Source organism: Labrus mixtus, chromosome 10, assembly GCF_963584025.1.
Source record: "Labrus mixtus chromosome 10, fLabMix1.1, whole genome shotgun sequence".
In the NCBI taxonomy this organism is placed as follows: domain Eukaryota; kingdom Metazoa; phylum Chordata; class Actinopteri; order Labriformes; family Labridae; genus Labrus; species Labrus mixtus.
In genome coordinates, this window is record NC_083621.1 from 24,664,637 (window position 1) to 24,736,725 (window position 72,089).

Sequence of the window (72,089 nt, forward strand, 5' to 3'; positions counted from 1 at the left end):
ACTTCTAAGAACTGTTAGGAAAAGAAAAAGAAGCGTACAAATTGTTACCTATAATGTAGAAACAACCAACATGACATGCCAGCACCAGGTTAGGACTGATTATTTCATTTTTAAAATGTATACATTACCTGTCAACAACAAGCTATGAATCATTTATGTGATTTTGAAAAACACCTCACACACTGTGAGCTAGGCTGAATAGATTCAAACATGGTGTTCTAGTAAATAAAGCAAACTTTGTCTCAATACAGTTTATGTTTATGATACAGCTGTCAGCATGAATGTGTTAATCATGATTAGAATTAACGTAGAAATTAATGCAATCGTGACGCTAGTGGGGCAGTGGTTAGTGCGCACTCCCCTTGTTCCCATGCTATAGCACAAGCGGGAGGCCCGGGTTTGAATCCGACTTGTGGCTCCTTTCCCACGTGTCATTCGCCTCTCTCTCTCTCTCTCTCTCTCTCTCCCATGATTTCTGGCTGTATCCACTCTCCTATCTCTAAACTAAAGGAACATAAATTAAATAAATAATGAAAATAATAATGAATGCAATAACTTTTCTAATCTCATTAAACATTTGCTCTTTTGTTCCTTTCAGCCCACAGCAGCATCGTCATGTAGCTGTAAGTTTTTTTCTAATATAAAGGCACCTTTGAATGTCTCATTTCACTCCAAAAAAAATTCCCTGAAAGCTCAGCTGATGAGTCCAAAGTAATATCCACCTGATGACGTCAAACATTTACCTTTGTTACCGTTACTACGAACTGTTTGACTTAACTTTATGATCTGTAGTAAGTTCCCTTTACTGTGGTTAAGTTAATGTCATAACTTCTACCAGAAGTGATCTATTTCCTTTCAAAAAAGTAGGTTTTTATCCAAACAGGAAGTGAAGTTATCCGGAGACGGTAAACAAATTACAAAATAAAAGCATATCAAAAACTGTTTTGAAATGCAAACAATAGATTTTCAAACATGTGATTGATCAAGATAAATCAATGAAGTCAGCGATTCATCTTTTTTTAAAGGTATTGCTTGACAGTGTAGTTCCTCAGTGAGGATCTAGCCTTTCAAGATGGCGCTGCCCTGCGACGACACGGACACCAGTGAGCTGTTGTAGATGTTTGTATTTTGTATGTGATCATTTTGGACTACCGTTCTGTGAGAATGGATGAATGAAGACCAAAAGGGGAATGAACGTGGCGTGCTTTTGGACTCTTTTAGTGGCAATCGCGAACTTTTTAACAGCTGCCGAGCAACCACACTTTGCCCCGGAGTAAATCCGGTGATACAATACACACGAGAGCTGCTACTGTCTCTTCGCAATGATGCAAATCCACAGAGATTCATGACAGAAGACCTGCCTCAGGAGATACGATCATCACACCGACAGAGAGCTAGAAAAAGAGGCCGGAGAGGAGGCGTCCGACAGCAGCTGAGAAGGAGAGGAAGCCGGCCGCCACTACCACCTAGGATCCTGTGCAATGCCAGATCGCTGAGAAACAAATTGGACGAACTCCGACTACTGTCAAAAGCCTGCTTTGAATACCGTGAGTCCTGCATAATGACTATTACTGAAACGTGGCTAACATCAAATGTACCAGAGCCTTTGGTCGAAATTGAAGGTTTCAGCCATATCCGCGCTGACAGAACTGAGGACTCCGGGAAGAGCAAAGGAGGCGGGCTCTGTGTGTATGTCAATGACAAATGGTGCAGGCAGTACACAGTTCGGGGAACTGTCTGCAACAAGGACGTTGAACTACTGTGTGTTAGCCTAAGACCTTTCTACCTGCCCCGGGAATTTGGAAATATTCTGATATGTTCAGTTTATGTTCCCCCTGACGGTAACGCATCCAGGGCAGCTTCTCAAGTGGCGGACTGTGTACAAGAGCAGCTTCAACGCACACCAAACGCCCCCATCTTTATCATGGGAGATTTTAACCACTGTAATCTGAACACTGCACTCCCAGGTTTTGAACAATATATAAAATGCGACACCAGGAAGAGAAAAACATTGGACAAATGTTATGGAAATATCAAGGGTGCATATTCAGCTTCCGCAAAACCCCCTCTGGCAAATTCTGACCACAACACTATCCATCTGATCCCCACTTACAAAACAACTCTTAAGAGTAGCAAGCCTCTTGTTAAATCTGTCAATGTATAGAGTAAAGAGAGTATTGACACACTGAAAGGCTGCTTCTTATGCACAGAATGGGACACTTTTTCTGAGGAGAAAGATGTAGACTGTGTTACAGAAGTCACCACAGACTACATTCATTTCTGCATTGATTCTGTGATCCCTAAAAAGACAATAAAAGTTTACCCTAACAGTAAACCTTACATCACAAAGGAGGTAAGAGACTGTATCAACAGGAAAAAACTTGCATTCAAGAATAAGGACCATCTACAACTAAGAGCAGTACAATCAGACTTAAACCAAAGACTGAGAGAGGCAAAACAACAACACAGGGCAACACTGGAGGATAATCTACAAAACATGAACAACAGGAAATTATGGGACTCTGTGAAAACTATGACCAACATGAAATCCACTAAAAAATCTTAATATGCTGGGGATGAATCATCCACAGCAAATGAACTGAACATTTTCTTCAAAAGGTTTGATAAACAAGATTTCTCAGCAGAGTGTAGTAATGTTTTGGAGAACATTCCCACTGTCGGGGCAGATAGGATTTTAATCGACCCCAAGGATATGGAAAATGTTTTTAAAAGTGTCACTGTCAACAAGGCCACAGGGCCAGACGGCATTTCTGCGTTCTTATTAAAGATGTGTGCAGAGGAACTAACACCTGCTTGGTGCCCCATCTTTCAGAGGTCAGTAGATACAAACACTGTACCAGCAATGTGGAAAAAGGCAGTCATCACACCTATCCCAAAAATTCCATGTCCTAAAGACTGTAATGATTTTAGACCAGTGGCTTTAACTCCTGTTGTAATTAAATGTATGGAAAAACTTATGGTGAGCAGGCTGAAGTCGGATGTAGGCCCACAGCTAGACCCATACCAATTTGCATACAGACAGCATAGAGGTACTGATGATGCTATCAATAGCTTAGTGCACATGGTCACCAAACATCTGGAGAATCCCAAGGCCTACGCTAGATTACTGTTTGTTGATTTTAGTTCAGCGTTTAACACCTTGCAGCCTCACATTCTACTTAACACACTAAATCAGCTTAGGGTCAATCCATTCATCATTAAATGGTATCATCCATTTCTCACTAACCGCACCCAGCAAGTCAGAGTGAACAGAACTGTGTCAGAGCTCACAACTATCAGCACCGGAGCGCCCCAGGGGTGTGTTAGCTCACCAGTGCTGTTCACTCTCTACACAAATCAGTGTACCAGCAACAGTGGAAACGTACATGTTGTTAAATTTTCCGATGACACGGCCATCCTGGGCCTTATGCAAACAGACTCGGACATTCACACATATACATCAACAATCAGCAACTTTGTGCAGTGGTGTGACGAACACCATCTCCTCCTCAACACAAAAAAAAACAAATGAGATGGTGTTCGACCCTCGGTCTCTTGGCGATCACTCACCAGTGGTCATCCATGATCACACCATAACACAAGTAGAGTCCTACAAATATCTGGGCATCCACATAGACAATTAACTAGTGTGGAAGTCCCAGGTGGAAGCTGTCTGCTCCAGAGTGCAGCAGAGGCTTCACTTTCTGAGAAGACTCAGGACCTTTGGTGTGTCCCGGGAAGTGCAGCTTCTCTTCTACCATGCAGTAGTAGAGAGCCTCCTACGATATGGTATCTCTGCATGGTTTGGAAATTTGACCGTTCAGTCAAAGGCCCAAATCAACAGACTCACAAAGACAGCCATGAAAATCATGGGAGTTCATCAATACCCCAGCCTCCAAGACATCTTTCAACAAACCATAATCAGACAGGCACAAAAAATAATCTCAGACCCATCTCATGTTCTTCACCCTGAGTACCAGCTCCTCCCCTCAGGCCGACGATACAGGGTACCCCGAGGGAGGAACAACCGTTTCAGAAATACCTTTGTTCCCTTGTCCATCAAAGCCCTCAACAGTACCTAAGCTGTAATGTGTGTGTATACGTGTGCATGTATGAGGTGGTGTGAGTGTGTGTGTGAAGATGTGTAGATGTACCTGCACTGTTATCACTTTTCATAACTATTACATATTTATGGTTTTAGTAATTCACTTGTATGGCATTTTATGATTATTTAACTGACATGTTTTACCGACAAATTAATGTATTTTGTTATTTGTTGCTACTGCATCAGAACTCTGTGAAGTCCAAGACAAATTTCCCACTGGGACAATAAAGTTAATCTTAATCAGAGTGATGGGTTGTCACAAAATGATTCCAGTTCACATGGCATTGCTTGGAGGTGTGTGCATCGCAGAACTGGTTTATGTCATGACATTTTTAAGTTCAACGAAACATTGTAGTAAACATTGTGGTAAACATTGTGACATATCCACAGTTGTGTAATGTTGGGGAACCTACAGGGATTGGTTTGGTTCAGGAAAAAGGTTTGTGTTTAAATAAGCGCTCACATAATTAACAGATTTCTTTGTTACTAATGAGCTTGTGCTTTGTAGCTAGGTTAACTTATGTTCCTGCATGAAACAAAGCCAATGTCTTAAAAGAGAATGATTTTAAAATGTTGTCAGGAATCCAAATCATAGACTGTGTAAAACTTGGCTGTAGCCTCAGTGAAGCCATTGATTCTTGAAGAGGTTGTATGAAGCCCAACAATGCTGGTCGCCATATTGGAAATGCTATCAAGCTAGTAAAAGACAAAGACTTGGAGTTAAAGAGCCCATATTATGCCCTTTTTGGGGTTCGTATATTTAATCTATGTACTTACTTTTGTACGTTCACAATAGCTAAAGTCCGAAATAAGTGTCTGTTTTCATGTACTGCTCCTCCTTGCTCCCTCTCCGCTCTGAGTCTGTCAGCTGCGCTCTGTTGAGCCCACACTGTTAGACCCCACATGGGCCAAGTCTGCTCTTGAGATTGGTCTGACGATCTGCTCTGTCATTATTGGTCAGTTACTCAGCACGCGTCTCGGAAATTTCAACATGAGCTGCAGGGCTTGCCACAACGAGCCAATGGGCTTAGATCAGTGATCTCACACTGACAATGATGCCGCACTGACAAATTTTTATCGAGGGGGGCTAGAACCGAGCATTACATGCGGCTAATGCTGCAGCTAACAGGAGGAGGTAGGAGAAGCCGCGTTTCCGCAGACTTTGAATTTTTGCACATAGATGTGCCTAAACATGCACAGGACACTTGGAAAACACACTAAAGAGCATATAAAACCAGAAAAAGCATAATATGGGACTTTTCAGGCAGGTTGAAGCCTCCTGGCAAAAAGCTTCAAAATGCCCACCTGTCAAATCAGCCACACCCAGAATTATGCTAATTTATGCATACCTCTTGGACCCTGGATAATCAAAACAGTTATGTTTTTTAAGTACCCCTGTAAAGTGTGTATAAATGAATAAATTCCAAAATGTTGTTTTACCAGGTTGTAAACATGCATGATTGTGTTGGTTGTAAAAACACAAATTTTAACATGGAGCTATTAGGAGCCAGCCTCTAGTGGACACTTAATGAACTGCACCTTTTTGTACTAAAGCATTAGCTACATTTTTTTTCAACAGCGGTTGTTGCCGCTTGATCAAAACCCTATCTCCTGAAGTCCCACGAATGTTTGACCCATCGATAAATCTGCAACCGCCAAGACAAGAGGATGATTCTTATAACGTCACTTTACTTCACTGACACATTAAAACCATTTGCTAGCTAGAGTACAGCTCACAGGATTTACACTGGAGGAACCTACAATGTTGCATCTTTCAGTTTGTCTGCATGGTGGTCTTGTAAGGTCACTGACTTCAGCTTCTGTATTTGATGAGCTGGGAGGCAGCTGGGTTGAAAATAAGCAGATACACTTACAGATGAATTTAAATCAAGTACACACCTGTGGTTAGACAGCAGGCTTGTGCTGTGTGCTTCTACCTGGCTCCAGGTATTTGAAATGCAACCAATGATTCCTGAGGGGCTTTGTGCCCTCTCTATCACTGCTGTTTCTCTGCTGCAGAGGAAAAGCATCTTGTAAGAGGAAAAACGTGATGGCCCAGGGGAAACTTTTCCAACGCAGTGATGAATTGATGATCCAGCCCCCTGGTGCTATCTGTATAATGGAGGTTGTCCGTTTGACAACCCCTGACGGCAGAGCTGCACTTGACCCTTGAATCTTGGAACAGGAATTGTGAATAAGCATGCTTCTGTGGGCCAATCCTCTGGGCTGTTTCACATTAATCCTTCAACAACTTAATACATCTGACTGTACCTCAGCGGAGGCATTTTGAGCAGCAGCCAGGTGCTCCTGAGGGAGGCCGCTGCAACAAAGCTCTGCATTAATAACCCCACCCTGTGTACCATCTATCCATCCCTCAGCTCAATGCTTTCTTCTGTCTCTCTGTTGCCTGATTCATCGGTTTAAAAGAGCACAAAGTGCCCCAGAGGAGAGTGGATGGAAGCAGGGATTTTATCCTTTTGCCTCTGGTGCTGCGTCTGTGAGAAGCTGCCTGCTTGATTATGCCGACGATGCACCTGCTCTAACCTCATTCCCTTTAACATCTGTCTGAGGGTTTAAAGTTAACTACACAATCATGTGTGATTATGTCCCCCTTTACACCTGGCACTGCTGTCCCTTGGCAGATGAAAGATACAGTTCATGTGTGAAGGATATTGTTACTGTGTAGGGGCTTTTCAAGCCAGTTATGAATTCCTGAGGGAGGCTGTGAGAGGAGAGCTGCTGTCTCTGTGACAGCAGAGCCTCTACAGTATGACCACCCAAACAGTCGAAAGAGGCTTTTCAGCCACAGTGAACAGTGTTTCTGATGTTGTTGGGATCACATGGATACCTGCTGTTTCCCTCTCGTGTTAAAGTCCAATGGAATTGATTTCGTATTTGAAGACCTTTCATTGGATATTTTATGTAAGCTGTGCAGAAGTTCATTAATCAATGAACAAATCCTTTAAATCCTGGTGCCAGTTCACTTACAGAGTACTACCGAGGTACCCTTGAGCAAGGCACCGTACCCTGGAGCGCTCCCACTCATCCCACTCTTACATCTTTCCACTAATGCATGTCCACATGTACATATTTCGGGCCTATGTGTGTGAGAGGCATGTCTCTCAAAAACTGAGTGTAAACCAGAATTTCCCTCAGGGATTAATGAAACATTTAAAAAACAAAAACACAGCTTCACACAGGCCCGACGAGACATTTAAGGACCAGAAAGGTCTTTTGTACTTCTTAATGTTCTGATCTCTCAGTCAATATGTCACGAGTGATTTCCCTCCTATGATCTTGATGTGGGTATTTTTGTGTTTGTTAGAAAGTGCTTCCTCTTTTCATCTCAGCCTTTGGACTGAAACATAAGAGCAGCAGCAGCAGGATTTTCTCCTGATCCACCAGATTACACCTCCAGTAACGGAACACAACCCTCTTCATCTTGCAGGAAGAAAACGAACCAGCCTCAAACACCTTGGATTTAAGTTTTGAAAAAAAAAAAAAAAAAAAAAAAAGACGGAATGTCTGATATTTGGCTAACATGGGGGAAATAGTTGTCTTTCTGCCATTTTGGAGCCGCCGGTGTGTAATTTAGTGTACCTAATGCAGCTTTAACAATCTCAGCCCTCCACTCTCAGCTCTTCCCTCCAGTCATGTTTCTGAGCCAGCTCCTCTGAGCACACAGGATGAGTCACATTGTGAGACTCTCTCTCCCAGAGGCTCAATGATTTTATAATTGAGCCTCAGTTGTGTCTCCTTCATAATGGAAAGCACCCATTTGATAAACCCACCGGCACACCTGCTGTTAACTATTTAACTGTTATGTGTGTGTGTGTGTGTTATCCACTGGCTCAGCTGAGTGCCACTGGGAGTCTACAGGTGCCCACTAATCGCCCCTACCTGTTCTCTGTCTTTCTTAAATGTAGCCATGCGATGCTGTATGAGACGATTTAACAGAGCAGTGAATTATTAACCTCACCCCCAAACCAGCCATGTATTGTGTCACTGGCTTTCTTTTTCAACTCCTGCACCTGAGCAGAGATGAGAGCGAGCCGAGTGTCCCGAAGGTAAAACCTCCTCGCAACAAAGGGTTGAATTGATAATCCCGCCCTCAGCAGTGTTTCTGTTCTGCCATATGTGCTCTAACAGCCTGTGGGAAGCAACACGAGGGCTCTGAAGCCTAAAATAGGGTGAGCCACGTCTGATAACAAAAGCCAGGAAGCGGATAACAGAAAGAAAATAGGAACCAAGCTCAGATTTACACCAGGACAAATCTGATTTTCTTTTGTCTTTAACGTCGCCCTTTACAAGTTCCTCTGTTTACGAGCTTTACTTTGCTGCCCTCACAGAGAAGAACTGTTGTGTCATTCTGATAACACAACCTAAGCTCCCGGCGGTGGTACAACATGGCTCTATTGCTCGGCTTCTGCAGCTGGTACTACAGAGACATTTCCACTTTTTAACCGTCTGAGGAAATCAAGAAGATTCATTTTCGATTATGGGAAGCATGAAAGACAAACAGAAACACAGCGCAGAAGGTCAAGAGGTTAAAAAAGAACCATAGATACTGGACGATACGTCAATCCTGAATGATAAAGTCTATTTAGGTTAGAAAAGATATCTGCTTTATAATGATGAAATGTAGCTAGTGTCTTATAAACCTGTGCTGACACAATGACCAATACTAATCAAGTAGTAGCCACAACGGCGAATAGCAGTTGGAAGTGGCTCAGTTTCTTTTAAACCAATGAAAAACACTCTCATACATTTTGCATTAGATAAGAAAAATTGGATTTTGGGGTGGCACCTGGGTAGGCCTATCAGATTTCAACGTGGGCCCCTGGGCACCCATCTGGACACGCCCATTGCTTTATGCCAATTCAAATAATTGTAATGTCAGTCTTTGATCTTAAATAATGGTTTAATTTTTTTTATTAAATGGCATGCAACAATCTTGAAATAAGTTGGCCACAAAGGATGCACCGGATGCATCCTTTGTTGGCCACAGAAGGAAAGACACATTTATCGGCCGCATTTGAAGGAACCCTCGAATTAGGACAGTCTTTGCCGCACTGCTGTGATGTAATTCACCCTCTGAAGGATGCAGGCCTTAAATTGGGACATAGCCATAAACTGCTTTGAGTTTTCTGCACAAGTGGCAACAACTTATGGAATAATTACTTTCCAATAAAGATTTTCTAAACAATTGAACGTATAGTTTGAGAAATCTTAGAATGTAAACATGCCTATAAAAGTTGCCTCAACCCTCCCTTTTACACATGCTGAGGTTTGACAGCAGCAGCACTGATCAGTAACGTGTTCCCATTGTTAGATTCACTTATAACTGAGTCTTATCTATCACCATTCAGTGATTTTTTTATTGAATTCATTTCTATTAAGCAAGGCTGATAGTTGTCTGGAAATTTCTAAAGCATGTCTCCAAAAAAAAAAAAAACAGTTATAATGGAAAGACGAGCGTTTCAAACCATCATCATGAGCGCTGGAGGGGAAATAAGGACAGAGAAAGTCAAAATGCTTCAAAGCCTTTTCAAAAGATAACCACTGATGTGTGGTACCTTCAAGTGCAGTGGGAACGTCTTACAACATAGAGACAGATAAGACCCTTCAGACTCTAAATCTATTCTCGTAATTCATTCAGTGAAATGAATGAAAGAAATGCAGCATCGCATTATTTCAGGCAGGTCACTAAAAGTCCTCTACATTTGCTGATCAGTATCAGTGGACTCAAAAGACAAAGCTGTACTGTAATGTCAGGTAAATATCAGGTTATAGGTATTTGGGAGTACTATAGGTTATGTGAATAGGGGTTAGATGTGTCAAGTGGGGGGTGGGGGTAGGTTTGGAGGTTGTAAGAGGTGAGCACACTGCTGGATTTGTTGGTGGTTGCATAACACACCCTTCCAACTCATCAAATATGGCATTTGCTTCATTTCAAATATAACTACCCATATGGTATCCATTTTCACATGCAGGGTTCCATAGTCATGTTAGCAATGATAATATGCTAACTTGCTTCATGCCTTAGTCGACTGGATGAGATGACTGTTTGTTTCACCTCTCCATCTACGTCAATGGCACAACACACTTATTATGCTTTAGGGCGACAGTGCCTGAGTGGTACCCTACCCAAAACAGCACATGTCACTCCTGTGTTCATCTCCCTCCACTGGCTCCCAGTTACTGCTCGCATCAAATTTAAAACTCTGCTGCTCGCTTACAAAACAGAGACAAAAACCCTGCCCCCCGGTGGTGGAAGGAATCACCAAACTCCATTCGATCTGCAGAGTCCCTTTGCACCTTTAAGAAAAAAGCTAAAGACCCAGCTCTGTCATGAACACCTATGACCTGAGTGATATTCATGATGACAATGATGATAATTATGATAGATTTGTTTGATAATGACAATTGTGTTTTCAGGATGGTTTTGATGCTGATTAGAACTATCAAGAAGAGCTGTGGCCTCTGGTCACTTCCTGTCAGCACCTGTGTGACTGATCGGACATAAAGCTGTTAATTTGCACTGACTGAGGTTGTGTCTTCGTTTCTAGATCCTTACTTGTATTGTTCTTACTCTTTGATGCGCATTGCTTTGGATTAAAGTGTCTGCTAAATGAATTGTAGAATTGTACATTGTACTGTTAGAATCTGTCATCACTGAGGGTTTGATCCCCAGCTCCTGAAGCCAAGTGTCCTTTGGCGAGACACTTCTAAACCTTAAATTGATCCCCCTGCTGGATGTTCTTCATCGCACTATTATCACTTCACTGACTCAGTATTCGTCTACTTGCATACAGTTCTGATAACATATTTGTTTCCTGTTGTACGTCTGATCACTTTCCATATTTTGTAGTCTTCTTTGCACTGTCCATGCTGTTCCTGTTTTTTTATGCTGCTGATTGATGTTTGTATAATCGTTTAATTGTCCCCCCAGAGACAACGTTTTTTAATTGAATCTGAATTGAACTGAAATGCTGTGTCAGTGACGTGTGAACGTGTATGAGGGGTATTGGTTAACACAGATGGACATTTCAGGAATCAAAGCATCCTCTGTCATCAGTTTGTGGTGAGAGTGGGTGGATGTGGCATGTGGTGTAAAAACAATTTGAAGAGTCAGGAGACTAGAAAATTGAACGAGTTAAATCCCAATTAACCATTTAGGGTGTAACATTTTGAAGCAATGGGGAGGCACTATCCAAGCTGCTGTATTTATTGAGTTATAATTAATCTTACATAAAGAAATAATTAGCACATCACCTGCTACTTGTATTGCTTTTGCATCCCACCTTCATCAGTTAAGAAAAGTCTACTTGTCATTTCATCTTCTGCAACGTCATTTTGTTTGCTTTTTTTGCTTTAATTGGAGAGATAGGACAGTGGATAGAGTCAGAAATCAGGGAGAGAGAGAGAGAGGGGAATGACATGCCGGAATGGAGCCAATACTCAGATTTGAACCTGGGCCACTTGTAGGAGTACATACATACAACTACTACACCACCTGCACCCTTTGAGCCCTTTTACATTGTGAAGATTGCACATCAGGTCCTTCAGCATTGACCACTACTTTTTTTTTGGGACTGAGTTTCTTGCTAAATGTATTGAATGTTATTCCAATTTAAGTGTTGACCTTTGCAGGACTGCTCTCTAGCTGACACCGGAGCATTAGCACAGTTGCTCAAATGGTCCATTTTACTTTGATGGGTTTGAACGAAAATAAAAATCCCTATAAGCCAAAATGCATTGTGCTGACCAACAAATCAAAGTCAAGGGCTTTTTAGACCTTAAAAGCTTCATGAAGGTTTTATGTCTGTGGATGTACTTGTACATCCTGTACCCTTATACTCCTTAAAGAAGTAAGACGCAACAGTGGCATAGAGCACTTATCACACATGTGCATTATAGGCTAATTCCTTTTATGCTCTTGACATATGGAAGTGAGATGTTATGTCATCTTTGAGACCGTTTAAAGCCGCAGGATGCTTCTACTGTAGACATGTATGAAGTTGGTTTCTGTACTCTTAATACTTATTTTTCATGTTCCCTGTTACCACTGCTTTTCTTTTTTCTCTTTTTTTTTTGATGATGTCATGTCCACTCTGATGATGCAACTTCTTCAATCAGAATAGTATAAAGACTCCTGATTCACATAAATGAGAAAAACTCATTTGCATAAGAAATGAAGGTCGGAAGCGCACTCAACCGTTTTGACTCGTGCGGAGTGCATCCTGCCTGCAGCAGACTCACTCAGCCCCAATCTCTGCATCTGAATAAATCATACAGGGAACACATCTGGTTCCTTAGAGAGAGGAGTCAAGAAAAAAAAAAGAGAGCGAGAGCAATGAGGAGAACAGTAACGATAGCAGGAGATACAAGGTGGAGATAAAAAGGCAGGAGGAGAACGGAGAAAGGGAATGAGGAAGATGTGTGAATGATAGGGAAGTGAAAAGGCAATAAGAGGAGGAGGAAATAGGGAGTGCAGCAAGGACGCTCTGCTCTAGCAGCTATATATTTCCAAGCAGCTGGATTTTTTTTTAAATTGCATCATCCTGCACAGATAGACTCACCGTTGTGGAAATATTCCACAAACTGACAGCTGAGGAAGGTAAACAAACAGGACACCATTTCATAATGAGTGCACAGTGTGCACAGCCATGCTCACACCACGATCAGTCTATTTCCTTCACCTTACAGGGATGCCTGTGCCCATTTTGCAAAAAAAGACTCAATTTATTGTTTGTTCAAAACAGCTCAGGACATATTCCTGATGCTGAGCTGCAGCATTTTCACACGAGTCACCTCATATCGTACTCTGGTCTTACACGACATAACCTAAACAAACTCCTGCTGATCCAAAAATGTCGCAGCCAGATTCAGAACCAGACCAGGACCAACAGGAGAGAGGAGAGTTTTAAAATCACTTCACTGGCTCCCAGTGCGTTTTAGAATCGATCTTGTGGAGGGTCAGATCCAGATTATTATATCTGTTGACCTCCTGACCCTCTACGAGCCCCCATGCAACCTGTGATCCTCTGGTAGGTCGTTACTTATTATTCCTCGGACTAACCTGAAAACTAAAGGTGAGCGAGCCTTCTCTGCCTGGGGCCCCTATAGGCTGTGGAATGACCTGCCAGAGGAGATCAGGGAAGCAAACACACTGTCTTCTTTTGGGTCATCTTTAAAAACTCACTATTTTAGACTTTAGGCTTTTTATTGATTTGATGGTTTTATTGTTGATTTATTTCTCTGTTGTGTTCTATCAACTGTTGCCTAGTGGCTTTTAATTGTATGTAAAGTGCTTTGTACCTTTTATTTGAAAAGTGCTATACAAATAGAGGTATTATCATTATTATTATTATTATCATTATTATTGTTATATCTGTCCTAGTCAGGATTCAATAACACCAGAGTGGGTGGGGGAAAATACAGAATACAATGCATCTTTAAGAATGTTTTTATATTGATACAACATTTCAAGGTCAGCCATGCTGTTCTGTTCAGACAAAGGGGAAGAAGCTGAAATGGTGTAATTATCAAGAATGGATGAGGTAAAAATGAATAGTTTGTATCAATTAGGGAGCCAAATGGAGCATATTTGACTTTGTTGCAGGTAACTTACAGTACTGAAATGATCAGAGCAAATGAAGACATTTCCATTTATTAAAGTTTTATTTTTATCAGAGCTCTCAAACATAACAACACTGACACACAGTTGATGACCATTGGAGTTACAAAGGTGTAACTGCACTGCAATAATAATTATGGTTGACATATACTATGAGCTGATACCAAGCGGCATTCAGAGCTTTCTTCTGCAGAGTCATACAGAGTAAAACCCGACATCAAGGTGCATATTACTTTAGTCAAAACAGTGATCTTCTACTAAATTTGTCAATGTTGTATTGGTCCCAATTGAAAGCAGATCAAATTGGTAATGTTTGATACAAAGACTGCTTCATTTGCTTTAAAGAGGACATATTATCCCCCTTTTCCGCCTTTTCAAACAGTCTCCTGTGGTCTAAATGGAACATCTGTGCTGAGCTTTGGTCAAAATATAAGATGAATCAAGCACCAGAGGAGGTTTGTGACCCTGTATAAAGCAGCTCTCTCAGATGCTCCGGTTTGGTGTGTGTGTCTCTTTAAATGCAATGAGCCCACCCTGAGTTTTACTGGAAGACATCACACCTTCTCTAGTATGAATAAAAATGGCGGACATGTGCAAATGTTTTGCTCTAGGCTGGGGGTGGAGTCCATGGGTGGAGATATCAGGGAAGGATTTTTTTTTTTTTTTTTACCAGAATCCCACTTGTGATGTCACAAGGAGAGCAAATTTGAAATGGAGCATTTTTCTCTTGGTTTATCAGACTTATGCAGACCACAAACAAAGGACTGGATGGGTTTATTTCACACTCTGTGGGTTGGTAGACACTCAGGTTACCAAATATATGTTGATAACACTGTCAATGTGGATTTTTCATAATATGTCCCTTTAAAAAAAAAATGATAGTGTGAAAATTTGGCCCATTAGTTATCCCCCTGACACCCAAGTCAAACAGCCTTTCTCGCTCTATAGAGGACCAAAACATGTTTGACAAGTGACAGACACTGAATTAATGTTCCCATCCATGATAAGGTTACTGCATGTTTATCTTTTCAAACTGCTTCATCTAAGTCCAAGAGGACTGTCAGGAAAGTCATCCTTTTTTCCATATGAGAGGGAGTTGTTTTTGTTTTTATTTATTTAATTAGTATGTTTAAAAAAGTCAAACTTCCATATCTTTCTAAAAGTATTTCCTTACGGATTTGACTTTTACAGCAGAGACTTGATTAAGCGAGTAGCAGGATAGAAACAAAAGCGGTGAGGAGTCAGCAAACATCAGTGTGCAGAATTACACTGTAATCAGAGCAATGTCAAATTGTGCTGCAGCAGGAAAAATTCCAAAACCAAAGCAGCCAGCTTATGGGCTAAAGTCTATTTAAATCCAGGCTAAATAAAGAAAAGGCAGCTTCTCACTAAGTCTGCCCACAAGATCCTTCATTAACCGTTTTAACACACAGACACACTGGCAGTGAATCATTTTACACTAAGCCTCTGGGAGAGGAAACCCTTTGAGTTGCCTCAGGTCTGACCTTACACACAGACACACACACACACACACACACACACACACACACACACACACACACACACACACACGTGCACACACACACACACACACACACACACAGAGACAGCAAAACCAAGTGACATGACCTTAAATAGACATGGCTGCATGCTTGTATGAATCCAAGAGAACAGATAATCCTAAAAAAGAAAAAGAAAAGGTCTGAGAATTAGCTGGTCAGTCTGCCATACAGCAGACTTTACTTGTGATATGTAAAGCTTTCAGACAGACTGGTATGAGGTCAGTGACTGTCGTGATAATAGAAAAATAACAAACATCTAAAATAAGGACCCCAGTTCTATATGATGTCTAGTCTGTTTTATGCTGAAAATAAAGTCCTATAACTAAGTTTGCTTTATTAACTATTTGTAGTTTGGATCATCAGAATCAGTTTTATTGACCATGTATGCTTACACACACCAGGAATTTGTCTTCAGTAACTGTGCTCTCAATATACAATGTTAATTTCACAGCGACAGGTCTGACACTCTGTGACTGTTTAGCGTTCATCAGAGTGACAGCCTGGGGGAAGAAACTGTTCTTATGACGGGTTGTTTTGGCATACAGTGATCAGTAATGCCTGCCAGAGGGGAGGAGTTTGTTTCCGGGGTGTGGGGAGTCTGCAGTGATACTACCTGCCCGATTCCTGGCCCTGGACCGCTATAAGTCCTGGATGGGGGGCAGGTCGACACCAATAATCTTTTCTGCAGCCCTGATAGTCTGTTGCAGTCTGTATTTGTCCAGTTTGGTTGCAGATCCAAACCAGACAGTAGCTCAGAGTGGGAAAACCAGGGCTGATACAGATACCAGTGTTTGAAATAACAGTACACCCGATAAGACTCCCACGATGCCAACATTTTCTCTCGTCACTAAGCTTAAGTCAGCAGATGGTAACAGAACATTGGCTTGTTTCCTTGGGAGATGCGGTGTTACAGGATGTTGTTTAGTCCCACGTTGACTGCTTCGTCCACCAACCTGACCTGTTGTATTTTTTGAGATGCCAATACAAGTCAAAGATCTAATGACAACAGTTCAGGTAATGGGGCTGCTGTCATTTAGCGCTGGAATGAAGACTCTATGATACCAGTAGTGGACAGTTTAAAACAGGAGATGAATTCCCAAAGATCTAGAGAGCTTAAAAAATGTTCTTGAAAACCAGGGTGACCTGGTCAAAACTGACTTTTAGGCAGGATGCCGACATGCTGTCTGGTCCTGTTGCCTTCCTAAGCTCATAAAAGGCAAAACTTTGGTTCTGCCAAGCAACCACATGACTCCTGCCTTTAGACCGGAGTACCGGAGTACTGTGGATTAAAAGGAGAAGTTTAGAAATTCTGCTGACCAAGTTTTCGCTTTAAGCTTCTGGGGTTCTTTGGCTTGTACTGCCAAAAACAAAGACGTTTAAAAATGCTGACACAGTCACAAACTTTTAAACAGCTTCTGACGTGCCCTTCCTGGATGCCCCTATCCCTACCTCATGAGCCTTTTACTGAAGACAATAAATGATATCAGCCTTGACTTGCAGCAGTTAATTCTACATCAATAGCTAGTTTTTGGCACTGATACCCTGTTAGCTATAATTTAATATGACACCTGTCTACTTTTGCAGAAGCGAGTGATCCCCAAGGCTGCAATATCTGACCCTTGTGACATGCACCTGCTTTTTATAATACAACACAACCAGTGCCTATTTAGTGTGCTGATTTATACTGCTTGCTAGGTTTACTCTAGTGTTTATATTACATGTTTGTTTTTCATGTTATAAAAAAGATGTATTCGTGTGGACCCAATCTCTGAACCCTTTGGCAATCATCTTCTATCATCATCTGATAAATGATATATGTGTCTGGGAATGGATGTGAATTTCTCCGTAATTTAAGTAAAGCCAGAGGTTAGTGTTAAACCACCACCAGACAAGACTACTTTTCCATGCAGGGTTTACGTTGTCAAATCTTGTCCTCAACATCCCGGACTAGCGCCCGTTCATCTATTGAGTCTCAGTTGAACGGTGTGCTGTGGCTTCACTCCAGCTCACTTCAGCGGTGTGGACCAATGTGATTTATTTGCAATTTAGGGAAGTTAATTTTGCTGAAATAACATCATGATTCAGCTTTGTAAAAAGTAACAAGTCAAGCTTGGTCAGGGCTGTCATGACGAAAAGAAAACAACATTTAAAATGTTTGAATGTTTAAGTGGAGGACAGATCGATCATTGCTAATGCGTTTCAGGTAGTCAGGGAAACTTGAACGTTTATTGGCTTTTGCCACGCACCATTTGACAGCAGATTTGTAGCTCAAATTCAAATGTTTCATCTATGATGGATTGTTAGCCATTTGCAGAGACGAACAATTAATTAAAAGAATACCTTTGATGGGAGCTGGTATGTCATTGATAACGTTTTGCGTGTTGGTTGTTGTCCACACAGACTCTTTGACCTGTATACACCAAAGCCTGCTGATATGTAATTGTTCAATGAAGCTTTGACTAAAAATGTAAAAACCAGAACACTTCAAATGCTTACATTCGCGACCCCTGAGTTCACATTTTACATTTTTATTTGGAATCTGTAAATAGTGGTCAGCAATGGAATTGGCAGTTAAGTAAATTTTTGGGCCTTTATGCCTATAGATCAAACAGCTGAAGACTGGAAATGCTTGGAAGAGAGATTGGGAAATGACATGCAGCATAGATCCAAGGCCGTATTTGAACCATAGGCCACCACAATGAGGACTGTAGCATTTTCACACGGGGTGCAACATAATCACTAGGCCATCCTGCGGGCTCTTATACACCGGCTCAGTTGGTAGAGTCATTCGTCTCCCAACTGGAAGATCAGGGGTTCAATCCTGAGCTCCTGCAGCCACATATCTGATGTATCCTTGGGCAAGACACTTAACCTCAAGTTGATCCCGCTGCTCCGTCGATGGCGTATGAATGTGTATAAATGGGATAGTTATTTCTGATGGTCACTTTACATTGCAGCCTCTTCTTCTGACTTCACCTGTTATCCAGTTGAACCAGGCATGTCTGAAAAAGGTCTTATTGGGGATTTTTGGAACGCTTTCAGATAACAGTTGGAAATGGTGAAAAGGGCATCATTGTTTTTTTGTGTATTCCCTTAAATAAAAAGGCAAACACCAAAATAAATCAGTTCTGCATTGAGATTGCTGCACTAACTTGTTTCTGAAGCGTAGCGAGCCTTTGTGTTGTTTCAGCAGTGGCATCCACCTACAGGCTCTGTTTATAACCGGATACAACACACTCATTTTCATAGTGTGACAGAAAAAATATGGGTTTATTTTTTTTATTGTGACAGGAACCCAGCGCTGTGTTACAATGGGTTATGACAGCCATACAAAAAGACAAACATACTATACACAGGGTTCAGCTGTAGCTTAGCAACCATCTGCAGCAAGTAAGAGGTCGTGAAAAATATCTGTGCTCATGTTGACTGAATATCTCCATTTAGATTTTTATTGACTTCTTATCACTTTATAACCAATGCAGAAATCAAATCAATGCTTCAGAGGTAATTATAATACTCCATGCAGCGAGAACATATTGCACCATTTGTGTTCCTGAAATCGACAGTGGCAAAGAGCGTGGTAATCCAGAAAATGATTTATGACATTGTTGGCATCTAACACATTGTCAGTAATAGAACGTTATCCAAGACAATTATGCATGTTAACTTTGCAAGAACCTGAAGGGCCTTTACATTCTCCTCCAGCAAAGAACAGTCACACACAGCTCCAATGCTCCTGTAAACGCTACAACACATGGAGGATTATGCATGAATAAATATGAGCCTGCCACTAATAAATGAACATGTGTGTGAGATTAGCATCTGAATGCTAATCAACCCGTCTTCATCACTCTTATTCTGTCTGTGAAAAACAAGCTGCACAAAAGCTGATTTGCAGGTTTTCAATCAGTTGATTCAACATCTGTGAGTGTTTCAGAATACATGGAAGAGGAATGGAAACTAGAATTGGACTCACATTCAGCATGGCTAACGATGTCCACAGCACTAGCACTAACTGATTTATTCATCAGAGGGATATTTAACAGGTATGATGTTTACCTTTTCACTAAAGCTTTACCCAACATTGAATTATTAGATGCAAATTAGGTCCAGCTGCTCAATATGAATGTGTTTGTTGTGGCATTGAATGAACAAACTTCAATCAAAGGACCAATCTGTAAGATATTTACTGAATGAAATCATCAGACATTAAGGAAACATGCTATGTTGAAGTGCTGGCTTCTCTGACAACAACTCAGCAGCTAGAATGTCCTCCTGCTGAGTTTAGATTCCTGACCTGAATGGTCTTTTTTTGGGGGGGACCAGAGAAGGTAGGCGGTTTTAAGGCATCCCAATGCAGCCGTTTTGGACACCCCTCGGTTTACCAGGCAAACGGCAAACCAACAGGTGTTACAGCGCTCTCTAATGTTTTGAATTTTGACTGCAGTATTTACCCATTTTAAACACTACTTGTCAGAGTTACATGTTGCTCCTTTAAAAGGCACATGCAGTGAGTGCACAAATACCTGCACAAGGTCTAAAGTATCATAAATATTACCAGAATGTAGCCAGCTGAACAAACTGGTGCACAAACTCCTTAGGCACACTGTGAATTAATCAGAAGGCAAGACTTAATACCTTCGCATTTGGATGGAAAATTCTCAGAGGAAGCAACAACAACACAAAAAAGGCAGAGAGTTGAAGTTCAGTGACTGGAATGAGCTGAGTTGACACGGAGCACACAGCTAAAGGCACCCATCTGTCACCAAAACTGTTTTTTCTGTACCACGCTGTAAACAAGGAGTTGTAGATTCTTCTCATGTGTCATTCCTCTTTCTTTCTTTCTTTCTTCTTCTTTCTTTAGCCCAGAGGGTTCCTACTCGTTTTTAAGAAGTATGTAGCCTACATCCTGACAAACCCACCGCCTATGCCGAACACTTGTTTTTCCTTCCTGGTCTGATTCATAAGAGAAATAAAGAGAGAGAGAGACTGGTGGAGTATATAAACAGGCAGAATGAGAGAAAGTCAGTAAATTTGAGTGTGCTTTCTCTCAGACACAGAGAAAGAGAGGGTAAGAGAAGGAGACAGTAAGAATGAGGGTGCAGATATTAGTGAGTTTATCGTGACTCATGGAAAGAAGGAGCTGTCACTTTGACTCAGTGTTATCTCATCTGCTCATGTGTGTCTCTGTGTGACTGTTGATACATTTATGTCTGAAATGTGTTTGTTTTAACATGTCTGTGTGTGGATGTGTTGTGTTCCACTAGTTGACAATGAGGAACGTTTGAATCATTTTCACCACTGCTGTATCCGTGGTGGCCCACTTTGGTTGTTTCCTTTCATGTGGTGCTTTCACAAAGTCCTACTTACTTTCTGAAACACTGTTGTGTTGTTGTTGTTGGCTTTCTTTTAAAGAACTGTCCATCATTTTGGAAAATATGCTTACATACACTCCTTTTTAAATGGCAAAGGTAGCATCAGTGTAATAGTCCATCGCAAGAACACACAGCTATTATATCTTACCAAAAGTCATGCATAGATTTATCTTCGCTTCCTGCCACCACTTGTCTGTCCTGTAACATATAAAGGCATGAACCCTTGCATACATTTTTTTTCTTCTCCTATTTTCGGCATACTGGCATATTGACTGATATAAAACAGCTGCATCCATGCATTTTGGCCATTACATGGCATTACATGCAATCTGGCCATACAGACATAATATGAGCGATGTCTTATATTGCGTTGCAGTGGTTAGCTCTGTCACCTCACAGCAAGGCAGCTTCTGGTTCAAATCCCCCCGTCGAACAAGGACTTTCTGTGTGGAGTTGTCATGTTCTCCCTTAACATCGAGGGTTCCCTTCGGGTACTCTGACCTCCTCCAAAGAGTCCGAAGACATGCTCATCAGATTAACTGGCGACTGAAAATTGCTCATATAGCTGAGTGCGGGCATGGATGTTTGTTTGTCTCTATGTGTCAGCCCTGCGATTGAGTGAAGGAGGAATTCACCATATTTTCATAATTATAACACATGAGCAAATGTATAAGTTACAATGAAAAAAAAACGATCAAAATACAGCTTCATCCTCAATTAAAGAGCTACATGTGAGAAAAGTCAACGTAGTAAGTATTTCTCTCTCTGTAGAGTTTTATTGTCTGTTACCACGTCCAGCAGGTCAGCATCAGAAGAAGAGATCAACAGTACACACTCCAGATGTGCATTTACTTCATTGTCCACAGCAAAACATGAATAGTGGGGGATACAATGGACTGTTAAAACAGGGAGCGGGCTTCAAAAATACTTATTACACATGTGCAGGACTGGACAGCAAAGAGAGCTGATGTACTGTATGATTCAAAGGAGATGCTGACACAACAACATTAACATCGGTGTTCTCCACAACCTTGTGGAGGAGGTCTTTCATCACATTTCCAAAGCTTCACATCTCTGTTGTCACTGCGCTGCCTTCCCGTGGCTTTGTAATGAACGGAGCACTTTCCACAGCAGCTGGAACAGATGTTGTAAGAACAGCAGGTCCCATGACTCCTCATCAGCTGGAGAGGGCTGGGACTTCTTGTCATTTATCCAACAAGTCCCCCAAAGCCATACAACCACAAAGATGAACGTTCCTATCCTCTAATATGTCCCAAAGGAGAATTTCCTTCGGAAATTACCCGCCCCTTACTGACGGCAGGTAACAAGTGATCATACCTGTAAGGTTGTACACAAAAAAACGAGGACAGTTTTGAGAAGCTGTTTGCGTTTCAAAACTAATTGGTTAAGAAATATATAGTAACAATAGTCAGTTATGTAACTAATACCAAAAGTGGATAAATTTTCCTTATATCTTGAGCCAGAGTAGACCGCCTCCTGTACTTCAGAGAGCGGATTGAAGAACGAGTCAAAATGCTCATTTCTGCCCCCGGCCCTTTTGTGAAAATCTGCTTGACTTGAGTTACTTCATGGGCGCAGCAAGATTGAAAACAGTGGTGATTTATCCGATTTTAAATACTGCGTAATTCTGAGTTTCCTATGTAATCATGGCCTCTTAAAATCTATCAAATCTATTTATTGTTGTTGTTGATTATACCGATGCTAGTGTTTAAATTGTGACCATGATACATTTAGTGTGTGGTTACCGTGGTTACAAACAGATGCGTAAGACTGAAAGTGTCCTAATGAATGCCATTTGTTTAATATTTTTATTGTCACAACAAAATTTTCCCAAACATATATGTCTTTAACTACAACAACAACAACCTCACTCGACTGATAGTGGCTTGTTAACACCTTCACTCTTTATATGGACTTAAGATAATAGAATTAACTGATTAACTGCTATCGAAGTTAACGTAGCCCCTCCACCTTAAAGTACCACTTTAGTACTTTAGAGGTGGTGGTGATGTTGCACTTATCACCTATACCTTATACGTTCTGGTGATTGTTTACATGCAATCCTTAATGACTCATTTCAAAGCAATCTAGTGACAAATCATCGATGTAATTGTTGGTCAATACAACCCAAGGAAACAGAGTGCAATTGTTGGTTACGCTGCAGGACTGTTGAGAGGACGATGATTACTCGTTTCATTTTTTGATGATGGTCAAATTTCGAGCTGAGCGCGAGGACAGATCATCTAAATTGTTGAAAGAGGAAAGACAAAGGAAGGGTCAGATGCAAAAAGGCAACAGGAGGTTCAAATACCATGTATGTCAGTAAACTGGTGAAATCCCCTTCAATTGACCTGCAGGACTCTACTCCAAAAGAAGACCCCTGTGACCTAAGATACAGCAACTAATCCAGGGTCACCATAAGCTCCCAGTGTTTTGTGAAATTCCATAAAAAGTTTATTTGTAGGGGCAGTTGGAGTTTGAGGCTGCATGTACTTTCTTTTTTGCCAGAGTTGCATTTTTTTTTTTTTTAACTTTTTATGGCCCATAGCCATAATTATTAAAAAATACAAGACATAGTTTGTTTACACCCCTGTCTAGCGGGAAAGGGTGCAAACAAAATTATTTTTCCTGCCTAATCCCCCAAACCAGAGATGGAAAACTAAATAGCAATTAACATAGAAATAATAAAGTAACTTATACTTATTGGACAACAGACTGACGCAAAAAATGTATCAGGGTGAACCACCCTGGTTTAAAGTGGCGAACACATAGTATCTCCTGTTTGGCCAAACAAACTCATACAAATAGAATTCACCCAAATGAAAGCTCCAATAAACAGCACAAACACAAGGAAGAAAATATGAAATGAATGTGGCAGTTTAGCCCTATACACCTTGAAAACAGAGGTGATTCTAGCATCTGATGGGGCCCTTGCCAAAAATCAGTTGGGGGGCCCTCCAACCAGTGTTCATCACCATCATGTCTGCCAGTGTCCCAATGAATACTCCTCTTCCTCTTTTTTCCAGTTTTTTTCTTTCTACATTTTTTATTTGTTGACTTTCATTGACAAACTTTGGTTTTCACATCATTAATGCATGCAACACTTAGCAGGGAAAGAGAGTGAGTACTGTCAGATGGTGCCCCCTGCTTAAACCCACTGCTTTGGTTTAAGTTTGTGAGCCCTCAAAACCCCGACTGGTTTGAGTCCGCAATCAGTTGCCGGGCTTGCCTGTTGAGAAGCTGCGCCTCTGCTTGAAAGTCATTATGTCTGGTCTGGACACAGACAGAGTACAGACACAGCAGTGACAGATTAAAATGACTCTTTAAAAATGATTAATCTTCTTCCTGCTGGTCTTTTTGTTTTGTAGGTCATGTACAGGAATCAGTTTAACAACCAGTTAGAAAGTCCTTAATGGTTACACATTTAACACAGTATCAAACAGCAAGTCTAGCAAAATCAAACATATGTCATGTATATCAGATATTCTTGGGGTGGATGTAGACCTGGGGCGTCGGTTAGAGTCCTGAAACTTACCAAAACAAATAAATCAGTCTGGTTGCTGGAGAGGTGCCAGTTCATTTAACATGTACTAAAACAGCACCACAACATCTCAGTCTGTATGCAGCCACCTCACTTTGATATCTTTACATTAATGCATGTATATAGGTCCTTCGTGTGCAAACCATAATTTCCACTCAGGCATTATTAAAGTATTTAAAATTAAAAAATAAATGTAATTAGACTTGGAAGTTGAGTTTAGAATTAAGGTGCTGCATGCACTGGACAAAATCAACATTAGTTAGTAGGATGTTGTGGATGGTCAACAACTAGGCCTGGTCAAGCCTACAACTCCATCCAGTTAGAAAGAGACCCCTGCAGGATGATCGTCAAAGATCCTCCCAGAAAACAGAGCAGTCACTTGCATACTAACAGCCATGTGTGCATAGTAAACCATTCAGAGGTCAAATTATCAACAGGGATGTAACAGGAAGACAAAAAAACATGTGTCTCAGTTGAGGCTGTTTGGTGTCTGAATGTGCTGCACACTTTTTCCCTTGTTCAGAAAACAACTTAAATATTCTGTTAATTCTGTGAAACAAGCTTTCTGTAAGTCTCCTGGTGATGTATTGGTTGGATTGAAGAGTTAGAAATCAGAGACGTATATGTACAGCTGGGCACTAAGCCATCAAAATCCCTTGAATATCGAATTATTCCCCAACTCAACTTTTTTGTTTTCTATTTTTTTCAGTGTTCTCACCCAGAAGGCATCAAGGTAAAGTCCTTTATGGATGAAATATTGGATGTTGAGGGGAGAAATGGAGGGAGGGAAAGAGAAAGTGCTCTGCAAAATTTGTCAGTATCGTTGCCAGCTGAGAAGTTATCTTCTCTCTGCTTTGGGAAAGTAATCAATTTCTGCCTTTTCTGCTAGAAAACAGCTTCAAACCCTCTGTGCTACAGATTTATCGGCCCCGTGGACCATTCTTTAGGCAGTACAGCCCCATCTAAATATAATTTATACTTCCTTTTGGGGTTATATTTTTCAGAGCTGAGTTAGATGGCCAGTTGAATGTAAGTCACTGTAAGGACCTCGGAACATATAGCCTCAGTGAAGAACAACTTTTACAATGAGACAAATGTACTTTAGAAAGCTGAGTTTGTCACACTTTGCAAAACGACCAGATGCAGACGGAAGGGAAAGAAACAAAACTTGCAATAAGGAAGACGTACATTGTCCTTCAGGACTGCAGTTTGCATAATAACACAATGCATTTCTTGCTGTTCCCTCAGTCAGAATCTGCAGACATGCTGTCTTATTCCTGGGATATACTGCACCCTTTACTACTAAATTCTAGGGCCCGACTGATATGAGATTTTGAGGCCAATACTGGGAAAAAAATATATTATACAGATACATCCGCCGATATCTTTCTTAGATCTACAGTATGTTTGATCTGTTGAGATATATATAAATATATAATTCATACAAACCTAAACTCAATGAAAAATGCAAACATTATTTATTTCAATGGGAGATTTCTTTGTCCCAGTCATGGACAAAGGTAAACAGCAGCACTTCAATCAATGCCTGGAACTCAAGACAGAAATGAGAAAGGTGTTAGCAGCTGATAGCAGAAGTGTGTTTTGTAGGAAGAACAGATAAAGTCTGTGGACATGTGTCACATTTTAAGAATCACAAATAAAGGAATCCGATGAGAAAAAGGGCAAACATTTATTACATATTGGAAGCAATCAGACTAAGGAGAGATACCTGACGATGTTAGAGCAACATATTCATGAAACTGGTGTGATATACAAATACAGGCGTGTGCAAATTACTAAATTGTGCTCACATTTCAATAAAGACCCACATGCATATTACTCAAACTCACGTGCAATTACTAAAACTGGTGTGTAGAATAGACAAGGCACAAAATAAAATAAAAATGTACATGTCACTTCCCGGGTTCCTGTGTCTTTCAACTACCTGCAAGAAAAAGTCAAATACTGTTCACATTACATGGGTTAGATTTTTTTGTTCAATGATACAAGCCTGCTGTATTTCACATTGAAAAAAAAACAAGACAGCAGCATGACTGCGTTAACATGCATCATATACATTTCAATGTTTCAGGCATTAGTCAACCCTCCCATGCCCACTCTTCCATCTGCAGCGGAGCAACACCTGCTGCTCCCGTCATAGAAGATGAAGCACAGATAGATAAAGCATGAACATCAGACTGCCAGCACACACACACACACACACACACACACACACACACACACACACACACACACACATAAACTCTCTCTCTCACACACACACACACACACACACACACACACACACATAAACTCTCTCACACACACACACACACACACACACACACACACATAAACTCTCTCTCTCTCACACACACACACACACACACACACACACACACACACACAAACATAAACTCTCTCACACACACACACACACACACACACACACACACACACACACACACACACACACACACACACACACACACACACACACACACACACACACACACATGCATGCATACAGTCAGATTAAGTTTGGGTTGTCTGTCTGCTCGGCAACGTGCTCCATAACCGTTAGAGGAAAAAAAAAGTAGATTCATTCACACACAGCTTAACTGGATGTGCCATGACTCACATGGATGCATTGGTTTTTTTTTTCACAGAGTTGAACACTTTCACACAGTGAGGCAGAAAGTGCTGCAACTTCAGTGAGGGAGTTGAAAGATGCCTTTCTTCAGGAAAAATGAAGAATGAAGTCAAACAGAGGTAGAAACAGAGAACACTGAATCAAAACCGACTGGTCAATGTGTCACTGTCAAAACCTCGATACCTAACCCCACTCCTTGTTTTCTTTCCCCACAAGCTCTAACAGGACTTTTTTTCCCTGCATGTATCTGGTCCTTTTTTTGCTTTTTCCTCATTCAGGGAGAGGGAGGACTGAGATGACAAACCAGCTGTCTGTTTCCCCAGCCATCTATACCCCCCTTGATTTACAGAACTCGTATTTTCTTTTACTGTAGTACGTACATGCAGTTTCTTCCTGACACGGTGCACAACATACCGGGTTGCACAGAGAGAGAGAGAATCAGAATCAGGGCACAGGAGATGGACAGGAAATATGTGAGACAGCGCTAAAACACAAGGCCATTCGTTAGGAGAAAATCAAATGGTGCTGAAACTGCAAAAAAACGCTGCCCGGTGGAAAATGTCTCGCTTCCCCCCCCCCCCCCCCCCCCCCCCCCCCTTTATGTCTGTCTCATTTGCAGCCTCTTTTTTCTCTTTTACCTTCCCTGTTCCAGAACCTTCTGGCTCTCGCACTATGATGTTCATGCAACTGTAGAATGAGGTGATTTGTCAGCAGAGAGTTATGGTTTCGATAGTCTCGGTTCCCAGTCGGTGCGAGTGGAGTGGACTGTCCAATGTGTCTCTGTCACAATGAAGCACTGTCCATAAAACGCTCCCGTTTCTCTCTCTCTCTCTCTCTCTCACTCTCGCGTTTTGTTTTCAGCCTGAGGGACATTCTGTGTCTGTCCCTGCCTTTCCCACTCACTTTTTTTTTATCATGCTTCTCCAGTCATCCATCCAAAAAATTCAACCGATTTAGTGTTCTACCTCTGTATAAGGGCAACCACAAAAACATTGCTCGTATAAATGTTAAAAACCCCTTTAACACCAGCTAATGTGAGCCGTGAAGGGTGTTAAAGTGTTTAACTGATTTCTCTTTCTACCGCCAAACTGCAGCATTCATTTTCCTCTCTTTATATTTACATGGTGGCTCGTTCTGCACTGACGCCTGCTCTGCCAATTGATTTGGCAGGTGTGTTGTGATCCAAGCTGCAGGCAGTCTGTTGTATTTGTACCTCCTGGTGAGGTCTGTGTAGACACAGAGGTTTCCTTCCAGTAAACCTTTACAGCCCTGAGAGATATTATTGTGGACGTTGTTTGAAATCTGGCTAAGTGCAACGCTCATTCCCTGCGGTGACATTTTGTGTGATGGTAAGTCTTGGAACAATCTTTAAATCTGTTGTTATAATGTACCGTGGAAAGTACAGTATGGTTATGGTATAAACATTGGCAGCTGGTGCACTATACCCCAGCGGTGGCGCAATTTCTTAACATGGACCAGGATATACATCTTATTAGCTTGACGCTAATACATGATTTCAATTACTGTTAACAGGCTACCATAATTTAGAAAAAATCTATTTAACTTAAAGTAAAATCCTTTTTTTTTTAAGCGAGGAGATGCTAGGTTAGTTCCTTAGCATCTCAACAGTATGCAACGCTACAGTTGTGTAATTGGTCCAAAGTTGGTGGTCAGTTAAGGGGGCTATGCCATGACGTCTGTCACTCATTTACACAAAGAAGGTGAATCGATAAGGATGCTACAAGGCTTGGACTGTCAAAAAATAAGCGCCTTTAGAGATGTTGCATCTTTTATTGTAACTATAACACACATGTAACTGTATTTGAATGTGAACAGTAGGTAAGAAAGTGCTCCAGTTCTGTATCCTGGTTACCTGCTTTGTGCACATATGCGTGATGCAGAAGGTTTGGTGATGCCACTCCGGCAGCACGCTTTGTTTAGAGAGTGAGGGCTGTGTTTGCAGCCTCTCGGAGAAAGATGGCATGAAAGCACACTTCTGTTTTCTTATGCCTTAATGGATGAGTGCACCTTGGAAACCTTCATATAAACACTCAAACCCCATTTGTTAACATTTCCTTTCCTCATCACGTTTACTCTTTTAATGGTGGTGTCCCTGAGCGCTAAACACATGCCATCTCAAGACGGGTTGTTTTTGTCTTTGCTTTGTGTATGGTACTTCCGGGTCTAAGTGGACACCCAAGGCACAGCAGCCTTTTTTACTTTGTTTTTATAGTTTCTTTTTATTTGCAAAAACTGTAATTCTGATACCAGTGCTGGACAATATGAAGCATCCAATACATAGTGCGGGAGGACGATGAAGACAGGTTTGCAATTCCGACATGCTCAAAGCAGGAAATAAACGAATACATTAGTAAAGGAATAAATAATTTCAACAATAAAACAAGGAAACAGAGAGGAAAGAAGAGAGGAAGAAGATAGGAAGAATATTTTAATTTGCTGGCCTTTAAGAGATGTCCAGAGGGAATGTATGAATAAGCCTCTATAAATGTTGTATGAAAGGTGGTTGTTGAAGGTGATGGGTGGGGTTGAGGATGAGGTGTTTGGTACAGCTTATGATGTAGTGGAAGGACGGGCTGAGGAGGTTGAGCTGATGTCTGGCCAACAACAGCGTTCAACAAACCGATAGGAGAGAAGCTGCCAACTGCAGGTTGTAGGAGTGTACATGTGGGTTTTGGTACGGACGCAAAGGGATGACTCCACACAAATGACTCATGACTTTCCTGCTTGCAATGCTTTTATAACTGTTTCATTCACCTTAATTATCCTTCAAAAACATTAAATGATGATGACAAACCAACCCAGGCTCCCAGCAGAGAAAGAGAGACCTGAGCTCATGTTACCCAGCAGCAGACATCGACTGAATGTTATGAAACGTCTGTCTCCTCACAGCGCTGCATTTCATAAAAACTGCTGAGTCACACCTCACCATCCAGTCATTTCCCAGCAAGTGGAGATGTAGTTTGTGCATCATAATCCGTCGTTCCGGCTTCAAAACTGTCACTTGAGAAGATAGTGAACAGCTGTGTCGCCTGCACTCGGTAAGTTGTTCATTTTATTTGCAGGCAGTAATGGACCAATGAACGCTTGTGTGCTCAAGTTCGGGTGTTTGGGAAGATCTGCCTAAAATTGCACAAACGCACCAACGCTGAGTGGTCCTGTGTTTGCCTCCATAATGCCTCAACCCCTCTGTAACCTTCGGTGGTGTGCACAATGAGCTGGATGGGTGTCAGGGGTGTATCCAGGGGTTAGCCTGGGTCACACTTGAAATCATAAATCAACTCATGAATTTCATTCATTATGTATTTTGAACATTTACATTTTTTTTGTGATTAATTGTTATAAAAAAAAAATGTTATATGGTCACTCTGCAATGATAAACTGGGAGAAGAGTGCATTGTCTTAAAAAAAGTACCTCTTGCTAATAAAGAATCTTATTAGTTTCATTAATCAAATTGACTCACTCTCTCTCTGCCCTCTAAGTCTTCCCCTTCCCTCTTCCTGCCTGAAGTGTATTCTCTCTGTCACCTTATACCTCCCTTCAAGTCTTTGTCTCACACTTTGTTCAGGGAGTTCTTTTCAAAGTCATCTTACCGATGTGTGTTCAGAGAGCAATGCAGCAACACGGCCCTGTGCATCCGAATTTCTGGCACTTTTTTGGAGCAGAGTTATAGCGCTGTTTTCAAACTTTACCTCAGCCTTGTCACTCTCACTGGAAGCTGCTCTAACCTTTACAGAGAAGAGAAATACATTTTCACCTGGAGAGGGATGCCGGCAGAAGTGGCATGCAAAAAAAACTAAAAAAACTTCTCCCCAACTTTTATTCAACATCCTTCTTTGTCAGATTACAAGCTACAATGATCTTGCTGCCAAGCCAAGTAGTGCTGGAATCCTGAAACCCAACACGTCTACTGTACTGTAAAAAGAAAAACTGTTTGTTCAACCCTGTGTTTGTCACTTCTCCCCCACGGTGTCATTTTTCTGAGGTCTTCACCTCCGAGGTCATCCATGGGGCAGAGCTACGCACTGATATTAAACGCAAAAAAAAAACTTCTTGAACTTATTCTCTTGAAATTGACAGGATATTTAATCATGCATATTTTGTGTTTCTCCTTTATTACTGATGTTGCATGGTAAGTGATGATTCTTCCAACCAATCAAAAGACTGAGAGGAACAGTCCTCTTTTACAGAGGAAACACCATCAATTGTGTACCGTACAGAATCTTACTATTAGTATTTAGTTCAAGTCCAGTCTGTCAAATTGTTGCAGCATAGATGTTTGTAAATCCTTCAGAGTTGAAACTTAAATGTTAAAAATTATACTAGTGAGAGCAGGCAGGCATAAATAATTCAAAAGTAGGTTGCTTTGACATGTTGCTGATAACACGTGGACAATAGGCTGGCAGGTTATACTGTAGGCAAGAACAAGAATAGCATCAACACAAAGGAAGCTTAAACTGTGTGAAACTGATACAGGTTCAGCTCTGACTACAGACACAAAGAAGCTCATTATTAATGAGGTGCAGCTGGTGAGACGGACAGCACAGAACAAGGGCTGACAAAGTAATGAGGCACAGGTGTGCAAGACAGGGACACACACTGGGGACATCTAGTGGACAGGTAGGGAAAGACTGGGACCACAAGAAAAAAAGGGTTACATTGAATTAATCAAAGTAATCGGAATGTTGCCCCTCCTCGTTGGCTCAAGGCCACCAGGAGCTCACACCCTCTGCCTCTGACAGCAGCTGCGAGAACACAACCACCCGGCCCAGTGACCACCTGCAGCATCCTCTTCTATGCACGACCTGAAGTGGTAAGCTATTGGCATTGATTGATATCAGGACCGAGCGGATATGTATACTGCTTGCAAGCTACCTGACAATATTGCACTCCTTGTAAGGGAGAAGCTGACCATTTAGCACGCTAGCAAGCACAAGCTAAGAGCAGGCCAACTCTGCGACACTCTTCATCCCAAGCTGCTCCTTAAGTCCCTGAGATAAGTCAAGGTTCATCCATGTTTTGGAATGAGTTTTATCTGTTTAGCCTTTCCTTTCACTATGATTATATTTTATTAGGGTTATTAGCAGGGTCTCTGCAGACAGTCACCACTAATAATATATGGAGTCCCATAAGTGATGACTGGGAAGCATTAGATTTGTATGTAAGTCTGTTTTATAAAATGTAGGTAAATGCTACTGACTCTATCTCTAAGCCTCTGTTTTGTTGTCATCTTAGACTAGAGGAAGTAGACACAAGAAGTAGAAATAGCCATGTGATATCACCCATTCAGACTTCTGTTTTGAAGCCTTGAGTTTGATATTTTGGCTGTCATCATTGTTATTTTGATTGACGCTGGAGTTGGGGAAAAGCAAGGTGTTTGCTTATGTTAAGATATAAAGGCCAAATAATCTGTTCAAGTCCATTTAGCTGCTTGATTAGCCAGAAAGGGCAGTGTTTGATTACTGGTCTTCTTATCACTACATAGCACCTCTCCCTGCAGGAGGGGATGCATGAATCTGTTTTTGACCAGGCTGCTTGTTGTTGCTGTGAAGCTGGACATTTAAGTATGGGGCTGTATGGGGGATAGACTCATCTTTGGAGTCAGCCTAACGTGGCCATTAAAGGTACTACCATTTTTTCAAAAATAAAATATTAAGCCACATCACAGTGGCTTCCCTTTTCAGTCCAGGGCAGTGTCCTAAATCACTCATTTAAAAGTGCACTACATAGTTAATATGCTATTTTGTAGAGGTGTTTGAATAGTGAATAAGCACTATTGTGGTGAATTAATCCCACAATGCATTGTGAAAGGTAGTGTAAAACCCATGGTAACTTTCCAAGTTATATTTACCATCATGCATTTGGGTCGAAGCCATCAGAAAGTAGTGTTTGACTGCACTCAGATGGACGGGACCGAACGCTACCAGCATTAACACTCAACACAGAAACACAAAAAACAAAAGCTAGTATTTACATTTTTTTAAGGTTTATTTTTGGGGGGCTTGTTATGCCATTTTTAGAGAGACAGGACAGGGGATAGAGTCAGAAATTGAGGAGAGTAGAGGAAGATAGGGAGAGTGGGAAACTACATGCGGGAAAGGACCAACTCAGATTCAAACCAAGGCAACTCGCTTAGCGGATAATAGCCTCGATACATGCATGCACACAATAACCACTAGGGTCCCTGGAGGCTTTCTTTTTAAAACTAAAATCTAGAAGCTGTTTTAATTAAGAGTAAAGGTTTTTCAATGGAGTAACAATGGTGTGTCCTTGCATGAGGGAGGTGGGGCGGGGGGTCTCCTGAGGTAAGACGTGATTTAAACAAAGACAAAGGAAGTAGTGGACGAAGCAACAGAGTCCGATATATGATGCTATAATGAGAATACTTTCCCTTATGCCAATGCTACATGTAGTTCAAGTGAATGACAACATCAACAAAAGAGCGGAGAAGAACATAATGGAGAACAGAAAACGTAATGCAGCCTTTTTATTACATGCAGAGATTGTAGCGGTCGCATGCATACAGTCACTGTATATAAACATCACTTCCCCTTCCATTGGCTCGAGGTGAATTCTCCGGATAATATCCTGCTGCGTTCTCACATCAGCTCACTTGCTGCGGAAAAAATACAAGGGGGCTGGCAGGAGAAACTCCGGGTGAAGTCCGAACTGAAAATTTGGCTGTCTGCGTTCACACATACAGCTCCTCCTGGAAATATCAGATCTCCATCCTCTGCTGGTGTAAAGCTGCACGTTTTATTTGGGTGACAGTACGTGACCGACAAGAGAGAGAGAGCAGTGTCTGAAATGTTTATATCGTGTCGGATGAGTGCACTATATAGTCCACTACAGAGAAGTCCCTATGTAGGGCGTAGGGAACAAGTATGTGATTTCAGACAGAGCCCAGGATCATGTCATCCTGAAGAGGACAATTTCTGAATAAAAAGAAACATTGTCACATTGATTTGATACAGATAACACTCATAATGAAATGTTCACATCACGATTCATCTAGAAATAGGTGTTGGATTACCCGATTTGACACACTTCATTGCTAAAAAACAGTCTCTCATTTTAATAAAGGAGAAATGGATTTCAGGTGTAGAGAGAGAATGAATGAGTGCTGATAAGTTATGGACAGAGAGGGAGAGGAGATCACTGGAGAGTGACAAATTAACAGACAGAGGACGAAAGAGACGGATAGATGCAGAAAACCCAGAGAGAAATGAAGTGTGTGGCAATGAGAACAAGAGAGAAAAATAAAGATGAATAGAAGCAAACGGATGGAGACAGAAAAACAAAGGAGGCAGCTCATGTCCAGAGATACAGCGGTGACAAATCGAGGCTTGAGAGAAAGCATTTTTAAACACTTGCGGGGCGATAATAAAAAAAATAAAAACATGACATATTTCCTCTTACTTCATCCCCAATCTGTTCTCCCTCGACCCAAACTAAATTACAAGCATGAGAACACAGTTCCACTTAAAAGTAGCAAAACATCCAGCGGCAACTCCTGCTCTGTAACCGGACTGGAAGATCAAATAGCTGACCCGTCCACTGTCTTAATACGCTGTCACTAAAATAGATGTATTTATTTGGCTTTGCTTGCTGTTTCCAAGAAATTAACTTCTGCTGCAAACAACATATTCTCCTGTCCATCTGCTTTCTTCACCTCTCTGAAGTCCAGGGGGGGAAGTAGGAAAGTATTTCACATTGTAACTGGAATTTATTAGTACTGAGGATACTACTACGTGTAAGTGCTGTTTTAAGGTATGGTGTAAAGTCCACAACGTAAAGCCTACTTTGGAACTATTCAATTTGTAACTTAAGTTGTGTCATTGTTTGGTTTACTACCGAGACGTAACGTTCATCTTAACAAGTAGAGGGTGACGTCCAAACAAACCAAAATATGTGGACAATCAGTGGAAAGCATTTTTTATAGTGCAGAGTTTGTTGTGCAGCTTGCATTCACACGTGCAGCTGTTGCAGGGAGACGCCAGAGGAGTAAAAGCAGCTTGTCAACTGTCGCTAATCGGTCTGATATCAGTTTGATACTGTATGTGTATATCTTTATTAGCCTAAGTGGTTTTGGTTTATTATTATTGCATAGGTAAATGATTATATTAACATGTGTTTGCAAATATTTACTGAATAAGAGGAAGTGTGTGTTTAATGACTAAATGAGCCTTAATGACACGAAACACACCTGCAATGTTCTAATCATTAGTTTCCAGATTACAGCCTCTGTGTGTGTTTGTACCCTAAGGGGTAAAAAAATCAATCTGGACCAATTAACCTGTCCAAACACAACCTGTGGCAGAGAGCGACAGAGAGAATGACAAAGAGAGAAGACATTTCCACGTGCCATTGCATTCCCCAGACAAAAGACCTTTAGTCTGTGTCTAATAAGAGCATGGAGACGTTGATACAAGCCTTTGCACTGACACACCACCAAAGTGGCCTTTTGACTACTAAAGTGTCTCATTAAAAGTTTATCCATTTATATTCAAATTGGGTCACTCTTAAGCTTTTCAGAATAATACATTATGAGATGTTATTCTCAAATTACCTTCAAGTTCATTCTTATAAGAAGAATAACTATTTCAGAAGCAAAGTATTTTACTATTTTGCTATAAGTTGTTTTTTTCTGTGTTGATGGGAGCAGCAGTACAATTAATTATAGCATCTCAACAGCGCCCATTTTATAGTTTTTAGATGCTACATTTGTTGTAATCTGTATAGAAACATGGACGTAGTCTCAGTGATGTCACTCATTGGTTTCTGAAGCTGACTTTTGAAGCCCAACGATGGCAGTCGCCATGTTGGAAATGCTGTCTCAAATTAACTTTCAGTCAACCGAGTCGCAGGCAAAGAGCTGGAGCTGAGGCGGGCCTTAAGTTTCATGACAAAGAAAAAACAACGCGTCAGCCGTGAGTAAGATAAGCTGTGACTTATATTATGAATAAGTTGTATCATTCATAGATCAAAACTTACAAGTTATAAAACAAAATCACCCCAATGCGTGCCGATATAGAGCTGCTCAGAGCAAATGGGTTGGTAACACTTTTCAATAAGGTTGTAAAGTGATTAACTGATATCGAAGTTAACGGGTCGATTAAACAAGTAAAATTTAAAATTAACTGTGCCCAACTCTGGGTTAACAAAAGAGTTACCAAATGATTACATAATGATTCTGTAATGATACAACGTTGAGTATCTAGCCAGTACAATGCCTCACTTCATCCTCTATTAAGTAGCTTCTCTATAGCATTGGATGAAAAGTTGCTCACTATCTACCTATTAACTAACAGTTAACTAGAAGGTATTTCTTCTTTTGTTCCTTAGTATCTATGCAAAAGTTGTTCTTCTTGTAAACCAACATTGTTACCAATTATTATTTTTTTTTTCCAGGCTGTAAAGATGCTTATTTATTCTGTAAAAATTGACTTTTTAATACGGGGTGCGTTTGAGACTTGAGACGCCCTAGAAATTGCATTTTTCAGCACTGGAAAGAAAGCAGTAAGTGCTATGCAGTTTCACAATAAGTGATTTCTAAGGAGCACAAATAGGAAGGTTCCACAATAAATTCAACATTTTCAACATTACACTTGTGCTTAAACAAACACCACTTGTTTAAAAAAGTAGACTGTAATTTATAGCTATTAACTTGTTTTAGTGGATGAATGTAGAGCTTGTTCTGTAACAGTATGTATTCGATCAGTAAGAATTTTTTTCTCCACCACCGCCTTCATGCTTTCTTCTGGACACACTGACATCTTTAGCAAAGCAGGGCTGCCTAATCACCATGCACAGGATCACCCTGCCAATTACTGCGACACAAAGTGACTTTCACGACCCTGTGGGCGCAGCATGTAGTCAGCTAAGTAGAAATTATTCACCCTGCATGTATAGAAAGCTCTCATCAGCAGCACAAGCCTTGGCAGTCACACTGATGGACTGGCAGAGTCGCACACGGATGAACTCATAAACTGACCTGCAGGGAAATCTGCACATGGGTGCAGCCTGTGTGATACAAAGGCACCTGAGTGTGGTGTGTGTGTGTGTGTGTGTGTGTGTGTGTGTGTGTTACTCTCCAATCTTCTCATCTCTACATTGCTTGTGTGCAGATGGCGGTTTTATTTCACCCCACTGTGTTTATTTCACATCACAATGCCTTCACGAGCACTTAACCATCAAATGATCCAGTTTGGATTAATATAACTGCAGTCACAGATTAACTGACACACACACTCTAATGCACACACACACACACACACACACACACACACACACACGCACACACACACAGTAGGCTGGGTAATTTCAAGGACCTCATCATCTGATACGTGTCGCAATACAATTCCAATCCAGAGTATTAGTGGCACCTGTATATAAAACACAGTCTGTTTTGGGGCGGGGGGGTCTTCCTGTGTAATGAGTTCCATTGTGTTAAGCAAAGTCCACAAAGTGTAGTTTCTGTACAGCTGTGTGACTCTTGGTCAAAGTTGTGAAGTAAAGACCCACAGGGAGCCGCTCTGCCCACCTCCTCTGGTCACTATTTGACTTGAATTGAGGAGTCCTGTAATCAAACCAGCGCTCCACAAGGTTTAACTACTCACCAGTGTGCCACCATTTTCTTAAAATCCCAGCACAGCTTGAATACACAATGAATGGGGGCAAATTTTCAATGGGGGCAGGTTGCGTTCAATGTACGATGGTGGCGACTGCTTTACTTATGGTCATGACGGCATGTGTGACAGCATTGTATTTTGGCACAGTTATATGACCCAGACAACTTTTTAGAGGAAAAAAAAAAGGAATTAAAAGTGCGTATTATAGAAGATCACAAACACACACACGTACTCATATTTTCAAGCAAAAATTCTAAGTATACATTCATGACATAGTGGCACAGAATGCTACATTTTCATGGAGTCACAAACATGCATTCACCACTAGCCATATGTGCCTCTATATTCATGCTGATAGTTTGAACAGTCCTGCAAGCTGTAAATCAGAGCCTTCCTACCTTAATGTCTTGCCTCCTCTGTTAATCATCTCGGATATTGACAGGTGGGCTCAGATGGCAGGCGGTGGTTGGTGGGGGCATATAACAAAGGTAAGTGATGGAGGCTGGCGCCGATGAGGGCTGTCACTGGATCATCTCACTGCCTCGGGGTTCATTAGCTGTCGGCAGGATGCGAAACAAGAAGTGAAGTATTTGATTACAGAATTATTTGACAAGCATTCAAGGAGGCAGAAAAAAGCTGTAGATTTGTTTTATAATCATCTGCTTACAATCATCACAGGCTGAGACCAGATTGATTATTTAATCGCTGTATAGAGAAGATTTTTCTTAATTAACGGGAAAAGCCCTTTCTGTGATGAACAGGACATTTCTAAAAGGCCTGGCTCAGGCTATGGGATAATCGCGCTGATTTGAGGTCCGATTCCTCCTGCCCAACAATTGTGGGGGTGTTCCAGATCTTATCTTATCTTCCCAGATGATCTTGAACTGTGAGTCGTAAAAAGATCCAATCTCAACATCCCTGATCTGCTCGGATACTGTCAGGGACGCCTCAATTTATATTTGATATTTAGGTTTATAATCTTGACGATTACATCATGAGAGACAAGGGAGGACAGTAATAAGTGGACAGATGGGGCGACTGGTGGCAAACAGTTTCTTTCCTCTTTGCACAGAGCATTATAATGGCAAAATGAACTGTGGGCTGGATTGTTTACGTGAGGTGGTGCATTCCTCCACCGGATCTAAAATCCTGTCGTATGTGACTTGCCATTATTTTCATATCTTGGGTGTGCATGCTTGAGATTATGGAGAAGAATATTTGTTAAGATTCTCCTTATGTGTGCGATGCTTATTTGTGTGATGCTACCCAAAATCAAAATCAAAATTTTTCGATTTCTTTTTTGTTTTAACACACAAAATAAATGTCTCCTAGCTTAGTAGGACCACATTTAAAAAAAAAAAAACAATTGTTACTAAAAAATGATGTTTTTAAATGTTTTTCACACAAAGCCTCAGTCATGAGGCCGTACCCCTGACACAGTTTAGGACTTTATATGTTAACAAGCTTGATTATTTTGGAAGTACAGCATGGCTCGTCCGATGCACTAGACCAGTGGCTTCCAACCTTTTCTGCCTGGCCCCCCTTCGGTGGATGAAAATTCTTCCCACCCCATCTCCTCACCCCTTATCGTACATGTTGCAGTAACAGATGGCTATTGTCACTTAGGCTTCATACATTCATATTTACAGTCTATAAGTAGATAGCATTAGCCTCCAACAGAAGAGCAGTACCGAGTGCTCTGTATAGAAACTCCAGATTCATCCCATTAAAATGTAAAACAATAGTAGAGAGAAAATCACTTCCCTGATCTCCCAACCCAACCTAATCCTAACCCTCAACGTCATCTTTTGGTATTTGCCCCCTTGTGGCAGAATTTACATACTGTGCGTTAAATGGATAAAAACCCTTTTCATGCTTCAATGAATCACAAGAATACTGTATATCAGAGTGATTTAATTACTACTAAGGTACCCATGTTCTTTTTAATGAAGCAACACTGCAACAGCATGGCTCAGAAACAACTTTTATGTTTAGCTCTTTTTATTTTAATTGGTTTAAAAGGTCAAACAGAGTACAAACGCTCTGTATGAAAACCTTAATCAGCATAACCAGGCCCAAACAGGCTTTGGACACATGAAATACTTAGTTAGTAGAATTAATTCATTGTTGTTTTTAATGGGATTTACAGATAATAAGAGATATTACAGGATATCTACAGCGGTATCCTAAAGCCTGACCTTGATTATTCTGAGAGGTTCAAGAGATTCACACTTCATCTTAAAATACTCTGCTACTGCTCTGGCTCATGGCTGGATTTTTTTTTTTTTTTCATTTTTTACCACGGAAAGATATGAAAAAGAATACAAATGAGACAAAGGAAACCAATTCACAAGGATGATGCCGACTGACTTTGAACATCTTTCCCTGTTCAAATACAACCTCCTGTCACACTGCACAGGCTGTTCTCACTCAGCAGGTCCGTACTTTTACCCACTGAAAGCAATGCATTCTAATTTGTATATGACCCACATAACCTTGAGAAAATGTGAAGGTTTTACCTGAGGCAGACGAGGGGACATGGTTGAAAGACAGCTATGGTCTCTTAAAGGGATACTTCACCCGTTGAAACATGAATCTGTATTGACATTGGGTCATATATGTAGTAGAAATGTGAAATACATTTTGAAGTTGGTGCCTTCTCGGCCGTGAAAAGGCAGAAAGTGTCTTTTTGGCTCATGGTGTTGAAAGACACCAAATCCCAGAATGCACAGCACCGCAGGCCACTCCCACTAAGGTCCTCTAGTTCAGAATCAGAAATACTTTATTAATCCCAGAGGGAAATTCGATCGATACAGTTTCTCCAAAATATACAGTATAGCAGTAGAAATATAGTAATAAAAAACATTTACAGACATATTTACTTCAACACATAAGACCGTTTCCTCAACTGATTCAGAGATTTCTTCCAGAATTGATCTTTGAAATTCCTGGCAGAAAAGAAAACAGACTCTATTTCTGTGTCCATAGGCAAACAGTGAGAGCACCGACACTACCAGTCCGCCCCAGCTCGAGCCGGCCCTGGCTCCTCGTCCTCACCGCCGCCGACAGGTAGGCATTATGTCTCGGCTGCTGAGCTGGCAACGTCCGGCAGCGGCAATATAGCAATATAGCCGCGAGACGGTGGCTGCCGACAGGCCGGTCTTGTGTCGCGGCCAGCTCCCGGCGGCCGCAGCAGCCAAAACACAAGACCGGCCTGCCGCAGCAGCCATCTCGCCGCTATATTTATTTTTTCTCCATAGAGCCTGTTAGCATAGCTTCCAAGCAATATGGCGGACGTTAAGTTTGGATTCTGGGAGTGAGTTCCCACCCACTGATCTGTGATTGGTCTGTAGCTTCAGTGGTCAAAAATATGAGGAACTAGCATTGTAGTTTCACCCTGCTAACCGCAACAGCTTCCAGTGACGCGAAAATCATCATTTTGTGTCACTGGAAGCTCCTTTTCAGACTTAGAAATACAAAGATTTCCCATCTCAGGGGAAAATGATGCACGACCATTCAAATATACTACCAGGTTTCTAATGATGCAAAGCTTAATGCAAATGGGTGAAGTATCCCTTTAAGGCTGATGGATATGTCAGACAGTTCTGGACTTTCATGCAGGAGACTGGGAATCGTGAAAGCCGTGTTAACTCAGCCCATGATGTGTTTCCTAGGAATTTGGTTTGGTGCACTTTGGTGTTTGCCAAAGGTCTCTGAATGCAACTGCACTTCCATAAAACAATGAGCTGTTATTGCCTCCCCCTCGACCACAAAATGCATCTGTTGGCAAGCAGAGGGCGGGGAAGCTGGCAAAGGCATTGCTAGAAGCCAAAGAACCAAGTAGAATTGCAAGGTAAGTAATATTACTTACTTACTTATATCATTTTGTGCAAATACGATTCTGCAAGCTTCTACAGCCTGTTGTTTGCAAACTGTTTGCATGTGGAATATGTGTACGTGTATTCAACTGTTACCATAATGTCTATGAACTGTGGCTAAATGGCTACATTGGAGACGATAATTTATTAGATGCTAGTTGAGATATGTTTGTAAGGTTCCAAACTTCTTAAGCTAACTTGAACATCGGCAAGAAAAGAGCCCGCTTTTTAGTGTAAGTTGAATTATTTTTTTTAATCATATGAAACCTGAGACAGAACTTTGGTTAGATGACTTTCTGTCCCTGGTAAAGCTGCTAAACATGCTGAGACATTGAGACGGCCAACAATGTTATGCCGCAATCTGTTATGAATGACATCTGCAGGGATGTACACTCATGACGTTAGTTTGTCTTGTTCCAATTAGCCAAGAGACATATCATAATATGTCCTGTTTGGCAGTAGTCCCTGATTGCAAACGTCCAACAGCAACATAGCCAGCTCAGCGTTTTCTTGTCAGTTGTTATCTCCTCAGCCATCACTGGCATCTCTTTAGCTGAAGACCTTTGTGCCAGCTAGCGATAACTGTAGTTACATAGTACTGAAAACAATTGACTAAAGCGCTCTGTGGACACTTGAGAGAAACGCCATTCTCCATGTTGAAAGCTACTTTTTCAAGGTAAAAAAGCTTCTTATTGTTTCTTTAAGAAGGTTAAAGCTACTAAAAAAATGCTTTTTTGTGTTCTTAAACCCAACCAAACTAGTTTTTCACATTATCCAAGTGATAGGTTATAAACAGTCTATCGGAAAAGATGCTAAAGGGGGCTTTGAAACACACACTTCATAAACACGACCATTGCGTCTTAGACCTGGGATAAGTATGCATTGGACATTTGTAGGGGGGAAACTAAGTTGCCTACATTTAGGAAGAACTGCAATCAAAACATGAATCATTAAATGTAGCCTAAGAAAAACACATATGCAGAAAATTCAAAACACAACAAGAACATTGCTTGATGGCAATCATATATTGTATAGCGATACAAGGTGGGAAAAAAACGTAACACATAAACACCTGACACTCTATGCTCAGGCATTCTCAAACACACACACAAACACAATACAAAACTGTCAAGACCTCAGCAACAGCACCTCGATGTGCCTTGATTAATGACTCAACGCATCATTAACCCCCTGACACACACCCAGGAAATTACTGCTGTGCTCACTCACACACACACACACACACACACACACACACACACACACACACACACACACACACACACACACACACACACACACACACACACACACACACACACACAAACACACTTTTCTATGCATACAGACTGCTGTGCTGGAAGCCACAGTATTTTTTTATAATCAGGTTATTTGGAGAAAAAGAACTCAATCATACATACACACACACACACACACACACACACACACACACACACACACTTCTTGCCAGGGTTCATTAATTTCACATTATCAGGTGATTAGAAGTTGTGATTAAGAAGCTTGTAAGAGAGAGTCGAAACAATGAGATGTACATCGATTCTTCATTTTCTTTTAATGCCGTACAGAACATAATGAGCTTTAACAATATTTAACATTTTATCGTAATATAAACGTAAAAAGAAATCCACTACCAAACCATTATGATGGATGTTTTTCTTTATGGGCAGCATTAAAACATAGGTTGTAGCAAACAAGCGTTTAATGTGTAACTGTAATGTAATATGACCATACAATTTTTTAAGGGAATATAAACGAAAAATGAAAGTACAGATGCTCTATTCAATGCAGAGATGAATCAAATCCTTTCTTCACTCAGTGGACATTTACAATGACATCGTTGACATCTGGGAGCTGCCGTTGCTCTCAGTCGATGTATTCTGGTCAAGTGATTCCATAAGGTGTTCATGATGACTGCACATATAACTTACCGGCAAATCACATGTATTTGCTTGGCTCAGTTTGTAGAGCAGGGGCCACAGCAGGGGCGGCTGTGGTTCAGTTGGTAGAGTCAGTTTGATCCCCAGCCTCTGCAGACACATGTCCAATGTATCCTCGACAAATAAACTTAACCAAGATGCTGATGGTAGCCTCTCCCATCATGTGGTTTGAGTAGTCAGAAGACTAGAATAGCACTATACAAGTTCAAGTCTATTTACATTTTACCATCCATATACGAAGGTTGCAGTCCTCGTTACAAAGGTCCCAGGTTCTAATCCCAGTATGTCCTCCTCCTCTTTGGTTCCATTATGATCCTGAATAGTTTTGGACAGCCCTTGGTTTGCCAGGCAGACGGCAAACCAACAGGTGTTGCAGCGAACTGGTTCAGAAATAACTGATTCTACTTGACCTAAAAAGCCTCTGCATTTTTCTAATAAGCTCCATGAGCAAAAACTTTGGAAAACTAGGATAAATATTGGAGATGCCTATGAAAAATCGAGAAAGGTTAGAAGCCAGAAAGGTTCAAGACCGATGCAGAGCTGGCTAAACACTGAAGCTTCAGTGTCCCTGACATGGCAACCTTGGTGCACACTTTAGGGAGGAGGGGGCGGGGAGGAGACAGCGCTTTCCAATGTTTTGAATTTGCTTGCAGTAGCCATTTTAAACGCTATTGTGTCAGAGTGACATATTGCTCCTCTTAAAAGTCAGAACACTGCAGCAACATTCAAATTTTATATCTCATATGAATAATTATTATAGACACTTTAGACAAATGAGAATAAAACACAAATGTTTGACAAAAATAACTGAAAAAGGACTCATCAGCAAAAGGATCGAAAGGCACACAAGATTTTCTTCTTATGGTTTTTAATATTTACATCAAATGACTCATTTATGAAGTCTATAAAAAGTTATGGTGGGAGCTTGTGACAGCAGAAGATTGCTAGGGTTAGTTTTTAATTAATTAATTGATAAAAAGTACACTGTTGTATTTGTTTTTGGACGGACAAGAGAAAGACATGTCGCAAAGACCACCAGCAGGTCTCCAAGTGTCATGTGACCCTGACATCTGTGTTGACATCTGATCAAGTGTTGACATCCTGAAAAATCTGATGGAAAAGAGAAACAAAGGCAGACACAACACATCTAATGTGACAAGCTGTGATTGTAGCCCTGAGGATGCTGCAGATATGCCTTCTATGTGAGGAATTTATTTACTTTATTAATACCTCTTTTCAATGACATACAACACATGCATTCACATGTAACTGTGCACAAAGTAAAAATCATTTTCCTGTTCATTATACACGCCAATGAGCATCAGCCTTTCTTTTGATGAATCATTCATGCAGGTTAAATGATACGAATCAAACATAAGAAGTATTAGCCGAGTTTCCGAGCCTTTCGTGAACAGTTGTTAATTATTTATGAAGGTAAACAGGAGCGAGCGGCACTGAGGCAGAAAGAGCAGCAAGTAGAGAAGAAAAGGAGAGGGAGGGAGGGAGGTAAAGCATCTGTATGAGACTGTTCATCATACCCAAGGTATCTGGCTCCGCTAATCCTATCAAAAGAGATCACGCTAAACCGCGATTACCATTCTGTTAAGTCAACCCAGAGTTTCTATTATGCTTTCACATTTACACAGAAACTCCTGAAAAACTAATGAAGTTTTCATGCTGAGCTACAATTCACTTAGCAGACACTTTTATCCAAAGCGACGTACATCAGAGAGTAAGTACAACACAAGCAAGGATCTAGAAAAAAGGGAACAATGTTAGTAAGAGCAAACGATCAGCTTTGAGTCTGATTGGACACACAGGTGCTGACAGGCATTGCACAGAGGCAAAGCACAACATTGATGGCAGTTCTTGAGAGCTCTAATCAGTATAGAAACCATCTTATAAGTCATTGTTATCAAACAAAAACAATCGTCACAACCATCATCATCATCAATAATATCGAGACCATCATCATTAAGTTAGTAGGTATTCGTGAAAGTATTCTAACCCTTTTTTTTTTTTGAAGGTGCAAAGGGACGCTGCAGATTGCATTTTGTATCATTTGCAGGGGTTTGATAGTGCAGCTGCACGCATACTTCTTTCACCCTGACTTCATCCAGAGTTTCTTCTGCCAGCCTTCCTAGTACTTATTTCCATAGAAACTCTGAGTGAGCTGATGCGAGAACACTGCAGGATATAATCAGGAGAATTCACCTCGAGTGAGTGGGAGGGCACAGTTACAATCATTCCCTGTGATTGTTGTAAGACCATTAGACTGTATGCATGGGGTAGCATTTGAGAAAACAAGGTATGAGAGCGTTCACATAAAAGGGGTGGAGTAAGTTTCATATAACCTACAGCAGGCCTAATCAACTGGCGGCCCAGGGGCCAACTCCGGCCCGCGAATGACATCAGACTAACCCCGCGGATCAGATCGATTTACAATAAAAAAAATAAAAAAATTTAAAACAGGGGCGGGGAACTTGTGAATGACTGTCATTGTTGCCACAGTAAAGTGTTAAAGAGAGTAGAGCACTCCTGTTTAATAGAACATCTTTGGTCCTGTGCTCTCAGCCAGGTTGAAAGGAAATTTCAACAGTATGATCCTGTTATGTTTAAATACAGGACATTAGTGTATTATAATGGTTTATAACAATATTTTACTGTATTATTGCTTGAAGGAAACAAAACAGTAATTTACCGTAGTTTTTGCAATGCATTTTGGGAAAAAGAAGATGAGACCACATGGTTGAAAGGACAGTGGAGTTGGCTTTGCCAGATTGTCATCCATCTTAATCCTGACAATTAAGAGGTGAGTGCCTTACTGCTTTGCTAGTTAGAATAGGCAAACACCATCACTTACTAAGTTTGAAGTCATTTGTAAGATTAACGTTAGCTAGATTTGGAAATTACACAGAAACACTGCAGGCAGACACAAACGCAGTGAGTAAATTCTTTGCCAGCTAACATTAGCATGAAATACAGATCTTAACAGTTGCTAAATGGGACAAAAAACTAAACATTTTCTTGTAATGTGGTTAACTAAGTGGGCTATAATGAACTTGACTTGCTTGCCTGGTGGTACTAGAATGGTAAGGTTAGCTAACATCAACAGTCATTTTTTTCTTTGTTTCAGCTTCAACTGACACTGACTATTGATTAAATATTGAATTAGAAGTGACGATTAGCTGGGCCTACTAGGCAATATGGCCATAGTATAATATACAGTATTTGGAAATGTATAAAAGGAAACTTTAGTGAGACTGTCAGAATGAACCTGGAGCATGTTTTTTGTTTTTTACTATTTTAACACATAAAACTTCTTCCATACATCCTGAATTCACATACTTAAAGTAATTCCAGGACTTATTTTTATTCATACTAGTTCTACTTCATACTTTTACTCTACTTCTTTGTAAATGGAGAATATTTAGAAAGGATTGTCCATATGTTCACTGTTCAGCTGGAGCTGCTTTTGTTCTAATGTTGATTTTTCCCTTTACAGAATCCTTGTGGCAGTTTCAGTCTGGAAGGAGAAATCAGAGGGAGGTTCAGGTTCAGTTATGAAACTATGACAGATTTTTTTTCACTTCTCTGTTTAAAATGTATCTACCAAAACTCTTTATGCACTTTTTATACATTGGAAATGGCCTTTGCTAAATGTCTTAATGTAAAGATTTTTTGCCTATTTAACCTTCATGTTCTTAAAGTGTATTTTCTTTGTTTTTGTCACAGTTTCAATAAAGACAGATGTGGTTTGAGAAGACACTTTGAAGTTTTATTATTTGTCTTAACAGTTTAAGTTGCAATTTTAAAGGCACTGTTTATTTATTATTTTAAAACATGGTGTTTTATAACCTGACATGCAAGGAATCATTTATCAAATCACTAGGTTTAGAAAATAAATATATTGTGTCCATTTTGGTAGAAGGAAATTAATCTATAGCTAGGTGGAGTATTTACAATTCACAGTAAAAATCTGCAAATATACCTCTTGTGAAGAAGTGTAAATAAACAGTATTAAACAGTTAATTCTTTCAACAGTATTTTCCTGTTAAGGTTTAAAATCACAGCTTTTTGCTGTATTTACAAAAACGGTAGAAAACTGTAAATTTCAGCAACAGCAATATACCGTTTAGCCCTGACCTACAGGGTCAGGAGTCAGTCTGTTTTCAGCAGATCTCCATATTTCACGAACACAAAATACAGACTTAAATAACACAGTTGCAGAGACAAATGCAGGTAGGAAATGTGGTGGTATAAGGAGCTGTGTGGGGCTTGTAAAAAAATATATGAAAACATAATCGAAAGCAGCCAGTAAGTATTAATATGTTAATGTTGCAATGATCAGCCTTACTTAAGATTATGTTTGTGTTCTGCAAAATGTGCAGTCCAAATCTCGAGCCACTTTACATGAAGACTCACTTTAAAATACTTAAGTTAATTGTGCCATTTGCTATCTTTCAGTACCTACTCAAAGTTGTACCCGTTCTTTTAAATATGCTGCATTTGAAGGAATACTTGGAAGTGACATCATCATCAACCAAAAATACCCATTTCTATTGCAGGTTTGCTCTATTCTATTCTATCTATCTAGGTTCTATTGCTCGTGTTAAAGGATAATTCTGCTTTATTACAATGTGGGATTTATTTTTGTCTTGTTCTGTTCTCCATCATTTTTGGAAATAATGGCATCAACAGTCTCATAAAGAGATCTGCCATGATCTGGGATTATGGTGACATTGCCACTACAAAGCCTGATCTGGCAGGAGACATGAGCGCTCAGATGAAACAGCTTGTAAACAAAACAGTCAGTCAGCACTCTGCTCGACTATTTTTTGCTGCCGCTCACCTGTAAGTAATACTGTCACATGCTGCTGCTCTCCTCTGCCTTTTCTTCCCGCAGTGAAAAAGTGAAGAGAGGTGGAAAATCCTTTTTTTCAGAAGAGAAAGAAGTCGGAGACTACACGGTACAAAGGGGAATGTGTGAATGCTAAAGTGAGAGAGACGGGAATGAGAAGTGATTACACAAAAGCAGAAAGAGAAGGCAGACTGAAAAAATATACAGGCGTGAACAAGAGTTCACAAGACTGCAGACAGACAGGAAGTAATGGCAGAAAATGGCAAACCTGGCCAATCACAGGTGCAAGACCTCATTCCAGTCCACTCATACCCCCAGCCTGCGTTCAACCAAGATCACACATGGGTCCCTGTCCTGCTTCTCCACAATGGATCCCACTGGCACTCAACTGCACATAGACCTGACTGCTTTTTTTCTTGAGTGAGATGGACGAAGACATTTGACAAGTGTCTCTTCTACCAGCCTTGTTCTTCTTTGTTCAAAGCTGTCACTTAAAAAAACAGATCTGATGAGGATCATATGGAGAAACAAGATCTGGCAGCACACCATGTGCTCTGATTGATCTCAACATATTGTTTGGACATTTTTTATTTATTTTTATGTATAAGGAACAATCTGGAGGAAATACAGTCAGGTAGAACATGTACTTGAGGCAAATGAGAAGTGAAGGGGAATGAAAGTGCAAGTAAAATCAAGCATTGTGTCATATTTAAACAAATATACCAGAAGAAAAGTGTAATATATTGCAGGGAAATGTAAAATAGAAGTAGACGCTGGCTGCATTATAATCTAAATGGATATTTTTAAGTTAAATAGAGAGAACCTTTGAACCTTGAATTGAATGATACACTCCAGTTAAATATGTCTGTTTCAGAACAACTATGCATTAATATAAAAGCATGCGCCTCTTAATGTAAACCAGCCTTTTGAAAAGCTATTTTTTTTAGATGGCTCCTGAGCTCTAAGGCATGACAGCATGTACGAACCGCTGAAGAGTAATCCTAGAAATATATTAATGAATGAATGAAACCTTTATTGCCCCTAGGGGAGAGCTAAAAAACACAATACAAACAAAAATTTACAGGACAGCACATAAGAACACATAAAAACACATTAAAGCATCACATGATTCAATGAGGGATTTCAGCAAGTTAAATAAAGTGCAGAGTGCCAAGTTCGTCCTGTATAATCAGCTCTTCTTAAACAGCTGAATACTGCGCGGTACAAAGGATGTAATGCCTCTTTTAGTCCTCATCCTGAGCATTCTGTACCTGTGCCCTGAATTCAAGAGTTCATACTCTGACCAAAGGGGGTGCAGAGGGTCAGCTGTAATCTTGATGGCTAAATTCACTGTGTACAGGTCTGTCAGGAAAGAAATGCTGTACATTTGCTTCCCAGTTATCTTGCTGCCTAGTTTAACAACTTTGTCCAGTTTGTTCTTATTTTGTAAGGACAGTGCTCCTCCCCAACATTGAATACAAAAGGTCAGCACACTTTCAATAAAAGTCTTGTAAAATAATTTCAGCATAGTGCTGTCAACATTAAAATGTATTAGTTTCCTCAAAAAATAGAGACGCTGTTGAGCCTTTGCATACCTTGCTTTTGTGTAGGTGTTCCAAAATCAATAATCATTTCTTTGGTTTTCTTTGTATTTAAAATCAATGAGTTATCAGAGCACCAGTTGTAAAAGTTGTCTATCTCAGCTCTGTAATTGGTCTCATCGTCATTTAAAGGACCGATCAGAGCAACATCATCTGCATACTTAATTAATTTACAGTTGTCATGATGACTTGTACAGTCATTGGTGTACAAAGTAAACAACAAAGGTGAGAGGACACACCCTTGTGGTACCCCAGTGTGAGTGCTAATTACTGAAGAGTTTTTCCCATGGATGGTAACAAACTGCTGCCTTTCAGAAAGGAAGTTATGAATCCACCTAATAAGGGTGTGGTTAACTCCCATACTATACAGCTTCACAGCCAATAGTTGTATATGGACAGTGTTAAAGGCAGATGAGAAATCAGCAAACAGTATACACACATAAGATGATGGTGTTTCCAAGTGTTTATAAACTTGGTTAAGAAATGCAGCCGTTGCGTCCTCAACACCTCTCTTTCAGACATCGTCAATCACCACACTGGTGCCACGTTAAAAAACATTAAGATAGACTGGAAAATGTTAAAACAAACACTTACAATCAGACAAACACGGAGCTCTCGTGTACGTGTCAGCCGCAGAGCAGCGCCACAGCGATTACTTCAGGTAATATGAAGCCTATAGAAGCTTGATATATTCAAAAGGAACTATTTATGTCATTGTATTTTCTTGCCTTATAAATGCATGTACTTCCTGTTTTATTCTTGCTGTTCTCTTGTTTTATTTGTATCCTGCATCTTTTCTGTGTACCCCGGCACCATTGCAAATGAAGGTTCTCCCTCAATGTGTTTTCCAAGGATTTAAATAAAATAAATGATAATGTTGATGAACTATGAGAATAAATCATGGGCATGGACTGTATCCTGTATGCACATCAAAAGACAATCTACCGTAAAGCTTGGTGTATAATGACACACTTTTAACACCTGTTTTTTCATTCATTAAGTGTGCTGAGTCCTGTACACCAGTGCAACTAATATACCAGTTAGAAAATGCTGAGACATTCGCCATCAAGTGCAGCAGCCACCAAAATCCACTGTGTGTGACCTGATACGATTGAATATGTGCCCCAATTCATTGTATAGTGTGATGGGATACGATGTGGTAGTGTTGTAGTCAAGACCACACTATTGACCAAAGACATACCCAAGACCAGAGTGCTCCGAGACCGAGACAAGACCAAGACATTTAGGGATCAAGACTGAGGCAAGACCAATACCATAAATATCAGTGAAAAATAATTAACATGTGTGCAGGGGCCGTGTTACTCACTTAGACCGCAAAACAGCGAAAGTTGCGGCCGTAAAGATTTAAAATCTGTCCAGTCTGAGACTGAGTAAAAATTATTTATATTCCTAGATGAGACAGAGACCTTCAAAAAGATCGATTTTCAGTACTATGATGTGGACCGGGCCAGTGGTGTAATTTTTCTCCCTCATTAGGTCATAATAATAAATCTAAAGAAAACATTGGTATACTGTTAACTAAATAAATCTTGAGGAGTGCTGGTTTAAATGAACAGCCTCCTCAATTTTAAAGACATCAGGTGATCAGCGGAGGTGCTGCCCCAGGTGTTGGTTGGTTGCAAGTTTTGGGTCAGTACGTCACAACTATCACCGTTACTGTAGGCAGAGAGCTCAACTACTGTGCTGGTAGCTAGAAGAAGTGCAAACTCCACATGGGCAAAAACAGAAATAGAAAGAGCTACTCAGCTGAACAGAAACTGCACGTTGCTGCTACACGTAATAGAAATGATTGTGGGGAAAGACAGTTAAAAAAAATGTCTCCCTGGGAGACTCCCAAAGACAGACAACATCTTTTATACTGGTGCCACTTATTTCCTGCAGTTTGCGTTAATTAAGGAGAGTAGTTGTGTCTGTCTTGGTCATGTACCACACCATCTTGGTACCTAAGTAATTATGGTGCTGTTCTCCAGAAGGTGATTCTAATCAGCACTTCCTCATAATGTGCCCTCTCTGTGTTAACACTCTGACATGGAGATGAAGCATGCCTGACAAAGTGACAACAGACACAGTGTTAAACCTTCAATTTGCATGTGTCCCATTACTAGACTGTGTTACTGAAAAGGTCAATTTTAATTTAACACTCACGGCTATGTGGAGAAGGAGTCAGAGAGTGGCGGTGCAGGTTTGTCGTCCTCTAATCTGTGATGTCACACTGATGCACGGGATAATGACGAGGGAACTGTGTTAAGTGAGTCTGACAGGATACTGTCTGAGTTTAATGGTGCATTTTTTGTAGTTATAGGAATTGATATAACTAATGCCATAATAATGCTTTTCAGGTCTGTGCCCATTCATTATCATTACGGAGCTTCAAGCTGTGAGACAGTATGACTGATGAGGAACCTGTGATCTTTGGTAAGTGATCCTGTGGTGACAACAGACTAGAGGTGTGAAGATTTACAGATGGGGACTGAAAGACATCTTTAAAGTCATTCAGAAGATTCATGTAACATGTTCTGTTTCAGTGAGAAAGAAAGAGGAACTTAAAGAGACAAAGACATCAAAGGATCAAGTTATCTAACACTCTAAATTGCTAACCCTGACATAACATTTCACACAATGCTGTAACACAATAACGATGTGTTTCAAGTTCATCTTGATGAATCTGGGGGGGTCAGAAGGATTTTCAAAGGCCCAAATTTGGAGAGGAGAACAGAAGAGAAGGGATAACAAAACCTTTGGTTATGATTTTAATACCCATTGTTCAGTGGTCTTATAGCTACAGCAAAGGAAGGTGGGCTGTCAAAGATGCAGGCGATACAGAGATAAGTGTACAAAAGAGTCTAAAATAAGTAATTCATGGACATTTTCAAGGTATAATAAACCCCCTTTCTATGACAATTACAGTCACTGAATTAAAGTTCAAACACTTAATTTAGCACAATCATACGGAGCCCCTAAAGGGACATAGGCAGAAAAAATAAAAATATATGTTTCTCGTGCGCACCAGAAACTAACCGGTGCTCACGTGAAAGTTTCTCGTGCACAAGTGAATGTTTCTGGTGCTCACAAGAAAGGTTTCTCATGGGCACCAGAAACCTTCTTGTGCGCACCAGATATCAGGTGCACAACGGAAACCAGCCAGTCTTAGCCTTCTGTGTTCTTGTGATAAAAATGACAGTACAGGGCTTATTTGAGCTATATTTTAACCTTGGACTTAATTACAAGGACATAACTGCTTTGCTTGTGCACCGTCACCGGTATATTGTCTCAGAAAGACATTTAAAACGGATGTTAAAGTCTTGTCATCTGTTTTGGCGCAAGGGATACACTTAAAAATATATTCACAGATTTGGCTTTCCCGGATCAATAACTCATCAGCGGAACATCGCTCTTACAAAACTGACACCTCTCTGCAATCACAACAAGATAGACTGCGAGCTACATTCGTATTTTCCTCAAAACGAGCCGTCCTCCGCGCTGGGGAACTTGCATTGGCCTCTAAGCAGAGCCGGCTGGTGCTTGAATGCGCAGGCACCGTCTGCAAATTGCTATACCCAAAAAATATGATACAGAAATATTCAATAACTTCACCCAGGAGAGGTGTAGTGTCATGAAAATCATTTTACACATATGTGATCTCACGTTTTTCATACTACGTTTCCCAAATTGGAAAATAATACTTTAAAAACAAATTGAGGATTTTTTAATAGCCTATAAATAGCCCAATGTTCAATAAAATCCCTTTTGTAAGGTGTAGGGTAAAACAAAAACCCATTATGAATAAATGTCCTCCTGCTCTATAAACTGCATCACGTTGCTTTGGATAAAGGGCTTTCATGTAATTTCAGTGATTTTTTTATCATTAAATTTGGTAATGAAATAAGTAATAACTATACTATAACATGTTGTAGTGCCATCAAACTCACAACACATATAAACCATCTTCTCTTGATTATACAACAACTCTTAGTTTGGTAAAATGTGCTTTAGGTATTACAATTTGCTTCCATATAACTTCAAGGTTTTCTTGATAGGTATAATTATCAATAAAGTCACTATTATAAGTTATAGGGTGACATAAACATCATCACATATACTCCATATCATGTTGTTTACACTACAGCACTTGGCTTGGGAGTTTTGGAAAATACGAATGTAGCTCGCAGTCTATCTTGTTGTGATTGCAGAGAGGTGTCAGTTTTGTAAGAGCGATGTTCCGCTGATGAGTTATTGATCCAGGAAAGCCGAATCTGTGAATATATTTAAGTGTATCCCTTGCGCCAAAACAGATGACAAGACTTTAACATCCGTTTTAAATGTCTTTCTGAGACAATATACCGGTGACGGTGCACAAGCAAAGCAGTTATGTCCTTGTAATTAAGTCCAAGGTTAAAATATAGCTCAAATAAGCCCTGTACTGTCATTTTTATCACAAGAACACAGAAGGCTAAGACTGGCTGGTTTCCGTTGTGCACCTGATATCTGGTGCGCACAAGAAGGTTTCTGGTGGCAACGAGAAACCTTTCTTGTGAGCACAAGAAACTTTCACGTGCGCACAAGAAACTTTCACGTGAGCACCGGTTAGTTTCTGGTGCACACGAGAAACATATATTTTTATTTTTTCTGCCTATGTCCCTTTAGGGGCTCCGTACAATCAGAAGCTGTTGGAATTTGCAAAATCATACCTATATAAAGCCGCCAATCCTTTAAGAAAAAAAAAGTCAATGACAATCTCCCGAGCTGTCTCCAATCAATCGCCTGCTGCCACAGCGACCCGACCTCGGATAAACAGAAGAAAATGAATGGATAAATGGATGGATGGATGGATGGTTAGACAATCTTTTACAAATCACTGTCAACCCACACTCAATAAACTCCTCTATCAGTCCGCTAACTAGCCTTTATTTTTCTAACCAGTCCAATTCAATGATCCGTTGTAGCAATTTATAAAGCTCAATCAATAAGTAACGGTCTTTTCACACCACCTTCATTTGCTTGAGATGAGAAAGTGATGCATTTTTGCACACTTCCCTTAGGTCGCATTGTAAAGCAGGACAAAGCAAACCAATGCAGCACTGTCCGTGTGCCATTACATCACAGCCTGCTTTTTCCCACTGCAAAGGTTAACAAATGCCATGTGTACGGGTCACATACGTACGGGTGCATTACCAAAGAAATGATTGGTGGGTTGATTTGGAGCAGCGAGGAAACTTGTGAGTCAATGCATGAAATGGAGAGGGACTCTCACACTTTATAGATGTTACGGTTTAATGTGTGACCGTGTTTACTGGTGACTTTGAGCAGAATGCCTCTGAGGATGTTGACGAAAACCAAAAAGATCTCGCAAACTTTTCTTTGTTTAGTTTAGTTGAGACATATCTGATGAATTAATTTACATTATTTGTGAAAAATGAACAAAGAGGCATCACTTATACTCATGCTGTTTTCATTTAACTGCAGGTCGTCAGTTTACATGGTCACTCTTTAAACTGTCACACCTGATAGCGGGGTTAGCAGATAAACTCCGACATGAATATGTGAAGGTATGAGATTTCTCAAAAAGTGGAGCTTGGAAGCGAGCCGAGACCGCCTCATCCAGGGGAGCTCGGCTTGCTTGTCATCAGAGTGCGACTGCAGTTTTCACATTGGTCAAGACTAACCGGGCCAAGGGGGAAATGCCACCCTTGTTTTCCTATCAGGTCTTCTTGATAGTTCACATTCTGATTACCAGGATCTGAAATACGTATGTTTAAAATGGCTTGGGTGGCACCTTCATACTGATGCTGCCTGTGTTTTTAGGAGCAGGTGTGGTTGGCTGGTGTTGCTAGGATGTGAATGAGGGGTTGGATTTTGAGAATGGCATGATAGTGATCCATCTCATTTTCTTTGTTTAGCCAGATACAGTACATCTCTGCTATTTGTCTATCATAGATTGTGTAAAGTCTTCCATTCTGAACGGCTCTGAAGTGGGAAGTCATCTATTTTTGTGCACTTTTCTACTCTACAGCAGCGTGTCCAGAGAAATCTTGACTCACAGATATCACAGAGCGTTTGTCTCTTTGTTCCTCTTCGTTTCCTTTGGTACAAAGCACCATAGCTTCGTTTTTAACTGTGAAATTGTGGGGTTTTTTTCTACGAAGAGACACATATTGTAAGGCCAGTGTCAGTTTGAGCCCTGTAGGACACCATTGTAGATGCTTTTTGAAGAAAATGAAACAGCCTTGGAAGTGTGTTCATAATCAGAAGAACCAGCAGTGTTGAAGCTCTTTCAAAATCTGCTCAAAGGGTGTTTTATGATTAATTCATCAACAGTTCATTATTTCAGCGCTCCAGTTATTTTGCTGTGTAACTATCCAAATCCGACCTGTGCCAGAGAATTGAAAATGACTTTATGGAAATAGTGCTGATGATCGGTTTTGTTTTTGTTGGTCATAATAAGGGATCAGAATTAAAAGGGTCAGTATTAATTGGCGATAATAACCTTGGCTGTCACTGCTGCACCTCAAGCACCCTGAGTACTTTTAAATCTGATTCCTAATCTGACATCTCAGGGCACAAAACCTTTTCCACAAATCAGCTTTTTGTCTTTGCCTCTGTATGATATATTTAAAGGAGGAATATGTAACTATGATACCTAGTGTTTAAAATGGGTTCTGCAGTCCAAATTCAAAACATTGTAGAGAGCTGTCTCCCCCCGCCCCCTCCTCCTCAGAGTCAATGTGCATGTTGCAGACAATGAAGCTTCAGTGTTTAGCCTCTGCATCGGTCTTGAAGCCTTTCTGTGTTCTAACCTCTCTCCATTTTTCAAAAACATCTCCAATATTTATCCTAGTTTCACCACGTTGACCAACAATAGATAACTTGCATGTTGGTCCTTTAATACTTGCAACATAAATATACCATATTTTATTATTTTTATTTCAATCTTTTGTTCTTCAATAAAAGTATTTAGAGCCTGAGAACAGATAACACTGCTAATAGTTTAAAATAAATGGTACATCGTTTGCTGTCTTGAAGTAAGTATCAATAAACTCCTCCTAGAGAATATGAAGATAGATGAAAGAAAGAAGAAACAAAAATCAACACATCCCGCAGTATCTACTTTATAATTGGGGAGTCATGTTTCTCAGGGTCAGAAAATAAGAGCTTTTGATTCTGATAACAGTCTGCTGCTGTGATGAACCAGCAGTGAAGCGTCCCCACAAGTGTTTCTTAGAAGTTTGATTTGAAGTCCACTGCAGCTCTCAGATAATGTGACCTCCAGAGAGGCTCTATTACCATCTGCTGTGGGACCAGAGCACGTTTCTCCAGCCAGTGCTGCCCACTGTTTCTTTATCCTCCCTCAATCATTTGTCTCCTTCTCCCGTTGATTCAGTCTGTTATCTAAAGTGAGCTCTAAAGTGTAGACTCCACTCATGTGAAATCAAGCTGAGCACATTTTACAGGGCAGGATAGTAGAGCCTGCTGTTTGTTAGAAGAAAGAGTTAAGGATTTAGAGATAATCTGGTACATTTGCATACACATGATGTAGTGACAAAAGCTATCATTGAATGGAGATACATTCTGCAGCTCTGTTGTGCGAAAAAAGAAAATGCTAAGCACAGTAGGTACATTCTGCCGCCAGGGGGCTCTTAATCAAAACAATAACAAAAAGATGACGTCAACGCTGGCGGGGTAATCTTGGGAGTTCTCTCTGCTACTCCAACCCCCGCCGAAGGAGAAAAAAAATCAGAGTGGAATGTAGTGAAGATGAACCCCAACCTGAAAAGGAGAATGGCTTTTTATAGTAGCAGTTCTGATTCATTGTTAAGCGTTTTTTGACGTAATATCCAATAAACATGTCTGTGTCTGTCATGTCCCATTACATCGATAAAATGAACGATAAATGCTTTGATAACTGTTGGAGATATTAGAGTTGATGTAAGTACTACAAATAAATTAACCATGTGTGTTGAGTATCATAACATGAATCATTTACCACACATAACAAAACCTACAGACAAACAAACACAACACAGCTAATGCCACAATCACTCTTAAAAAGTCCCACGTTTTAGAGTTTAAGAAAAGTTTGAACAAAAGGAATTCACAGAGTCCTCAATCTGTGAAAAAAAAAAAAAAAACGTAACTAATGTGTGTTTGTGTGATCGCTCCAGAATGTATCCATCCATCCATCCATCCAGATTCTCATATCTGATGGACGAGCATACTGGCAGAGAAACTTCACAGTGTGTCCAGCTTCAGTGTGCCACATTCTGCTGGCTAATGTGAGACCCACAGTGAGTCTTTAAACCATCTGCTCTGAGACCTGACCATCTAAACGCCTGGCCAACCCTGTTAAATGTTGGCTCGAGGCTTCTTTCTCTCTCTCTGTCCTTCTTTTCCCTCCCCTCTCACTCACTCACTCACTCACTCCCCCTCTTTTCTTTTTGTTTCCCCTGCTCGTCCTCTTCTGTCTTACCCTCCCCGTCTCCCTCCTCTGTCTCTCCCTCTCTTTCTGCCCTCACCCCCTTTACATCTCTCTTCCCCTGAGGTGGGACTACCAATTATGATAAAATGAACCATGACAGCCTGGACATCTGCTGAAGAGTGGACTCTATTGAGGGGATTCATTCTGTTGTCTGCTGAAAAGCGCAGAATGATAAAATGAGACAGCCGGGGACCGGGTCAGGATGAATCCTCAAAGTAGTCAAATATAAAAAGCTCATAAAAGCTGTGAGACTGAACCCCAGCAAGAAAAGTAGTGACCTGCAAACAGAAACAAAAAGCTGAAAGGTGATAAAAGACTCTGTGAATCTCATGGGGGGGGGGGGGTGTGTTTCATACCACACACACATTGGATGACGATCTTTCCAACAAATGTCAAAACCAAAACCATTCACAAGTGATTCATTCTTTAAAACTAACAGAAAATGTTATGCTTGAAGAGGGGAATAACGATTACATTTTGGGGTTTAAAGAGTCAAAATGTCGAGGAAAATTGTAAAAATATCAAGAATAAAGTTGAAATGCCAAGAAGAAGACTAATCTTGAGATTAAAGTTGTGATTTTCACAAAAAAGTTGAAATGTTGAGAAATACTTTTAAATAAAGTTTTATGAAATGTTGACTTTTTTGCAAAGTACATAATGGCCCCAATGCTCTTCCGTAGTGTTACTCCTTATAGCTGAGTGTGTTTGATCATTTATTCAAACGTGAAGGAAACTAGAGATAGCTTCTTTTGTAGCACCTGAGATCATCTTTATTTAAAGACTTTGGACAGACTGTTATTGTTTCTCAGAGACTCAAAAAGTTTCTTTGCAGCCTTCTGTCTTTTAAATGATTCAGCTCATTTCTATATTAGCTTCAGAGGTTTGTGAAATGTCGATCATCTTCTCAGCTCACTTCATCTTATCCCCGTTTGAAACGCTGACGTTTATTTTTGATTTGCTAATCCCCTGTGAGAAGAATATTTATAGCAGACACTTGGGATTTCACTGTAATGTCTCCGCACTTTGTTCTATTTTCTACATATTACACGCTGACAGGGTCGAGCCGAACCCAATGATTTGACAATTGTTCAAATGTAAAGTTAATGTTTTACATCTTCAGCCAGAGAACTAGACGCTTACATCACAGAGTGAATCTGTAACAACACTCACAGTGGGACAGTCAGCACTCCAATGTAGTAACAAAAAGTAAAAAGATACAATCAAATCATCCTACAAACACTTCATCATGGCATTGAATCTTTTCCTGTTTATATTTACACTGGTGTCATTTCATTTAAGAGAAACTGCTGTTCACCAATGACCAATCGAGCGTCTGACTTTCTAATTTGAGCAGATGTCAGTGTTTTCATAAATGACTTTGTATCATGAGATTGTTTTGACTGGAGAAGGTAGGCGGTTGTAGCCGTTTTGGACGCCCCTCGGTTTCCCAGGCAAACCAACAAGTGTTGCAGCGATGGAAGAGGGCAAGCGACCTGGTTCAGATTTAACTGATTCTACCGGACATAAAAAGTCTCTGCATGTTTCTAATAAGCTCCACGAGCATGGAGAATGGAGAGAGGTTAGAACGCAGAAATGTTTTCAGGCCGATGCACAGTTGGCTAAACACTGAAGCTTCATTGTCCCACATGGATACCTGTGTGACCCCCAATTCACACATACTCCGTGCGCACTGCGGTCCGTCGGCGCCCCGCACTACGTTGTACTTAGCTTCCACTCTAGTCAATCATTGTGTTCACACAGGGCGCGCTGCGGTCCGTCTCCGTCTCCACCAACGGCACTACGCTCTGCTCCGTTTCAAATACACAGCGAGTCTATTTTCGCCGGAGTACACTGCAGGCACGCGTCAAGCTGGACAGAATATGACAGTCCGGACAGGAAGTCAGACAAGGAAACGCACAGAGCATCCGGTCAATTTCAAAATAAAACACAATATATGGACTTGCGATCGTATTTTTCATCACTTTATCAACATTACGTCAAAACAGGCACCGAATGAACAACAATGCATCCTCAGAAAGACAAAGCAACATGTTGTTTGCATGTTTTTCTCTTTATTCCTGCGGGATCTTGTAGTTCTCCTGTGATGTGTCATGGGTGCGCTGCGCTGACGTCCCAGAAATGGATCCAGTGTGAATGGGCACGAGCCGTCTGACGGAGCAAAACCATGGTGCTGACGGACCGCGGCGCGCACGGAGTATGTGTGAATTGGGGGTGAGCATCGACTCTAGAGAGGAGGGGGCAGGGGGAGACAACTCTCTCCAATGTTTTGAATTTGGACTGCAGTACCCATTTTAAACACTAGATGTCAGAGATACATCCTTTACATCTGTGTCAGATAAAGGATGATCGTAAGATTTCAAAATACCTTTAATTTTATCTTTACTTTATTTATAAATACATCATTTCCATCCAGTTTTTGACATTGAAGCTGTTCTTAACATAGCTAATAGAGAGTTGAATGTCCTGATAACAAACAAAAAGTTTTTAGTGTGGAAAGGCGGACTAACCTGAGAAACTCTGATGCAGTATACAAATCCTTTATTTAACAGAGATGTGTCAAAATAAATAAATAAATAAAGGATTTTCGCTTCAACCTTTTTTTTTTATCTATTCTGAACATGTTTTGTTTTGACACCTGTAATCCAGATTTCTGACAACAGAAGAAATGTGTTGTAAAGAAAATGAAAAACAAAGAATTGCTTCTGAGTGAACTCAGCTCTTCGGTGCTTCACGTCCTCTTTGCAAAAGTCAGCTCTCAATCTAAAGACATTCAGTCTCCACAAATTATCTGCATCTCTACTTCACAGTATCACCTGATGGTCTGGTTTTTTTTTTTTTTTTTACCAAAATCACAACATTATTTGGACCAAATAGTTGCAGGAATGAGCACGGGGAATCTGGTTATGATTGATGCACATTTTTGCTGAGAAACACAAACATTAAGAGGTGATATGTAAATCTAGAGACTTGTCAAGGAGGAGACCTTAAATGCAACAATTTCATTTGTCCAGACTGGCTTTTTCAGCTTTAAGCTTGTTTGTATCAATTCAGATATGTTTGACGTTATTTGGATCCATTATCGGCCCTTGGTATATCATGAGTTGACGCGTTACTGAGTATATCTCAAACATGCCAGAGAACTCAAAGCAAGACTAAAGGTTATAGAAAATACTTCCTTTCCACCGAGTCTTGGTAATTGAGTCGGTCGACCTCCAAAAGAGGCCTTGATTGCCAGTCAAACTTACATAATCCCCCAGATATCCTGCTGAGGCCTGTGTGTTCCGAGCCCTATGGATGAATGTAAAGCAGTGTTAATAGATCGCACAGGGAGCAGGGTGGCTCACATTCATCAAACACCTTTTCTCATTACGTATTAAAGGCAGGCCGACGGAGGCTGAGGGACGCATCGATCCACCGAGCCAGGGATCTTTAACCCAGATTGTTCGCTGTTGGCTCGACTGTGGAGATGGAGAGTAAACACAGACACACTGTGAATAACAGAGATATGGACACACACACACACACGAGCACACACACCTGCAGAGAGGATTGAATATTTACAGAGGGAGGAGAAAGAAGTTCTTCCTTACACAAACAAGAGCACACGCGCCTGTACGTTAACGAGGGACACACACACATTCAGAGGTACAGTATAGAGAGACATCATTAAGAGTGAGGGCAGAGCAAACACACACACACTCACACACACAGATGCACAAAGACGCTGAGATCACATCAGAAATAAAAACACATTTTCACTGAATTGGCTGACTTTATATTGTTTGTCTCGTTGCAGAGTTTTATTGTTTTTCAATGATTGTTTGAAAAACTCTGACAGGTTTAGAAACTGTCTCAGTTTGAATACAGAGGTCTCTGTATGTCCTACAAAAGCAAACGCCACCATCAGTTCTAATCAGTTGGAGATCACCAGATTCATCTTGCTGAGTTGGACGGATAAGAGTAAGACATATTTTGAAGTTCGCTCCCGCTACCTGCTCCGTCTGAAGGTCTCATTTGCAAACCATGAAGCGCTGCTGATATTCAGGCACAGCATGACCATAAAGTTGTCATGCTCCGTATACTGTTTGCTCTCGTTTTGGGGATCTGAATGTAGGAGAGGAGCTACCTGCACCGTTACACTGCACAGAGCTGAGCTGTCATGCTGAAAGTGTTGAATCATGTCCACATAAAGATGATGAGTTGGAGACATTAGAAAAAATGTAAAACGAGTTTCACCATTTAAAAGAAATGAAAGAAGCAAGCAAGGGCAACTCAGAAGAAAATAAATTTCACCTGCGTGCGTAATGGTTGTGAAAAAATGGTATCTTGCTGAGTCAGCATTTCAACTTTGGACGGATAAGACATTACGAACCCGGAAGAACCACTTCCCAACTCGGAAACTGGGACATCCGAGGAGCACATGAATGCAGCACCAGACTCCACCAGAGGTTGGTTGTTTGCGTTGACTCCAATATCTTTCATGATGACTAACCAGAGCCGGATGAAAGTGTTTCACCCTCACATTCAAACTCGTCCTCTGCCGGGCTTGATTCATTTTTTTTAATTTGCCTCGATAAATAAATGTTGATGGGTTACTGCTCATTAAATCTAAAAATGAGAAGCCTTCTCACAGCAAGGATCCTGACCTTGTCCGAGCATGTTAAATTTTAAGGGGATCATCTGGCTGCAACCCTGTATAACCCTGAAAACACACACTGAACTCCTTTTGTACCTATAACCCCCCCCCCCCCACACACACACACACACACACACACACACACACACACACACACACACACACACACACACACACACACGTTCACAAAGAAGGCAAACTGATTGAGGTGATTCGTTGTCTCTGACATTCTCTCTCCTCCAGGCTTTTAAAAAAAAAAACTCCCGCTCCACTTTTGATTCTCTCTCTCCCCCCCCCCCCCCCCCCCCCCCCAGTATTTCTTTCTGTTGCTGCTTTTGAAATCTTTTTCTTATTTTTTTTCCTCTTTGTATTGTGTTCTCAGTCTTTATACTTTATAATTCTTACATACGAGTGCTGCAAACTGTTTTCTTCCCTCTACTGGTCCTTTCATATTTCTGTCCCTCACTACATTTTCACTCTCCTTCAATTTCCTTCCTCACTTTTCGTTTCTGGAGACCTACGCTTTACAAAAAGAAAGAATTCTGCAACTTTCATTCGTGGGCTTTATTTTCCTGCCGTTGTGCTGATCGATTTTATTCAGAATTTCATCACTTTCGTCACTGAGGAGCTTTACTGATTAAGTTGACTCGAAGCGTTTCTGTTCAATGCACAAACACTCAGACAACTCCCCAAAAGTTTCAAACTTGTCCTTTCAACTTAATAACACTGTCTGCACTTAGAAGAGCTTCCATTTCATTCCTCATCCAACTGAAAGAGTGTCTATGGCGGCTTTAGATATGTGATTCTAACTAGCTGGAGTTTCATCAGCCCACGACTCTTCAGGCTGTGTTTTGGTGCATATTGGATAAAAACACAAAATGTCATCTGTGAAAAAGCTTCTTTCGTCAGCCCACTAGTTGTATCTACACCACACTTTTAAAAAAAACTTGTGCAAGTGTTAAAGAATGAGATTATAGTACATAAATCTCAGTCTGCTTCCAATCGACACACAAGCACAGAACATGAAGTAGCTGCACATGTGTCAATGATAATTGCTGTTTCTGAACTGTAATTAGCTTCACTCCTATTTCTGACTGGGCCACTCCCCCTCTCTCTCAGGCCCTGTTTATACCATCCATACTGTGTGATCTAAGTGGATAGGGTTTATTCAATGTGGGAGCCCAGTCCGATGCATCCTGAAGGACGAATTGGGATTTGATAGCTCAGACCGAAGCGGCAGCCTCAAGTGTTAAAAAATGAGGCCAATGAGGAAGTGCAAAATCCTTCAGTTCATCAAGGGTCCACTCGAGGCTGGGTCCAAGAGCCCCGGAAGTCACATACTCACCCCTTTGAAAAATGACATTTTTAGCAGAAATTAACATGTTTACAGCCTGGTACAAATAAAAAAAAAAAACTAGTTTTTGCCATCATGAGCACACACTGTGAGCCAGATGTAACAGTTTGTCAAGAGGCTTAAAACCCGCCTCAGCTCCAGCTGTCAGTCTGTCATTAGGTTGACTGAAAGTTAGGCTGAGACAGCATTTCCAGCATGCTGACCTGATGAAGATGAGCCTCCAGAGCTTTGACTACTTTGACTATATGCTTTTGTCCAGATTGGTTTGGTAGTGGAGATGCTCATACATACTGGGCAGCATTAATGACTGGCCCCTCAACTGGGAGAAGAATTTTGCCTCCTTCTCTGGGTGTGGTCTTGTTCAGTCTTCTGAAATGGGCAGGCGCTTATTTGCAGGGGACACATTGTTAATGCAAAGTGTCAATGCCCATACTTAAGTGCTGTCCACTTTTTATCTGATTACCCAAGATGGATGTTAATGCAAGGAGAGCCTCAGTAACCCCCTTTTTCCAGTATAACACCCATTCCCCTTTTAACTCACTTCAGTTCCAAAATATGTTCAAAATGGTAAATTTATTAGTATTTTCTTCAGCCATTGTTTTTAGTAATTTTTGTTTTCTTGGCATATGCATGATTTTTGAGGACTGTTCATCTTGAATGCTTGAATTGGATCACTAAAGGTATCTCCTTTCTTGTATCCTCTAAGCCTACTCCAATGATCTGTCATGATGTTTCTAGCTCTATTCAGACTGGGCGATATTGACGCCTCTCTGACATTTTGAATTATATTTTTAATGTTGTGGAGTGGGTAAGCATCTTCGCTTCTCCGGCTCAATCCTAAATGACGTCAACATAAAGGCCTTCAGAATGGATTGCGTTTTTTGACAGTTTACAGAAACTTACACAAATGGCCAGCAGGTTTCTTGCAAACTTTTTAGAGACATTTTTCTGTTATTTGGACACTGTAAAAAATCTATCAGGAAGATCAGTCTTTTAGTCACCTGTCATGCCTATAGGGGTGATGGTTTGATGGCATGTCTCTCCAACCATAGTTAGTATGCCATTGGATTTTATTCCAAGTAATGTCTGCCACAAAAATACCAGGCCAAAAACAGTCAAATTATTCTTCACTTTTTTGTTTTTCTTGTTGATACATTCTGAAAGAGTGTTTCTATTTAGCACAAAGGAAGAGAGAGAATTTGCCAGAGGCTGATGAACAACTGACACTTGCAGCCTCAGAGGGGCACAGATCCTCATTATCACCAGTCTGAGTCCTGACATCTTTGGAGACTGGGTAGATGTGCCTGCAAGGCAGCAAGAGCGGAGGTAAGTCATTCCATTTCAAAGTTATTAAGGGTAGACAAAGTCATTGAGAAACATTGGAATCACTCCAACAACATCTGAAAGTGCTATCAAAACAATTTCAGCTTCTTTATAGGCATAGACTGCACTCAAATACCAGCGGAAAAACATAATGTTTTCATTGAGCAGTAGCTAGCTGTGAGTCTTAAACATTTGGTCCTGATCAGCAGTTTTAGGTTTTAATCCCACCTACGTCATTTGGTGCGTTTGAAAATAATGCGCTTTGTCAGATAGATTGTTTGGTTTGGGGGTGAATATTCAAACAAACTCTTTTGCGGACCAAAGAACCAATCTCTGGTTATAAACAGGGGTCTTGGTTAGATTCCAAGTGCAGCAGAGTTCGGTCCGCCGTACAGTTGAGAACACATTCCGGACCAAACAAGGGAAGTGAACCAAAAAGCAGTGCATTGTGGGTTGAATGTGGCCGTCTTTAAATTATGTCAATAGGTTCGCCGAGCAAGGCTCACATTAGCAACACCAGACTTCAGTCCTCATAACAGGTTAACGTTCTCATGCCTGTGTGAAGTGTGATTACACATTACTCTGGTCGATATGCAGCTTTAACCTGACTCAGCCTACATAAAACTTTATCTCCGTTTTAAAGATCAAAATACTGCCAAATTGCGCCATGCTATGTGATGCCATTATTCCACTGTCTTATTTACTTTCAGATCATAGTGCAGCCTGGACGGCAGCAGCCACTGACCAGAGCTAAATGCTGCATTCAGGTGCTCCTTGGATCGTCACAGTTTCAGAGTTGGGAAGTCGTTCATCTGACTTCAGTGTGAAAAACAACAAACAGCGTGGATGCTACTAAGACGTAGTGTGTAATGTCTCTGTTACAAGTTATATTTGAGCAAAACGTTGATGTGAGATATGTGAATTATCCTAAAAAGTATCTTAACATTAACATCTTTTGCCCCCGTGTTGATGACAAATATGTCGGCAAGTTAGGCATCTAATTCTTTCCCCAATTTCCGACTTGTTGTTCCAACATGAGCAGGCGTTCATGTACGTTTTCCAAATCGGTAATATGTTTTTCAGATGTGTCCAACACCACATGAATGCAGTTACAGCCCAAACATAACATCTGACAGGCTTTGGGGGCGCTTGACAGAGTGCAGTCTGAGAGCAAACTATACCAAATGAAAAATGCAACAATGTTGCAACTTGATTCCTGAATCGCAAAGGGTCCATGTATCTAGTTGTTCAACTTCATTTGTCAGTAGCGATGTGTTAGTGACTCTGTTTGCTGAATCATTGGTTTCAAGCAGAGGATGTGTGGTGCTGGTTCGGAAACTTTGCTATACAGCATCTCATCACAAGAAATAGCAAACAATGTTCAGAGAAAATATCTGTTTTAACTGTTATAGTTTTAGTATCAGAACAGATGATCTTAGATAAAGGCCAAGTTAAATGTATTCTGACATAACATCACTGAATGACTGCTTTTTCTGTTGGAAAAAAAAAAAAATGTCTTCATATCTCTCCAGCTGAATGTGGAACTTGAAGGTCACCGGGCTGTGGTGAAAAATACAAACTCTGATGATCATCAGGGGAGCTCGTGCAATGACCGGAGCACAGATGGTCTTGTTTATGAATGGACAAAACCTTTTCATGTGCAGCTACATCCCCTCTTTCTCTTCTTACTCTGGATCCGTTTCAGATGTGACATTTTGAAGCCAAAATGTCACAACCTTAAAGGATGCACAGCACCAGTAGGTGATCACCTCTATTTGAGTGTGTTCTTCTCGACTTTGACTTCTCCTTCCGCTCTCAGAACACATGTAATACAAAGCTGGCTTCTAAAGGATATGACATTTCCCTGGAAGTGGGAAAAAAACCTGTTTGTTTTGTACAGTTTACAAGAGAGCTAACCACATGTCTCCATTTCAAAGTGAGACGTGACAGCAGTGTAGCCTTTAGAGGGAGACAGATGTGAGAAAGACCCTCATACAGAGGCTCACACACACACACAAACACACACACACACATGATGCAGGACTAAAAAAGTCACAGACAGTATTGTTCAGTGTATAAATCAGCACAGATGCTACCTCTAAAGATGACACACACATGCACACTCACACAGTCATGCACACAGTAGCAAGAATAAATGCTTATTGTTTTGTGGAGAGGCTGGTTTCCAGAGTAATGACTCCACCTGGACTCACTACCAAACACTTACTGCCTGCACCGTGGCTGCAAACACACACACACACACACACACACACACTCTTTCCCACCTTCACACACAAGCAGTCAAGCACACATGCAAACAAACATGCAGTACAGCACATTAAGGACACACAAATGCACACACAAGCTGGTCAGAGTGCCGTGTCGGTCCATCTGGTTGTGAACACAGCAGGGCGAATGAAACCAACCTTGAAAACAGCGAATCGCCATCCTTCTGCTCCGTCTCTGTCTGTGTCTTCCTCCTTGTTTACAGTTTCTACCCACCCTTGATGCTTTCATTGATGCTGAGGAGATTTTCTAGAGTGACAGGAAATAGTGATGTAAGTTGAGGGGAATTTGCAGACCTGTGAGCACCCTCTCTTGAGTTAATTCACTGTGGTCAGTGAATAAAGCAATATGTTCAACCACACCCGACTTCAATATTTACTCGAGTCCCGGCGTCTCTGGCTGGTGAAGAGAGTGGAGCATGAAGAAAATAGATATTTACTCCAGCTCTCCAGCATGTCATGCGTGGTGAGCTGGGGATTGCAGCCAGTTGTTTTATTATTGAGGGTTTGGTTACACCATTCTGACTCAACAATACTGACAGCACACTAATGAGGTGAGAGCAGAAACCTTAATAGAGCTGTGGATTGGTGATTCTCCGTGGGATTGAATGTAGGAGGGTGCTTTTTTTTTATTGTAGTTCAATGATCCAATGATGATACATTTCTGTGATAAATTTGCAGGCTGAAACTTTTTGGGAGGCATTTTTGGGGGGCTCATTTCTTACCCTAACCCTAACCTAACTACATACAATGTGCATTTTAAAATATTTGGATGAATGATTTCATCTTTATGAGACACAAATAAAAAATAAAAAAAACATCATCCACAAATCGGCCATGATTGGTTTCTTTGTTTGACGCAAACAATTACAGGAGGGTAATACACATCCTGCCCTCACACTTTGTAAGTCAAGGAAACAAAAGTTCCCTCATAAAGTGGCGCAGGCGATGCTTGTAAAGGAAGACAAAAGCTAGGGGCCCCGGGCCAGTAGGGGGCCCCCCAAAGGCTGAAACAATTTCAACCACAACAGCAGTTAAAAAAAAACCAGTTTGAACATATTTGTATCAAGCTTTCCACGTGTCTCATAATCTAGATGACCCCTACATACTTTAACAATGCTTTATTTATATAATAATTAAGACAGCAGGTCATTAAATGCTGTGTCACTGTCAAACCCAGGTGACATTAGGCTATGGAAGCTGCCAGGACATTGCAACTTTGCCCTGATGTTCGTCACTTATTTGGCTGTTTCTCTCTGTGATGGTACCTTACGCATGAAATCGACGTTCCTCTCTTTGGATAACCATCTTCTGAAGAAATAGTCCGGCTCTGGGGCACTTGACAGAGTCTAGTCTGAGAGCAAACCGTACCAATTGAAAAATGCAACAATGCTGTCGGTCCTAGTTGTCAATCTCCTTGGTGTATCAGGGCCTTTAGTCTAGACTAAGTAGTGACCAACAAGCTCACCTGTAAAGCTCTGAAGCCTTGTATAAACATAAGTAAATGACACGTTTCATAATCTTCTGGTAACGAAGGTTAGATACCCTCAACCTGCTGATGGGATCACTTTTCATATGCATTGAGTTATTTTTTAAGGGAAATAGGAAATCACCAACTGAAACATGTTTCTCTGGAAATACAGGAATCAAATGGCTGTATTATCGACCATCCTTCTTGCTTTTCCATGCCTGTATCAGAGTAAATTGTGCAATGCAATCCCATCATGCATTTTCCGCCTTTGTCCCCTTTTCCATCATCCTTTCAAATGAGACCCTTAGCTTTCCTCGGTGCTATTTTATCCTCCACTAGCTCTATCCATCTCCTATGGCACCCAAATGTGCAGCAAACAGTTTAACCCCCACCTCTTGTTTTTTTCTTTAACTTCACACAGATTTCATTCTCTTTCTCTCCGCTTCTCGTTCGTCTCTGGGCTTTCTCACCTGTCCTCCTGCTTCCTCTCTCGTTTCTCCTCCTGTCTCACTCTCAGGCTGGCTGTCCACAGAGCCTATAGATTGCCTTTTCAGCCCCGCCTCCCTTCTTTGCATTCCTTTCATTAGATAGGTTGTGGTGTTGTGAGTTTCCCTGCAGAGCCCGGGAGTAATGCATTATTTTGTCATTGAGAATGAAAATGCATTTAAAGGTACAATCTTTTAACTTCATTTATTTCTTCAAAGCATCAGGGGAGAGCCATGATGATGCTTCTCAAACTGACTCTTGTATGCACCACTGTTCCTCTGCTGACCCTTTTACCAGAGGAACAGCTATTGACATATTAAGGCTGTTTGTTTGGTCGTATTGACACATATGTTGGCTGTAGGCTCATGTATAAATATCAGCGTGTGACCATTCAGTGTGAATAGCCACACCGTTTGTACTTCCTGACAGATGGTATTTCTAAGGTTGTGAGACTGAGTCACTTTGTGTTCCTGCAGCATTTCTTTTCAGTCTGTTGTCCATACAGAGACTGACGGCAGCTTTCAGTCTAAAGGACAATGAGAACAGCTATGAGTTTTTTTGACGGGGGTCTGTCTGCAGGCTTCAAGTTAGGGGCGGAATGTGTACCTGTCCAAATCTCACAGAACCAACCGAGATGTCAAAAACGATAATGACAAAAAAAACAAAAAACAGGAGTTTTTAGGCAAAATTTCAGCTTGTGTACAAACACAAGTAAGAGTGTTTTCCTTAGACAATTTATATTGTATTAAATATAAGCATATAAGTCACTCATATGATAGTAACTCATATCACAATCAAAGTTGATAATCTTTCTTTTAAAGTAAACAATGTTTATTTTATTGAAATGATGTTTGTTTTATTTATCTACCAACTGTTACAAGAGTAATAGGGTCATTTAAAAAGTACGATATATGACATGCAACTAATATCGTTAAATAATCATACAGAATGATTTCATCTTGTGGCTGGAGCCACTTTCTGAATTATGTATTTCATAAATAAAATGTTCTTGGTTAATAATAATGACGACTGAATAAATGAAACTTTAAGCACAATTTCCGTCAGAAAACTCAATAAAAAAAGATGGCGGACCAAAGTAAAGTAAGTCAGACTGCCTTCACAGGGTCAAACACATTTTAGAAGAGTGTAGTGGGCGGAACTGGTACCAATGACGATGCAGACTGCAGACAGATAATATTGCATTTTCTATGCCTCATTGCCTCCAGTGGTCATGTTAAAATACGTTTAAAAAAAAAATCTATACAGTAAGTCAATAATCAATGGAATTCTACTTCTGGTCTCCATTTTAAAACTCACATAAAGTGAAACAATGTTTGATGTCCATATTAAAGAGGACAAAGTTTCTAATCATGGTAACCGTATGTTGGTGTAATCCCAGGATGAGTCTGAAGAGGGCGTTGAACAGCTTCAGGATGCTGTTTTTGTCTGAAGGTTTAAATCAGGGATGTCAGACATACGGCCCGCGGGCCGTATCCGGCCCGACAGCAGGTTTCATCCGGCCCGCGAGACGATTTGGGAAGGAGGAGGAAATGTATTGAAAAATATTTTGAGATTTTTTATAAATTAAATATTTGTAAAATGAGCAACGTAAAGGTTGATATCAAGATACGAATATTAATTAAACAGGGCACTTTGAACTATCTTCTCAGCAGGGAGTATCATAAAAAAGACGAGTGGCCGAGCACACGAGCTGCTCCTGCATTACGCTGGTAATACATCACATCAGCAAACAGACTGAACACCAGAGAGAGGTGACACAGAATGCAGGTTTTCAAAAGATCAGATCGAAGGAGCGATATTTCTTTAGTTTTATTTGCTCACAAGTTGCCAGAATTTCATCAAAGCTACTCAAAGAGACTTAACCGCTGCACTGCGTGCGCATCCTGATGGTCTTCAGTTCATTTCACACTTCTTACCAGTTTCTCCTGTCTTGACTGATGTAAAACAAAAGTTTTGGCTGATAATAACAAAGCTTCCTATAGAGTGAGCCACAAAGAGCAGCTCATGCAAATAAAAAACAATCATATCCGCCATGCGTAACGGCCCAGACCGTCTCCACACATCCAGACGTTGAGCCTGATGCATCTCCTGACTAGTTTTACCTCTGGTTATTGTAAAAACAGTAAATTAAAATTAATATTAACTGATTTTAT